This window comes from Tauraco erythrolophus, chromosome 2 (genome assembly GCF_009769465.1).
Source record: "Tauraco erythrolophus isolate bTauEry1 chromosome 2, bTauEry1.pri, whole genome shotgun sequence".
Classification (NCBI taxonomy): Eukaryota; Metazoa; Chordata; class Aves; order Musophagiformes; family Musophagidae; genus Tauraco; species Tauraco erythrolophus.
This window is the reverse complement of record NC_141466.1, coordinates 45225179-45297267: the sequence shown is the minus strand read 5'-3', so window position 1 is coordinate 45297267 and position 72089 is coordinate 45225179. Positions and strand designations below refer to the sequence as shown.

At 38.8% G+C, this 72089-nt stretch overlaps 1 protein-coding gene across 1 annotated transcript; it reads left to right on the top strand.

Moving 5' to 3' along the window:
* The first annotated feature begins 17753 nt into the window (after nt 1-17753).
* SACK1B (scaffolding CK1 anchoring protein B) lies at nt 17754-62434 on the top strand. The gene is made up of 4 exons (XM_009988364.2): nt 17754-18197; nt 49853-50017; nt 57802-57926; nt 60076-62434. The coding sequence occupies exons 1-4, from the start codon at nt 17754-17756 to the stop codon at nt 62432-62434; spliced, it is 3093 nt and encodes a 1030-aa protein (XP_009986666.2).
* Nucleotides 62435-72089: the final 9655 nt, after the last annotated feature.

The window sequence follows — 72089 nt, the reverse complement described above, 5'->3', positions numbered from 1 at the left end:
GTGAATAAAGCAGGATTTCCCAAAGAGGGAAAAACCAATACCTATACAATCATGCAATTAAAAGCTGTTTGATAATGTGTATACAGAATGAAAATTTGGACAGGAAGCCTTTATTTTTACATTCTTTACATTTAACGCACTGACTTCACAATTATCATCACTGTTTTGGTATAGTTTCTCCCTGTAGGCAACTCTATTTTAATTGCATAAAGAGTTTACTGCTTAAACTAGTTACGCAGTTTAAAAGTTTGAAAGTTCCGGTTTTCACACAAAATGTCATTAAAAATATTTCATTGTCCTTTTTATCTTTACTCTGTATTTCTGATTCCTTTGTAAGTATTTTTATATTATGATAAAATAATTAATTGTTTTCATTATAGTTACTGAAATCTTATCAGGAAGCTTGGCGGTTCATTAAATTACATAATGCATGAAGTAGGTGGAATCAATTATAGAATGGAAAAATAGACTTCTGACATTTTATTAAAATAACACCTTTCATTCAAAAAAGATCCCACTGGTATAAAAAAAATTGTAAATGAGATTTGTTTCTCAATACAATGCTCTTTTGAATGTATGTGCACAACAGTCGAATTTTCTGCCTAAGGGTAAAGTGAGTCTCCAAGAGAAAGAATTTTTGTAGGTAATTCCAAGAAGTGTAAAATTATTTCGGACAGAAAATAATAACCATTGCATGTTTAGCAGTTTGCTAATTTCAAATGCAAAGCATGTCTCTCCAGTCTTCAATTTTCTAGTAAAAACATATCCGTTTTTTGTTTGTTTTATTTGTTTGTTTTTTAAATCCCCAATGCTTCCTGGGAAAATGCTACAAAACCAAGCAGTAGAAAATGTAAACAATTTTCCTTCTGGGGGAAAAGGAACAGAGTGAACTATATCTGCTGTTTCATATACCATAGGCAAGGCTTAGCCAAACGTTGGTGAGGTAACGGATAAAATGGTGAAGGATAAGAAATAACATCTGTATAGATTGGAATATGGTTTTTACTGTATTTAAGAGTATTTAGTGCAGGCTCTGGTACATTCAGACTTAAATACGTTACTAGCATTAAATGTCATTTAATATGGCAGAAATTCTATTACAATCAGGGTAAAATATCTGAAATATAAAGCCGTCCAGTGTAAACAAATACACAAAAATATTGACCTTAATTCACTAGAAGCTTTCCTGCATTACAGTTTTCTCATTTTAATAACTAGTGTTAATTTGAAGAACTAAATTCCAAGTATGAGCACCAGCATATTCTAGACAAATGTGTTTGTTTAGTTCCATGAATAAATTAATGAGATTTTTCTTATCAAATAAACCATCTCTCACACGTTTCCTTTTTTCCCTTTCTTTTCAATACATGTGCTATGTGCCTCATTTTTGTGTTAAATTTGCTGATCAGAATATTATAAGCCCCACCCTGAATATTTTCAGCTCCGTATGAGTTATTTGTATTTGCAGCTGTATTTCCACTTACTATGATGCCAGTAATTCACTGGAGTAATCTACTCTGTTCCTCTGTGATGGCTCCCCCCTAAGTTGCCAGTCATGCCTACGCATTTCTCAGCATGCTGGTTAATGCATGTCTACAACGTACTTACTGATGAAATAGATTCCAGTGGCTGTTAGTGAAATAGATTCCATTCTGCTGTGAGTTACAGCACTGAATTAGAACTTTAATTTTACACTATGCAGAACTAAAACTTGTATGAATCTCCTTTCTCCCTATCTTCGTATCTCCAGTCTCAAAGGCCGAGATCACCCTTACAGCCAGGCATTTTCAGAAATCTCTCAAGGCTTCTTCTAGGGACAGTGTGACTCCTATGTGTCAGCTGACAACATCATGTACTCCACTGTGCTATTTTCTATCTGGCAATGGAGTAGAGAAGAATTCAGTCAAACACAGTCAAGCACTTCTTACCGTCAAGATCATGGACGTCTGTCGAATCTGCAATGCCCAATCTAAAATTAAATCAAATCAAAAGACAAGATAGGGAGCATCAGTGCTGTGTGCATTTTTGCAAGTTATTAGGCTATGGAGGAATGTCTTGCAGCAGTAATGGACTAACCGAGAGGGGAAAGGGGAGCGAAAATTTAGTGTTTTCACTAAATGAAGTGTGTTCAGGAATAGCAGGCTTTATTGGGAAACCAAATGGCAACGAGGAAAGGAGCAAAATTCTGACAGTGAAAACTACACTGCTAAGAAGGTATGTTACAACATGTATGTGCACATTTCAGGTAAGGGGATAAGGGAGATTACACAGGAGCCTATTAAGTCATTTGCCTATAAAATAGCCCTCAAGGAACACTTTTGCTCTTATCACATCTGCAATTACTTCTATTGATGTTTCTCACTCATCGACTCGATGATCTCTAAGGTCTCTTCCAACCTAGAAATCTATGAAATCTATGAAATCCTTTTGTCTCTCGCTCTCTGTTACTTTTGACATAGGCAGTAGTTTCCCAAATTCGGATCATGGTTCATTATGACCCTCCTTCACAAAAAACCTGTTTCTGCTATGAATAATACAGCAATGAAATGCCTCATGTTACTGCCTATTTGGAGGTTATTGATCAAAACCTAAGTGTTGTTGTTTACCTGTCTTCCAACTCCACTGTTGTTTCATTGCTGCCTACTACTAGGATATGCATTATAACAACTGGACATGACCTTGTATTCGTTGTTCTTCCTGTGGGTGTGGACATGTTGCGTGCTGGTTCGTCAGAAGGTTGCCAGCACTGCACGTTTCTGAGGTCACCGGAAGCCTTCCTTACTCACTGTAGTCCATTCACCAGTCCTCTCTGGTGTGCTCTGCTTACGTCTCCGCTGAGATTTGCGCTGTTTATTAAGGGCCTGATTGAAGGAAATCAAAATGGAAGCATTTTCTTTCATTTCACTGCAAATCACAGTAAATGAAAACTAAATTATAGCTGACAGGACTAGATCCAACCGAGGACCTCATACGTAAAAAACTTTTCATCTGCACATCATGTGGGATGCAAGACGAAGAATTCAAAGCTTCTGGATGCTGAGTAGGCTTATGAGTTAGGTGTGAAGGTGCCCAGAGGGTCCAGGATCTGTGTATACACTGGCACAGAATGACAGGCACCCTGGAGCTTTAAAATGGAAAAGTAAGACCCTGTGGAGTCAGTTTAAATAACAGTTGAGCAGGGCTTATTTGATGAGCAATTTTCAACACAGGTGCCTGAGGTCCTGTGTTAGTCATCAAAGTCCCTTGTTAGAGTTGAAATCATTTTGGCTACTTCATTCATAGGTTGCTTAGGCTTTGATAAAAAATGAAAGGATAGCATATACTTCATTTTGAGAAGGTTTTTATGCTGCCTTACATTTTTCTGATAGTCTGCCTCATTCTAGCTTACCATACATTTTTAGAACTTTAGATATTTTCTAGCTTCAAAACACTTTTTTTTTTTCTGCATAAATGATTCCATGTCAAAACAAGTTTAATTCTTGGCAAGGGCAACTGCCAATTTCTAAGCTCATACACCAGCATTTTTACTGAATTGCTCCTTAGTCTTTGTATTTTTTTCTCCTCAGTTGAACTACCTTATTCATTTACTAATTTAGTACGAGTCAGATTAGGATTGCCACTTGATGTATTTGTTTGATCAAAATGAATTGCAAGCACATGATGTCTCAAAATTGGTAAATGTAAGATGATAGCTCAAATCCACCTCTGGGCCTTTATCACACAGGTTAACAATTTTCCATTTCAGGTAGCTGAAGGGAATGGACAGAATCCACAAACGTTTGAATTTATGAGTACGTTTTGCCCAAGATACTGTTCAGGAACTTGACTATTTCAGATTGACCACCAAATACCACAGAGGACTCGAAGTGTTGAATTATTTCAAGGTCTGATGCACAACACTATCTCTTGCAGCCATATCAATGTCATTGATAAAGTACTGAAACTTTTCAGCTTGTTCGTTTGTAAACATTTGACACAAAATTTCTCTCTGACATGAGATGGTCCAATAATAATGAGTAAAATCTCACAGTATTTGTTTTGCTTGACTTGTAGTTTCCTAAGTGACAATCATGTACATTCCATATACAAGGAATCCGTATAGCACCGTGGTATAATGGTTTCAGATCTAAATTGTATTTAAAAATAATATGTATTTCCGGGCTTCAGAAGTTCAAGACAGACCTGAAGGACGTTAACAGAGCTAATGGAAGACTCTAGTGTTTGGAGCGAATGGTGTCCACTACTCTTGCTGGTTTAACTTCAAAGCCAACCTAAGTATCAGAGAAACTAGCCATTCTGTTGCTGATAATATTAGTAGACGCAATCAGGTAACAACATTATTTCATAATCTCAAGCTATTACTTCTCACTATTTCTCTGTTGCTTCTCTTGTGAACTGGCAAAGACTTCAGTATCCCAGAGGTAACTTCTGCAGTGCTCTTATGTGCTGATAATATAAAACTCTTAAGCTTGTAAAACTAAAATTTTGATTAACATCAGGTAATTCCAGTTAAAGACTGGGGTCTATGATCTCACACACAACAGAGAGAGCAGTATAAAGCAAAATTGCCTTTTAGGAAAACTCTGGCAAGGACTTTACCATTCTAGGGATGGAGTAAACTCTGTTACAATTACAGCCGTTACAGGAAAAAGAGTAGGTACAGAATCACAGTATCACTGAAAAATTAAGTTGGAAAGGGTTTCTGGAAGTCATTTAGTCCAACCTCCTGCTTCAAGCTGGTCTAACTGAAAAATTAGAAGAGGATGGCCAAGGCCTTGTCCAGTCATATTTTGAAAATCAGCACGGAGGCGGATCTCATATGCAGCCCAGGAAGCACATCCCAGTGCTTAACCACCCTCACAGAGAGGAATTTTTCCGGTGCGCAATTAGATTTTCCCTTGCTGCAACTTGTGATTGTTGCGTCTTGTTGTCTCATTGTCATGGAGAGAGCTGCCTAAGTGCCATCACAACGTATCTCCTTCCTCCCACATCACAGCAAGACTTTTAAAAAACTTAAATTGAAACAACTGATTCTGTCTTTTCTCTACTTTTTTCTTCAGTTACATTTGGGTTTTCAGCACACCTTATCTGTCATCCCCAACTCATGTATTCTTCTGAAAGAGCTGGCAACTGAAGATAGGAGACTATAAACTTGCCGAAATGTTTTATTCTAACCACTTAATGTCAGAGACATTATGTTGAATTAGATGGACCTAGCATTGCTACTCCTGAATTTCTATGTTTTTTCTTTTCCGTATTCGAAATATCTCTAATTCAACTCAGAGCAACTGTTCACAATTTGTACTTGGATTTGAAATTTCCTGCATCTCTTTCATACCTGGAGAAGCTTGAGCGTCCATAAGCTTGTCTACTTTTCACAAGAGTGTTAGCTGATTTGATGAAAGACAGTATCTCTACTTAAAACTCTGCATAGCCTATATCCTTACTTTATCATGGTCACAGTAACGCTACTTCTACATTCATTCTGAAGACAGATTGATAAATGTTTCATTAACTGTAGATATAAGTTAACTTCACACTGATTGTAAGGCACCAAACTCATGGGAAAGCATTTGCTGAGCTCATGTGTGAACTCCAGCATCTGCTAGCCAGTAAATGATCCCTAATCATAGGCCATTTCTGTTTTCTGGACAGGTACGCGGACAGCTAAGAAAATCTTGTCTTTGAGGATGGACTGATTTCGGAACTTATTTACAGCTTATAATATCTTGGTTATAACTTAATTGACAGTTCATAAATTTACCCAGAAAAGAAAAACTAAGCCTGCCATTTCTTAGAAGCTGCATTCAGACTTATAATATTGTTAATACTTTGGAACATTAATATAACTTTCTATGCTGCTGAGACTTTTACGTGATTTTATTATTTGACACAGATTGCTCTACTCCCTGGTTTCTTTTTCCCTTCTACTCCTGCCAATATTACTATTGATGGCCAAAGACCTCCCAAAGGCATTTTGAAACCTTTAATCCTTCCTGGATTTTAGCATTAAAAAAAGATTACAACAAAGATGGGCTTGGGTTTACAAAATTCATTAGGACCATAAGCACCCTAGTAAACAATAAGGTGACACTCAGGGCTCCAAGCATCCACCATAACCAGCAATGGGAGGAAAACTAGTGTCAGGCACTTCTGGGATTGGAAGGAAATACAGACCTTTCATTCTTTAGCCAACCTCACCTCCAAGCAGAGGGGTGAATACTAGGCCACAACTGGATCCTTTTAAGTGCCAACACAGACCTGTCAAAGGAGTTATAGCTTTGAAAAGAAACTATGTGCAAATTGATCAACAATTTGTTCCTTCTAGTCCTATTTCATGTTTCTCTTTCTATGCATTTATTTACAGGGCTCATCTTTCTTCTCTGTCAGAAGCAACACAGGAGCTGTGAATTCTCCTTTAACTAGAAGATCTCTATGGCTATGTAGCGAGCATCTACGTGAACCCAACACATTTGTTTCAGGTCGCTGGCCATGGCCTAAAGCGGGATTTGGGTCTGCAGTTCATTAAACAAACAAAGATCAAACAACAGCAAACAGCTTGCCAATCCATATGGAGCTGAAGACTCATGGAATCTATACTGAGGAGGCATAGCTTAAGCAGGAAGAGATATTTTCCATTACTAATGTATCAACAGTAAATTGGACTTTGATGCACTAAAAATCTTGACCAAACTGGTGTATCCTGGGTCTAAATCTAGCTTTTAATAATTTGATTGCCACTTATGCATAATGCAAAGTTGTATATATTAGTTTCTATAATACTAAAAACGTTGATTATACAAAATTCTCTGTAAGTTTATCTTTTACTATATTAATTATTTTACTATAATATTTTCATTATTGATCTCTGCATTACCTCAAAGTATGTCTGGCTTCAAGGGACAAGCATAGTCATCCTTAATCTCTAAAGCTTTAAGCCCTGAATCTGGATCACAAAATATAAGGTTAAGATTTTGTCATTCAAACTCCAGCAGTGCACCAGCCCTTGGGAAGATCATAGAATGGTTTGGGTTTGAAGGGACCTTAAAGATCATCTAGTTCCAACTCCCTTGCCACTGGCAGAGACACTTTCTCCTAGATCAGGTTGCTCAAAGTCTCATCCAACCTGGCCTTGAACACTTCCAGGGATGGGGCATGATGTGTTGAGAAGGACAGGCTAAGCCCAGTAAGGAAGATACTCCAGAAAGTTTAGTTTCCTGGGGAAGTGAGCAGGTGGAGAGCAAGATGTAAGAGAGGTTTCCAACCAACTGGAAAAACGGATGTATTTATTTTTTTGCTTTATTTTCTGGTCAATTTTGTATTACTGCTTGCTTGTAGCAGTAATAGTTCAATGAGTGCTATTTCCAAAGTCAGGAAAAGGTGGATGTTAAAGTAAAGGCAAGTGAGAAAAGTAAAAATAATGACAAGAGTCAGCCTGAAGTATGTATTTTGGAAGTTATGACAACCACACGGATACCACTGGGGCAAAAAGATTTCTAAGATTGAGCCTGAATCACAAGGACACATAAAATCTCAGAAGACTTCAGTATGAAGGTTTAGGCAAGCTTGAAAGCTTGAAGAAGACACTTAACTGTGTAACTTAAAAACTTGACAAGCCATGAAGAAAACAGAGAAACTGGGCTACCTGCTGCTAGTTGTGCAGCCATCCTTTCCCAGGGGCAGGGCTGGAATCACGTCTAAGGGCACACACAGAGCTAGGAGCCTGTAAGAAGATTAAGGGGAGCTACCTCTCTGACCCATAGAGAAGAAAGCCAATCTGAAGTAAGGAAACTGTACTCCTCCTCCTTTTTCACACATTGGCCTTAGCTGAAGAACAGCTGTATGAAGTCAGAGCAAAGGTCTGTATAGTCCAACATCTGCCCTTCAATGACCAGCAGTGCATGTAGACATGCAGCGAAGAGAAAAAGGAGAGGAACAAAGCATAGGGGTGGAGAATACGTTGTCATCCTCCATCTGTTTGGAACTTCTGTCTCAGTGCCTCCTGAGTCTTCATATTAGAGCACAGCTCAGAGGAGTTTCCTTCTCTGCATTCAGCCTTGTTTTACAGTGGAGCTACGTGTTATGTGATGAAACACATCAGGAAGCCTCAGTTACAAACTCCATTCCCAACCTGAAGAGTCCCAGGCTGCGTAGTTCTCCTTCAGATGGCAGCTGTTCTTTGCCTCCAATCATCCCTTTCACTCTGCTCTTTTACCCTATCTCTCAGCTATATATATTGGTGGCAGAAATTAAAGACAGGTGGATTTTTATTTATCTACTTGTGTCTCAAGATGTTTTGCATAATTTTATTCACCTCTTACCATATATTCCTCAAAGGAAACCTTCAGATTCTCTTCACAATTGAACTTCCTGAAGTCATTTCAGTAGGTTTGCACAAGGCTTTGACACAGGACCTAACCTAGGACAAAAATCTACCATATGGTATATAACATATATACCCAGGCCAACATATATGGGCTAGGAACCCTCTCATAGTAAAAGGTCTTGACTTTAACTCTTTGTGTTTCAACTACTGGCCATTTCTTGATAGAAGCTGTGGGCGTAATCGGTAAACTTATTGGTGTTTGGACATTGCCAAGTATTTCATTATGTGACTATGACCAAATTAAGGTATCCCTGATTTAAGAATATGGTATCAAATAGAGTAGGTTATGATTATCTAAATTGAAAAGGCATGTACTGAGAGTAGGACACCTGTTTTTCCATATTAATTTGTACTTTTCTGTGTCATTTTTCTCTCTGCTACTTTATGAAAGGTAAGGGTTTCGAATCGGTACTCATTAAGCTTTGTATAAATGCAGCACAGCTCCTTTTCTATCCATATCTGTAATAAAACATTTCCTCTAGTTCTAAGATTACTGTGCAAAGTCTCTGTGCTTATGCTTTAGATGAGATGGCCTTTGATTTGTAAATAGTATGAGTCTTCAAGACTGCACTCTTTCTTCATCTGTTTAAAATCTAATAAAGCTCAACTTATAGATGTCCTGAATTGTATAAACAACCACTGCTTCCAAATCAACGTCCCCTTTACTAAATCTAAATTAAATCTTAGTAAGCATGCAGTAGGAATATGAGTATCATTCATATAAATATTTATGCTTAATAATTATTCATATCATAAACTTCTGAACTGATGTAATTGTATATGTGGTAACAATCTTTTATCTTCTGCTTGCATTCAGCTAGACCCATACATGGCAACATGATCTGTCAATATAAAAATAAGTCTCAGAACTGACAACTGGAAACTGATGGAAGTCACAGAGATGATCATCCATGAGCACCGTCGTCTGAGTATCCGTGTCACTTAAGAAAATCAATGATCTTTCTCATAACATTCTCAAGATGGTGGCATCAAACATGTGGACTTGATTCCGTTTTCCTGTGAACAAGCTGTACCTACAATAAGGACTTTTTTTTTTGTAGTTTTGAGGCTTCATGAATCCATGTGATTCCAGTAAACAATTCCAATCAATAGGATGCTTCAATTAGTCTTGCCCAATGTTACGTTTCTACTGGCAAAAGGAAAAGCTGTTTAGGCAAAGGAGAGCCTGTCCGGTTTCTGCAGTCCATTGCTCTCAAACTGCTGTAGCTCCACAACTCTAGGAGTAAGGATGCTGAAGGGCGTGTCCCTGCCTCATCCTTTAGAATCCAGTTTTATACTTATTAAGAATTTGTCTTACCGCTTATTGAGCTTGCTCATACCGTCTGCCTCCACTGCTTCCTGTGGCTGCAAGACCCAGAACTTTACTATCTGCAGAGTAAAAAGACTCTTTATTTTGACAGTTGACTGTGGGTACCTGGTTTCTAAAACACGTTATCCAAGCTAGGCTTTATGAAACGTCTGGTCTGGTATAGCTACTTGTCATGGTTTAGGCTGGCTGGCAACTAAACGTCACACAGCTGCTCCCTCATCCTCCCCCACCCCCAGGGGATAGGGAAGAGGATTAAAAGGGAAAAAGGAAAGAGATCTGTGGGTTTAGATAAGAACAACTGAATATTACTACTATATATATTGCTATATTACTACTACTATATATGAATATATACATATGTATAATGATAATAATATATACAAACAAGTAATGCACAGTGTAATTGCTCACCACTCAGTGACCAAGACCCGTCCTGGCTCGGACTAATGATCCTGAAACAGGTAAGTCCTGACACCGCAATCCAGGATGAGGGAGAGGTCTGAAGAGAGAGAGAGAGAGCACTCCGAGAGTCTGAGACTGAGAGCCCTGGAAGAACAAAAGCCCTTCTTTCCAGTTAACTCTCATCTTTATACTGGACATATGATATGGAATACTTCATTGGTCAATTTAGCCCTCAATCCTAAGTCTAAGTTCAAATCATAAGGGTTGTTGTGGACCCTTTGTCCCAGCCATGCTTCCCCCAGCCTGTTGTGCTCCTGCACACTGGCAAGAACACGACAAGTTGAAAAGTCCTTGATGTCTCAGCACCAACTATAAACATCAGTGTGCTATAAACATTCTTCTCATAACGAATTCCAGAGTAAAACCAAAACACGGAGCTCGTCTAGCTGCTAAAAAGAATAACTAACTCTGTCTCAGCTGAAACCAGGACACTACTGGAGGGCTTCAGTTGATAAGCTCAGGCAGCCCCCAACTGTGTGGAAGAATCGCCAACAGCATTTGCCATCCCGTTTTTCTATCTTCTATGCAAGGCTTCTCTCAGTATTTAAAAAGATCTGTTTAAATTTTCTTCATCTCTTCCCATCGCTCTGTTTGCCCATTAATTTCAAGGTTGGCACGCTCTACTGGCTATTCAGAGCGCCCATCATTCTCCTTACTAACAACAGCAAGAAAAATGCCTTAATATTAGTGATATTGTTGCTGGTTTATAATGTATTGGTCATTTGTATTGCATGTGCTTGTTGCTTAAGATCTCAGTATTAGATCAGTTTCCCGCTGAGCTGGGCACTGAAAAGGCACAGAAAAAAAACTTCTATTGTACAGATACTAAGGTAGCAAAAAACCTTAGCTGTTTTTTTTTCATGCAGATTGCCTTATTTAGAAAGCTATTACTGGTCTCATTACAGCTTTCTGTTTATGTTAAACTGGTACTCAACCACTGACTTCTCTAAAAGAAAGACCCAGTAATACTTGCAAATTTTATGTAATAAAAGTCCAACCAATCCAGTCAAGGTCAAAAGTGCTTTTGTGATCATCCGTCTACCTTCCTACCTTTTCAAAAATCATTTTAGAAAATAGATCTACCCTTTTAAAAATTTACATGGCCCCACTTGTTTATGGACAATTTTCCACTGAAACATATTCTCCTTCCTGACCACACATTTTCATGGGATAAAAAGTGCTGTACACTAACTAACTATAAAGTACAAAAAGTTTGTTTGTTTTTACAGCAGTTTTGCCCCTTTATTTTTCATCAAAACCAGGGTAATTCTTTTTCGGCTGTGAGAAGAGTCTAATCATTTAATCCAGGTGGTCCTATGTCTGTAAAAGGTAGTTCATGAGCGTATGGACCCCAACTGTTTCCTCTTGTGCATTCCATTACCTGAATTAACTGTACAGAAAAAAAGTCACTGCCTGGTGGCCACCACGCTTACACATTTATAAACGTATATTGTTGTGTACATATTGCATGTTTTTACTTTTTTTTTTCTTTCAGAAAACCGTCATCAAAAAGCCACAGTCGAACGATGCTTAGCTTCAGAAGTAGGATATACCTTGCATTGACTTTTGCGCAGTAAAGGTTAGAAAAAAGTTTGTGCTTAATGCCCGACTGGATGAATTATTGCTGATAAAGCATAATTGTCAGGGTTACACTGCATTGTCTCAAATGGCTCATGAAAAAGCTGCCTGCAGTTATGCACCACAGGGTAAGATATGGACTAAACCTATAAAAAGTTTTCCAGCTATTGCCATTAATTTAAAATGACAAAGCAAACTCGGTGTGCTCGAGCCTTGGTGTGCTTTAGTCACACACACATGTTACGTGCTGATCTGTTGGGAGTTGCATGATCCTTCTGCCCAGAGAAGTTGTGGATGCGCCATCCCTGGAAGTGTTCAAGGCCAGGTTAGATGAGGCTTTGGGCAACCTGGTGTAGTGGAGGGTGTCCCTGCCCATGGCAGGGGGTTGGAACTAGATGATCTTTAAGGTCCCTTCCAACCCTAACCATTCTATGATTCTATGATTCTATCCTACTAAAAAGACGATTGTGTTTCGGAAGAGCCTTTCGGAGAGCGTTCCCAAAAGCGTTCCCAGCCTGCGGGCAGTCGAGGAGGATGATGCTGGCTGCAGGAAGGCTGCCAGGATGGGGGGCTCAGCCTTCAGCTCCGTTTCTCTAACCTGAGACATCACGAGCAAAAGAGCATTTTAAAGCAACGGCGCTATGGGAAAGGGGCTCATCCACGTAACCTAACGTAAAGGTCCCAAACAGTATCGCTTCCTTGCCGTGGCTTTTTCGCCCGGAGTTAACCTGGAAACCGTGACTCGAGGCTGACGGGTTTACTTTTTCTTCAAGCCAACGTTTGCTTTGAGTTGTATCTCCCACGCACACCCCGCTTCCAGGCCCGAGCGGCGGCGGCTCGGGCCTGCCCCGAGGGACCCGCGGGGGGCCGCGGCTGCCGGCCCGCCCGGCGGGCAGGGCAGGGCAGGGCAGGGCGGGCCGGGATGGGACGGGGCCGGGGGGTGGGGGGGCCCGCCGCGCCCCTGGGAAGGCGCTTCCCTTCGCTCGGCTCGAGGGCCGGGCTTCCCCAGTTCAGACAAGCCCTCGCCCCGCTCCCGCGGCGGCGGCGGGTTTGGTGCGACACCGTCCTGACATGTTGTAACTGGTTTCCACACCCACCGCGCCTGAGAGCGACGGGAAGTACCTGCGATGAGCCCTGCGCCGCCTTGACTCGCCGCCGCCGCGATCGCAGCAGCCGGGCAGGGCCGAGCCGAGACGAGCCGCCCCGCCGCTCCGCAGGCGCGACCCCCACCCGCGGGGCACGGGCGCGGTAAGTGGGTCTCCCTTCTGCTTCCCGCGCCAGGCGCTGCGGACGGGCGGCTGCGGCGGCCGCCCCCCGCCCCGCCAGCGGGGCGCGGAGCCGCGCGGGGCGTTTGAAAACGGGGGCGCGGGGATCGCGAAATGGAGGCGGCGGCGGCGGCGCCGCGGGTGCGGCCGCGGGCACCTGAGGGGAGCCGGCGCCGAGCGGCGGGAAAAGCGCCGGGCGGGGCGGGCGGCCGGCGGGGACGGGCTCTCCCGCCGCGCCGCCTCGCGCGGCCGCGTGGCGCCGGCCGCCCCCCCTCCGCGCGGGGCGGCCGGGGGTCGCGCGCGTGCGGCGCCGGCCGGGGGCCGGTTGCCGTCGTTTGGCCTGAAAAGTTAACTTTCTGGTAAAAAAAAAAAAAAAAAAAAAAAGGGAGAGGGGAAGGCAGCAGGAACGCTCGCGGTGGCGTTTTTTCGCTAGAATTTGATGCCCTTTGCGTCCACGTAGAATACTGTAATTTCGTTCATAATGAAGTAATTGCCTGCCAGTGCTTAATGTCGGTAATTATTATTTGTTCTCGATACAATTCCTTAATACGAAGGTTGGTGGAAGGCAGCTGCCGTAAAACGCCCGTTCGTTCTGCTGAAGGCCGGTCACACCGGGCCCGTCAGCGGCGGGGAGGCTCGGCAGCAGGGCTGCAGGTCCGAGGTGCTCAGGTGGGTGCCCCAAAAGCCGTGCCCGAGAGAGGGACCCGCGACAAGATGTCCCCGTGGTTTAAATTTCTCTCAACTGAGGTGGCAAGGTTGAAACTTTATGCAGAAGCTGTCGAAGCAATCGCATTTCCTTTGGAAAAGAGATGAGGACACCCCGAGGAGAGCACCATGGCCAGGGCCTTGCCGAGGACCAGCTGTACGAGCCTGAGGTTAGAGCTGCTCCCCAAAGTTGCTGAATAGGAAATTTTTCAAATCCTGAGAATATTAATAAGGCAGGGAAGTTCCTTGTCTTTTAGCCTGGAGGACTGTGCTCCTGGAACCGCCGCAGAAGGTTGCATCATTTTCTTCAGTGGGCATTTGTCATCGGCTGCTTTTGTGGAAGCTGGGATACTCTCTGTATCTGTCTGCAGAAGGGCACATTTACTGTTCTTTCAAAGAAACAGCAGACTTCTTGCTAGGTTCTTGAAAATGGCACTGGAAAAGTCTGAGCATGTTGTTAATAAAAGGACAAGATGACCACATCAGTGCAGGATTCAGAATTTGTGTTCTTCAGCAAAAGATTCAGTGTTAGCGGCTGCATTGGAGTTTAAATTCAATTTAAGCTCATTAATGACACTTAATAAAAAAGTTTAAGTAATTGATCCCTGTGTCCAGGCAGAGAAGGTGGCTGATACTCTGAGATGGGATTAACAGCCAAGGTTATTTCTCAGAGGATGAACAACAGCTTTCCTGGTGCTAGTAAAATCTGTAATCGTGTACATGAAGTCTGATAAAGCTCTGGAAGCCTCCAGAGATGGGTCTCATTCTGCACAACCTTGCTAATAGAATCGTTGACCTGAGGAGAGTCTTTGAAGAATGAATGTGACTATGCAGAAGTCGTCATATGTGGTTGAAGAAGACACCAAAAAGTTTATTTTAGAACTTTGTCTAAATCTGTCTCTCTATCCATAACTATATCGTTTTCATTTTTTCCTAGAAAATAGCTCTTACCTTCTAAGGAGGAAAATACCTGCTTCAAGACATCTAGAGCTTTTGTCAAATATACCTGAAGCTATCATTTTAATTTGGGAATTCTCTTTTGTTTCTCCTCCTGAACGTATCGCGTGCTCATGTCCTTAATTCCAAAAACTGTAATTAGAATTTTTTCATTTGTGTTGTCTGTTCTGTGCTTTATTTCCATGCTGGCAGATTTTACATTTACTTTCTTAAAGAAATGTGCCTTGCTTTAAGCTTCTTTTGTAAACAGCACTTGTAAATCAAAGATCAACATCAAAGATGTTCCCTGTAAAATAACTATTCTTCTTTGGAAGACTGCACTAGAAGTCTCACCTTTCTGAGATTATGGCATATTTATACTCTGCTTTCAGCATAAGCCTGAGCGTAAATTACTGCATTTGACCTATGCCACAATTAATTAATTCATTGTTTTCAATGATAAGTCAAACAATATACTATACTATTACAAAAAGCCCAGCAAAAGAACCAAAGCAAACAAAAAACGCACCTGAGCCGGCACACACATGCAGTAATTTTTTGCCTTTTATTTGTTCATAGCATTCAATATTTTATATTGCAGAACTTTGTGTGTTAAGTGTAGTCCTGTTCACTTGTATTATTTTCAAAGGAGTGAGAAGAAGAAAAAAGGAGTTTAGACAAACTTTTGAAATAAACACTTATGTCTTTCTCAACTGTATATATGCAATCAGTGGCAAAATTGCTATTTTAAAAGTATATCCCTTCCAAAGTAATAAGAATTTTAGAAGTATCTTTCATTTGCTGTTCTAAAATTGAATTTAGTCTTAAATGTCATAATAAGACTGATTGTTTACTACATTGCTTAGAGAGTTACTTATCCTGGAGAGCCCTACAAGAGGATGTGTTAGATTCTCAGTAAAGTCACCTGTGCTAGTGTTCAGACTCTTCTGAACAACTCATCTGAGTAGCCCTGCGTTTTGCACTCTCGGTAGTTTTTCATTCTTCATCTAAAATGTCTGGAAAACCCGTTCCAGGTGATTGGCTTCCATGAGACACTGATGCGAAGGTTTTAGTTTTACAGTATTGTAAGAGTTTGACCTTTGAATCGGTCTGTCTTGTCTGTGCCGCGTGCTCTGTTCTCCATCGCTTTACACCACAGTTACCTGCACCTGGGCAAAGTGAAATGGTATCACTCCTGCTATTTTATAACGTTGTATTTCTACCTCTGAGAGCAGCGTAAAGCGAAGCCCTGAATATCTGTCACAGGAATTACATATTACACATGTAATTCTCGATCGGGGGGAGAGCAATCGGATCCCTTTTGCTTGTTGCTTTCCAGTTCACCACAAAGAGCTACTCTGGAAGCAGCCAGAAACACTCCTTTCCCCCAGGCTCGAAAGCAATCCTATCTGGAAAGATCTACCCTGCTACTTGGCTGAGAGACAGGATTCAAATGGAATTATTTCATATGACATGCTAATGCCAGCCTCAGATCTGGATTTTTCTTTCTTGGTCTTTTTTTAACCTCAGAGTTCCCAAGTTCCTCAGAAAACTTGGTTTAACTGAACATTTAATTGGACTTTGGAGTATCAGTAGCATGTGGAGATTTTGATTTTCGTTCTTTTGGGTTAATGTAGTTAATTTACGTTTCCTTTCAAGAAAATTTAAACTGTGCCTAGCAGACAGTGGAAAGCAAATGCACTGTTTGGAAAAATATCTGAAAGGTCTTGATACGAGGAGAGAACTGTGTTACATTTATATGCCAGTAAATGAAAACAGAAATCCATACGACTATTCCTTGCAATTATACTGCTATACTATTAATTAGGCTTGTGAGGAAACCCAATGTTAACTTTCAAGCTATACTTTGTATATGCTTTTTGTAATTATTCTGCCTTTGTTGCACGTTCTTCCTACTTCTGCTGTCTTTCTCGCTTTCTCTTAAGCTTCATGCCCCAGCCCGGAAAGATGAAACAGTGCTACCATGTATCATCTTTCTGGTTTACATGGCCATACTCATGCCACTCTCATGAACCTCCCCCTCCCCTTCTCTTTTTTTTTTGTGACTTACCTGCCCAGTGCAGAAATTCATTGCAGTTAGGTTTTAGGCAAACAGTGGAGTTGCTGGGGTCCCGTAGGTTTGCACAAACATGAAGGAAAAAACGTTGGCCATTTGTCCTCTCTCTGCTTTAAATCCCAAATTTTCACAGCAGGAACCAACCCTCTCAGCTCTTGTTAAATGAAATAAGAAAGATGGTAAGAATGAATTTATAAAGCATCAGCAGTAAACAACTTACTTATTATTAATGTTTTGTACAAAAAATAAGGTGAGATTAAAGCAGCCGCTCCTTTTGGCAGAAGGAACGAGCAGGGTGGAAACTAGACATCAGATTGCTGATTCAGAGTTTGATCCCAGATGTGGGAGGAGAAATCTTCCTGGAGTTCCTCATAACTCACTGAAATGAGATAGGCTGGTCCTGCTTGGGAGCAACAAATGGATTAGATCAGCATGGGAGAAGAGATAGATAAGGAGAAGGATCTGAATGACTGTGGTTTCAAAGAAGTCAGGGAAAAGGAATGTGTTGCAGAGAAAGATTAATGCATCAAAAAGTAGAAAACGTAATTAGTTTCTGAAGTGTTTCTCTGAACACCACTCTGTTAGTTGTTATAAAGCAAGTTTTGAAACACCGCCTACGGTAGCGTATTGGAACATGCATTGGGTATGTATTGGTGTTACTGGTACAGATAATCAGTGTATTATGAGCCCTGCTGTAGCTTTTGGTAGAACTTCATCAAATCACTTAATTATGTGTTTACTTTTGCCTTATGTAGAAGCAGCTCTTTATTTAGCTCCTTAATATTCATTTGGCAATATTAATCCTCGAGTCTTTTCAAAACATTTTTAAATTCTTGGAAGGTGCTAGAAGAACTTGGAGCAACATTGCCAGAAAAGTATTGTGAATAAAATCTCTGCGTGTCATAGATCTCTAGAAATATTCTGATTGTTTTCTTAACTTTTCTCTCTTTACAGATACATTTCATCAGCTCACGAATGGAAGTTTAAGAGGCTTTATACAAAATACATGTGAAAATGGAAACTTCATCTTTGCTATCATCCTTACATGATGAATGCAGATCAGACAACTATATTGAACCTCATTACAAGGAATGGTACCGAGTAGCTATCGATGCTCTAATTGAAGGAGGTTTAGAAGCCTACAAAGAATTTCTTTCCAAAGAGAGATGCTCAGAGTTCCTAGCAGATGAGGAAATTGATTATATTTTGAACAATGTTCACAAACTTCCCCAAAACACAATTTATTCCTCTAACCATGCCATTGACGACACCTCTTCCTCGGGAACGTACTGGCCCATTGAATCAGATGTGGAAGCTCCAAATCTTGACTTAGGTTGGCCCTACCTGATGCCTGGAATTTCTGGTGGCACGAATATTGATCTGCTTTTTCATCCACCACGAGCACAGCCTTACACCATAAAGGAAACAGTTCGGAAGATGATACGAGATGCAAGAAAGGTAAACGTGAAAAATATTATTGAAAAAAAAAAAGTGACAGTAATAATCTAGTTGATGTTTTCCTAGAGGCTTTTTTTTTCCTTCTGGCAGTTAAAAACAGTGTGGCTGCTAACAATTCAAATGGAAAGGTTTTCCTAGAGTGAGATCGATCCCTTGGTATCACATGCACCAATGTTATTAACCTTATTTACAGGGGATCAGGGATTACTCGGAGGGATTAGTGAAGCATAATTACCATTTTACTGTTAATGCTGACCAGCCTGTGAGAAATTTGTAGATAATCGGCACACCGTTTCTTTGACCTCAGTTGAATATAGCTCAAGTGACACAATTCTATCTAACTTCAGGATATATCCTAAGGTTTCTCTCTTGCATCAGTGGGAACATGCATTGGTTTGGCATGGGAGCCAGTTATAAGAAAATAACACCTTGGTGTACATCTGACTCACGTCCATTGAGAGTCTCAAGTTTTGTGATGTTGCACGTGAACTGTTCTTGCAGAAATTAGTCAGAAAGTTTTAAAGAGAGCGCAGACGAAAAAAAAATAGGTTTAGGCAACAAGGAAGTAGATTTTATTTGGATACTTGACCTTCTTTTCTGACTAATGACTAAGTTATAAGAAATGTGGACACTTCTCCAAATGTACTTGTCTCCGCTTAGAGGCACTTGCATCTTGAGTTTCCTCAGGCACACCTGGCTTACACCTCAGTGACAGGGTGCTGTATGTACAAACCATCTTTTGCTTTCCAGTGTCGATTTTAAAAAAGCACCAAAAAATGTATTAGCATGCAGATCTGTTTGACCCTGGGCCACGTTACCTCTTTAAACAAATGCGACAGGGTTTCAGAAGTGTTCTGAGCAAGTATGTCATGCTCTCTTTTCTTCTCTGTGAAATAAATTAGGTTCTTTGTGACTCTGCGGGCCTTAAACACGTAGGATGGGCTCTAGCTTGAGTGCATCCGTAAGCACTTCAGTGGCTGAAATGTGTGTGTGAACGTGTGCAATAGAAAAGGACTGAAAGGGCGGGGAAGGGAAGGACGGCTTTTTACAATATCTGTCCTCTATTTAGATAAAGCATATAATTTGTTACGATAATAAGAGTTATCACTAGGCCTTTTATCCTGCAGTTTACAGCCTAGAATGGCTGTATGCTCAAGGAAGAGGCGAACTAATTAGTTCTCTCCTTCTTTGTCCCTTTCAGAGTGAGATTTGGTGTTTTCTGCTTTTGTATGTAGTGAGGCTTGACCGTGACTTGCCCGAGACGCTCCCTGATCTTTCCCAACTGGAGCTCCTGAGATACCGAAGTATCCACTGTAGGGGAAACTACAAAAGCACAGTTAACTCTGTTGCCAAGACGAGTTCAGTTTTGCTACAAGGTCTTGAAATGCCATGAAGAAAGGCTGTTTCCAATCAGTTGCCATGCGTTTTGTGCTGAGCTGGCTGGCTGTATGCAATCTAGTCCCTTTCCGGCGGCTCTCTTAGCTGATGGTGCTGCCTTGTAAAACACCATTTTAAGAAGTATCCCTCCTCTGAATGCAACTATGGAGAAAAATTAGGTGTGACTCTTACCTCTCTTGGCAAAAGGGTTGAGTGCGTAGTATATTGACTCTCTGATGTGCTTGTGGCGCTTCCACTTCTATAAAGAGGATGTTATGTATGTGTCACTGTCACATCTGACAGCTGAAAGGTTTGTTTAGTTGATCAGTGCAACCTCAGCAGCAACAACCATAACACTTTTCATACGGTGATATGGGTTGGTCGCTTCAGGAAGCAGCAATTAAATCTAAAAGACATAAAGTGTTGTTCAGCCTCTTCTGTCTGCAGATGCATAGAAAAGTTTAAAGGATTTCTAAGTAAAGTAAGGTATTTAAAATATGCTTACAGCAGGCAAACGCTTTGCAAACAGGCTAACCTACTTCTCCTAAGCCACTTATAAAATATAGTTATATGAAACAGGGTTCTTTGTTATGCAGTAGTGGGGATGTGTAGTCGTATGAGAATATTCAAAGGAAATAGGAAAAGGTTACACATGAAAACCAGAAACCTGTAAAGAATAAACAAGTTCTTCAGCAAATCACATTAAACTGATACAGCTCTAAGCAAAATCTATGGGAATTTTGGCAAACTTCTGTGGGAAAATAAACAGACTGTCGGAGGTGGGTGTATTCATACCAGCAAACTTTAAGCACCAAACCTGAGTGCCTGAGTTCAGGCACTGATTTCCCTGGGCTACCTGAACACTTGGTGCAGTAGTAAACCAGCTCCTACAAGGAGAAGACAGAGAATGTTTCTGCAGTGATTCACCCCATGAAGGAACCCATTCTATATCTGTTTATATGTGTATACTAGCCCAGAAATTCATGAAGGAGAATGAGCCAGTTGAAACCTAGGGTCTTTTGAATATTTGGAGATACATAAGGATAAGATGACATTATTAATGGACTTACTCTTGACCTCTTTCATGCCTGATGCATCACAGTGTCATTCCTTAAAATGATCATTACATATGTTAATTTTGACCTTAAGAAGACATGTTGTAAACAACATTAAGCAACTTGCTTGCTGACAATGATTTTTCCTGACGAAAGAGGAAAATCCTTCGTAAGGCTATGTTACACTAGACTAGAAACTGTGACCATGAAACAGTGTCCTAAGAAAACCTTGTCACTTACGTGTTTCTTAAATGCATAATCTGCATAAAAATTATGCACGTCACCTTAAGTATAATAATGGAGTTTTTCTTGCAGAAAAGGATCAATATTGTAACATCCTAGAAAAATGAGCTAACCGTTTTAAGGAGATGAATCTGTGCTTGCGATATATGTTTCTTATATTAGAGCAGGGGAACTGTATCGTCCATAGGATGACATTACATGACAGTCTGTTCTACAGCACTTCTGTGGGGTAGATGTGATGTTAGCAGAGTGCCTTAGGTCAAACCTAATGTCAACATAATGGGTTTACTATTGGTATAAGTAGACCTCATCTCTAAGTGATACAGCTTAGTAACCACCCTCCTCTGTCAACATAACCTGTGTTCATACAAGGAGGCTCTTTGGCGTGACTGTGTCTACTGCGGAGACACGAGTCTTTTTCAGATGTTGATATAACCATGGAGGGAAAAAGCACTGCAAAGTCTGTCTGACCTTAATGATGGACGGAATTTTGCAAACAGGCCAGTAGCCTTATTTCTCGTGTGTTTCAGAGGCTTCTACCCTTAATCATTGGCAGGTTTGTGGCTTCTCTGAAGCTTGAGGTGCTCCTGCAGCCTGACTCATCCTGGCTGGGCTGTCTGAACCACAACTGATAGTATTTAGCAGTTTTTTTCTGAGAAAATTATTCATCTGGGAAATAGTATCAAGATGATCCTTCATCTGTGTCAGGTTAGCGTGAAACTTCTTTCTCTTGCTATAAAGTACACAGAGGCTTCAATAATGAAGAATCCTCTCCCTGTATGACTTTTCATAAGAGTTGCCTCAAAACCGTCAGTCATGAGGCTTATATGTGTGTGCAAGAAGCAGCTTGTCCTGTCTTCTCAGGCATGATTGACAGGGTGAGGCAACAGGGAAAGGACAGGACAGAGCACCAAAAGGTCCTTCTGGCAGTGTGTTTTTCTGTTGCTTCATTAACTGGATTCCTCTTTCCACCACTGAGACATTCCTACACACTTCTAGAGAGAATGCGTAGCTCTGAGACTTTTAGATTGATACCCAAATAAGGATCAGCTCTTCCTGGAGAGAATTCAAACCTGTTTTTTAAAGAATCATGTTGTTTAGATAACTCGAGGATTGCTGGTTTGCAGCACAAGCCAGAAAACACTGAAAGACTTCCCTCACATACCTTTGGGATTTCGGATGGAATGTCTGAAGTTGTAATACTATTCAATAAATAGGCAGTATTTTTCGCTGATTTTATTTTATTCAAATGGATTGGCAGTCTTAAGCCTAGCTTCATAAAATCAGTGATAGTTGTAAGACTTTTTAAAAAAGTTAATTGTATAGAAGCTTAAATAGCACTTTAGATGATTTGTGTGTTACCATTTCAGAAAATCAAAAAAACCCGCAGTGTTTCTTTGCTGAATTACTCATGATTAGGCTTTTTACTGTGAGAAAGGGTTGCAAAACTTGGACCCTTGGGAAAGAGTTAAGTTACACTGTAAACGAGTGTAACTTGTTAATGAGTCTTGCTGGATCCACTGTAGGTAAGCATTTAGTAAGCCAAAAAGGACTTTCTGTAAATTCTTGTGAGAGAGTTATGTACAAAATCTGATGCCTGTGTTGTCTTCTAGAGTAGCGAACCTAGCTGAATAAACAAAAACAGTTGACTCATTTTACAATCATATAAAAAGGAAAATTCTTATACTTTGGGTTTGATGTTTTTTTCATTTTGTTTTATTGGTTTCAGGCGAGAGTGAGAGGTTGTTTTACCGAAAAAATAATTATTCACTATGATCTTGTTTGGTTGTGTGTATAATACAATAATAATCTAGTACTAGCTGCAGTCTAGTATGAAAGAAAATAAAAATCTTTACATGCCTATATTAAGAGTGATGTTTCTATACAGAAAGAAACTTGTAGAATATGGGTGTGTTGAACAATGTTTTTTTAATTTCTCAACAATACTCTTTGCCAACTATTTTAAATATAATTTGAACACAGACTGGAACAAAGGTAATGGATCATGCTTGTGACAATGCTTGTCTTAGCTCATTAATTGCAGCAGTCTAAGTGGATGAGAGGGGCTGCATTTTTTTGTTTGTAAAAGTTAAAGCAATCTGCTGAATTCAGGGAGAGAGAGCAGATAAATGCAATAGTCATCCCACTCAAAAGTTTTCTGTATTATTTGTAGAGTGTCTGATAAACAGTGGGTATCTTTTTTAAGCTGAGAGTAACAAATAGGAAGGCTCAGTTCCAGAACAGCTGAAGACACATAGGCAACATTTTCCTTGTCAAAATATTCTACCCCACAAGGATTTCCATAGGTGCTTTTTGGTTCATCTGCTCTGCTAAAGGGTGCGTTCATTGTTTGCTTCCACTCTCCTTCTGTTAAATGACTTCCTGTTAGTCGAAAACCAGCATGGCAGTCATGCGTATGGTTTCCAGGTGAAACACGATTTTTAGCTTTTGATAGATTTATTAGAGAGAATGAGGTCATATCCCAGCTTTTCTAATCACACAGGGCTAATGCCATGCGTTGGAGGAGGACACGTGTCTTGTGCTTAGTGCTATTATTGTGTGATCCAGTATCAATTTTTTGTCATCAGCTCACAACAAGTAATTGTTTCAGGTATTTTATCTGCTTGGATTTGCCTTTGGAGTCTTCACACCATTTTACTTGCCCGTCCCTTTCTCCCCCTGCTCTCCAGCTCCCTCCGTGTACGGGCGGTCCCAGTCACAGCAGCGCTGTCACAATGCAGGCAGAGAGGGCTGCCTTCGATGGGACACGTCTGCAAGCACTTTTTTAATCTGGAAAACCTGTGACATGCGTTTCTGATACGCAGTTGCTCTAAACGTGAATCCTACAGTTGTTCCTGGTAGCCCTCCCATTTGGTGGGAAGGATCCAAAAAAAAAAAAGCGAGCAGCGGCTTGGGCTAGCCTGGGGAGCAGAAATCTGATGTGCTGGTTTTATACTCACAGGTTTCTATCAGGTCAAAGGTTTGCAAGACTGCTTTGACATATTGATGCTCATATTTTATGTTAAAAGATGTAATTAACTCATTTATAGGTATTGCCATTTTTGTGTCACAACAGTGCTAATGTGTTATCAAAATATCACATCTCCGTGATGGATTTAAAAATGGAGTAGGGAAAATTAAAGGCCAGATCTTACAGGCAGCTGTATTTATTTATTAATGCCTGTCTCATTCACATATATATAAGAAGTAAGCATATACATGTGCTTCATAGCAATATTTTTTCGTTAAAATCTTTTCTCTCTTTGACATCAATCTTTGTCAGTCCAAACAAAAGTACTATTAAAAAGTCATTTACGCTTTTTGCACATTCAGTAGATTAAAATGTTCTTTGTGATATTCAACAATAACTTTGTACTACAATATGCTGAAGCAATTGTAGGTCAAAATATGGTAGAAATACATACTCGTTGATTTAAAATAAATTTGCTAAGGTGGAATGCTTCTTTCAGTGCCCAGCCCAGTGTATTTGGGTTTTTTCTCCTTTTCTTGCTTATTGAAAAGAACTGATAATGTTGGAAGTGCTATTTTTGTTCTTCTGAATTCCTATCCTCAAGAGATCTGAGTTTTTCTATTTTTTTTTCAGCCAGGGGACAATCTTGCCTGAAGAACTGTAGGCTTAGTCACTTCACATTTATATTGCCATAGGCTTTTTTTGATCTCTTGCAGGTTTAGCATAGCTTTTCATCTCTAATAGCTTTCCAACATAGCCAGTGATGCTGTGAGGGATGGGGAACACATTTTTGGTGATTTTAAACTATTTATTATGTATCAGAATTTGGTAACTAAAATATTATGCTATCTGTGATAGAATTTTAAATGACCATAACTTGATATACCGATACCTGCAATACTGCAGCAGTATCTGTGTAATACAGTATGATAGAAACTACATGGAAGGTGGAGAACTGCTGACAAAAAAAAAAAAAAAAAAGAAAAAGCACAAAAATCCAAGGAGAGCTGTCAGTTCAGAATTTCTTCTTTCTTTGGAAGGAGCAGGATTGAATGCTTCCTTCTAGTGGAAGGTGTCCCTCCCCATGGCAGGGGGGTTGGAACTAGATGATCTTTAAGGTCCCTTCCAACTCAAACCATTCTGTGATTCTATGATTCTGTGATAATGCCAGCGAGTTACGTGTGTTAAGTTTCCTCATATGTCAGATCTGAGTACAAGTATCTACTTCACTTGCAATTATTTCAGAACAATTTGCTTAACGCTGTGTTATTTTCCCTGAGCAGTACTGCGGGTATTCCAGCGCAGGTGATAGAGGAGTCAAGTACACTTTAGTATTTACCTCTCTAAAAGAAGTGCAGACTTTGTCATTGATACCAGTGCGACCACACCTTTCCTTTTACCTTGTTGATGAAGTAGGTCTATAGCCATTTTCTGATAAGGAGGTACTGTTCTGTACAATAAAAGTTAAAAGTCCACATTTTCAAAATTGCTGTCAGCATGCCTAAGACCTCAGAGGGCTTTTACTCTTTTAAAATTCTACCATAATTTACCTTTGGGAGGAAAGAAGAAATTACAGTCACAACAGTAACAGGGTGTAACTGGCTTTGAGCTTGCTACTTCATAGCAAGATCTGCAGACATCCATAAAATGACTCACCGCAATAGAGCTGTTCCAAATAAATAATCGCAAGAGCTGGCTATGGCTCACTTGACCAACAGAGTTAATTTTTCAGTGTACAGTCTACTGAACAGTAAGCCAGCTGAATTCACAGTAATGTTATTTCCATTACAAATATAGAAAAGGAAGCAACCAAATCTCTGCTTTCCTTGCCTTTACTTTACAATTTTTCCCAAATCCTGGATGTTTGTTTTCTGAAGCTGTAAACATCATTATGTTTCGCTGTTTGTCTGTATATCCTATAGTTTACTGGTGTCTTAATCTTCCTGATAGATGCCAGGCAGTACAGATATACCACTACTGCAGTATAAACAGTAGATTCTGAATTTATGTGCTCTCCTTTATCCTCAACCATCAAAGAACATGACCAAAGTGTGTGCAGTTTCATAGATGAGAACACTGAGCCACAAAAGCATTAAATTAATATATGTCACAATTCAAAGAGATACAATTATAAACCAAAAGCCTGAGAGTGTTATACGGTAACAAACAGTACTCAGAGCAAGTAGGGGCCAGATAACAAGTTTCTGTTTTCTTGTCTCTGTGGTTTCAGTTGATACAAAAATCATAGTTGTGCATTTAGTGTTATAGTTATGAAAACTGATTTCTGAGGAACATCAGTACTTCTCCAAAATAGTTTGCATTAGTATATAACTGTAGCTTTGTAGTGCTTACTTTTCAAAAATATTTGTAAAAGCATAAAGTACTTTCTTATCTTCAGATAAAGAGGGTGTATCTTCAAGACATGCACAGGGTGTTCTCATACCTCAGCTAAGAGCAGGTTACCTTAACAAGTTCTGTCTCTTGGGCTGGAGTGCTTGCACTGACTGCCCAGAAGATGTAATGTGTGAGGGAACCAGAACAGATTCCTCAAAACCAGGATCTCGGGTGACCCCTGCTCTCCCCAGCGAGGCGTGTGGGCACAAAGCTGCCTTCAGAAAACTTCTGTGGTGCGTCTTTTATCCAGGGGTTTCTGCTAACTGCAGCACCAGATCTCCTCAGGCCTTTTCCCTTCTGCCAGCGATGCTGCTGTAAGAGATGAAGCTGGGCGATAGGATAATACGAGAAGTTATGCACCGTATCTCTTAGAGATGAAAAGAAAACTTTGATATTTGCTTCATCCACTAGCAATGGGGCTTGAACAGTAGTGCAGGATTGTGTGTTCAGGCAGCCAAATGGGCGTGCCTTCAGTTCAAACGGCAGATATAACATCTCGGCCTTATTTTCATGCTGTTTCCTGGAGCTGCAGGCACTCTTTGCCAAGCAGGCTGCACTTCAGCTCAATAAACTCCCTTTATGGCTTAAGCACTAGGTAGAGTGCTAGACATCACCTTCTAATTCAGGTGAATCTGAGTGGCATCAGCCCACAGAAGGTATTGTAGTTAGTGTTTTCCTGCCAGGCTTTTGATGCTCAATAAGCCAGAAATAAAAACGAGGATGAGATGAAATAACCGACACAGAAGAAGAGCAAGTGCCTGCTAATTCTCAAGAAACGCCCACCAAGGGACAACCCTTTTTAAGCTGTGCAGAATTCACTGCTAGTGAGCTGTACCTCCTGATCAGAGACATCAGAGGCAGGGAACAGAAGTGACAGTGTCAGCCAGCAAATCTGATTTCCCTCAAATGCCAGGGGGATGCTGCCTGTCAAAGCAACCAAGTCTCCATCCAGCATGACAGAACACAGTATTATCTGAAGCTGTCTGCTGTTCTGATAATTTCTTGGCACTGCTTGATGGTGGATTAGCACAGGCACACAATAATTGCCTGAAAAGTCACTGTCAAGGGTGTGCATTTCTTTTAAATAATAGGCAGGCATATGTGGCTGCATGGTATCTGTTGATAGAGATCTGTAACCTGTCTCTGCTGAGGATGGGCCTAAAAATATCAACCATCAACAGATCCAACTCTTACAGTAGTACATGCTTTTATGAGTCTACAGAAATCTGCTTTAAAATGTAACAAAACCTATATTATTCTGCTCAAAGGAGACACTTTTGAAATGAGAAAACTATAGTGTAGAGATGAAAATGAGAATTATGACTGATTCTTCTATTTGTTTATTTATTTGCTATCACCTTATTTCATGTTTTAGCACTATATGATCACCAGTAATATCATTATATTTCATGATAGATTTTATAATAAGTCAGATGACTTGGTTTCTTATGCACAAGTTAAATTCAATGATGGAAGTGCAGTCCAGATCTGAAGTGGCTGTGATGCAGGATTGCAGTCTGCTGTTACAGGATTTCTGTCCCAACTAAAGGCTCGGTACTTCAACTTGAAGTTCAGAGGAAATAAACAGTGTCTTAGCAATGAGCTCTGGAGAGCTCAGGAAGCTCTTCTGTGTGAATGTCAGAGCCTTGCAGAGCCAGGGCTCCAAGTGCTTTTTGGAGGAATAAAAAGGAAAGAAAAGACGTGCTGTTCCCGGGAGTCGGGAAAGAGGCATGTCAGAGGAGCAGGGATCTCTGCTAGTCCTCTCAGTTGCCGGAAAGGTTTCTACTGAAACCAGTGCAGCAACTAAACGCTGTTTAGACCTCCTGAGGGACTGTAACACTCTGGAGCCTGCACCCAGGGTGAAGATGCTGGCAGCTTTGGGTTACTTGAGTCTTACAGTGTCATGTGGAAGGGGACAGCTTAAGACAAACACACAGATGGACCAACGTTCAATTCAGCTGGGCTCTGCTCCGTGCTGTCGTGCGTCGATTGGAAGTAACTCCATGAGAATCGGTGTCAAGTGAATGGAAGTAAGACATGAAAGTTGTGTATAGTGTCTGTAATATGCAGACATTTCTACTCTCACCCCCTGAAGTGACCATACATACACTACGATAGGAAATCTGTAAGTTTTTGGTTGTAGTTCCTCTTTCCTCCCCCTCCCTCTTCACTCCCTACTCCAGCTCTTGCCCTTGGACAGCCCTCTCTCCACTGCCTTTTCTCCTTTCATCATGCACCTCAGCCAGAGGTGAGCGTTTACTGCCCACTCGAGCTACTTTTGGCATCTTTCCTGAATGCAGTTCCAGGCATGACATCTGGGAGTGGGAGCTCCCTCCTTGGTCAGTAAAGAAAGGTGGGTGCCTTGGAGGATGCCAGTCAGGCACACCTGAAGCAAGTGCTCGTAGCAGGGGGTTTGAGTCTTCTCCCCAACCTCTGTCTCTCCCAGTAAGAAGTGGTAAAACACCATCATGATGTTAGAAATACAGCAATGCTTTTTAATTGCTAGTCACATCACTCAATTTTATTGGCAGGTTTTTGATATTTGTTATCAGTTGTGGATCTAACGGATTAAATATTAGGGGATATACATTTTCTGAATAGGACTCTCTTGTTTGCCTCCTGTTTTATTTTGCAATAAATGGAAGTTTTTGGCAACAAGGATGAAGTTTAGAGACAGAGTATTTGTGCATCAGAAATTACAATAGGCTATTTAGTTACAAAAATGACTTGTATAAACAATTGATTTTAATTTCATTTTGTCAAACAATACATCTCATGAAACTTGAAAAGATTTTTTTTAGGTATTTAGTAAAGGACAGAGAGAGAAAAATATAATACCTGCTCAAAGAAGACACTTTTTTCTTCTTCAAACAAAATTAGGTCCCTAATCCTGAGAGGGTTTAAATACTTTAATTTGTGTACATGAGAGGTTCCATTAACTTAACATGCATATGTGTTTGCAGGGTTGATGCCTAGGGATATGACCATGTATCATTAAGAATCTGATTTTAAATATTTAATTAATCCTTTTCTCTTAAATCGTGCCACAGTACACTTATACTACAAGATGAGCATATATCTTCAGTGGATTGTGCAACTAAAAAAAGAATAACGTGTGTCCAAGCAGACTGCTTTAATTTTTTAATTCTAAATAAAAACTGTGTTGTATAACTGAATATCTGAAACCCAAGCAAGGCATGGAAACTGATGTAAGGTTTTCCCTTCTGCAGATGCTGTTCCACCACTCAGTTCTCCTTTACTGATCCCAGCCTGCACCCACAGGTGCAGGTCCCGCAGAAATCTAACCCAAAGGAATGGACGTGCATATGAACGTTGTAGAAGATAGGCTGGTCCCTTAAAAAGAAATTGAAGAGCAAGACTAATTTATTGTGTTGATGCCAAAAGAGCAAGAATAGTTTTTGCCAATACAGAATGTCTATCAAAGAAGGTTTTTTTCCTCTAACTTTGTATAAATGGCCTCAACCAAACTGATTGAGTCTTCTGCTAGCAAACCTTCAGAGTTTGTACTGGGGATAGAGGCTTCATTATCTTCTGCCACATTACACAGGCTTACTGAGCTCATATCCAGTGCAAGGAAAATTCTATAGAGAAGTTTCTCAATTTGTACTCTAAGGCTTTTGAAATGATTGCAGAATATATATTAAAAGCACACATGCATTTTTTCCATGAATACTGGCGTGCAAGCAAGCAAACTTAAAGAAAAAACAGTAAGAAGTGAACATCTGGAATTTAGTTATTATGGTTAAACATTTTTAAATGCTGCATATTCTTAAATAAAAAAAAAAAAAAACACCTACAAAAACAACAACCAGACAAACAAACAAACAAAAAAACAAACCAAAAAACCCCAAACCTTCAGAAATAGTTTCATGGACAATTATGACATTATGCTGATACAAAATTGCGTGTACACAGATGCACATATTTATTTTGAATTTTGTTACTGGTGTTTCAAAAAATCCTAGGGATCAGAATTTCATAATCCTCTAAATTCTGTGGAGAGACATTGCATATACTATCTGAGGAAGTGACTCACTCCATTTAATTACACAAAGTAGTCCCTCTTGAGATATAAAGTAAAAGAAGAAAGCATTTCAGTTTAATATGTTACTCTCTAGTTCATAACCCAGCTGTCTTATTTTTAAAGTAGTGGACTACACGTAACAAAAATACAGATATTTAGAAAAGGGAAAAGATAAAATTTCTGAAATATGCAATAATAATACCTAACTGCAGACACTGAAGTTGCCAAACTGAGCAGTGTATCTGAAATCAGTATTAGAAGATGATCTTTGACAGATTTTTTTCCATAGAATGTAATGAGTTTTAAAAGAACACAAAAAGCTAGGTGTTTAAAGATTTTGGGGGATTTCCAGCAAAGTACATTGACTGAAATTGTCGTGAAAATACTATACTGAATGAGAAACAAAGAGTTGTGGCATTTTAATTTCAAATATAGAAGTCTGTTGTGTTTTAAAGAACATTGTTGGCCACATTTCAGTTCACCCTGATGTTCACATGGAGTTTCTAGTTTTAAAAACTCACATGGAACTTGCTCAAAACTGCTTGTTTTCGTATGGTTTGTATGGGGATCCATGCTATAATGCTTGCAAAAAGAAATGAACATAGGTTTGAGCAGAGTTTTTTCTTGCTCAGTACCTCCAAATTTGGGAGATTCTTTGATTAGTGTTGGCTGAATGTGTGTCACAAAGTTTAGGGAAAAAATCCCTGATATGGCACAGAAGTACATAAAACTATTTGTTGATGTCTATTGGAGGCATTAGTGTCCTAAGAGTGGAGATGTTACTGATAATTACGCTAAGTATTCTCCTGTTTGGAAATTTAGAAATTATGCAAGAAATTGCTTTGACCAGGCTTTAAATTATTTCTCTAGTGAGGAGAATTTCAGAAATGCAGGAAGCATTGTAACATACAAATTAAAAATTAATGACTCTAAATCCTATAGTGCCAAGTTGCAGTAAAAATACACTGAATTATATTTTCACATCATAGTATATCTGTTTTTCAACAGCTATGGATAAAGTCCATAGAAATTACAATGTAAGTAACAAACATTGATCTGCTCTCATTTTGTTTTTAAATTGCTTATCTGTGACTCTACATGGGATTTTAGCCTGAAACAGTGAAACGTAAAGCATCCTGCTTGATCAATCTCATGACTATACACAATGTAAACCCAATGGAGGAAATCTTTTTACCTTTAAAAAAGGAAAAAAGTGACATAAAGTAATTTTCAAATAATCTGTATGAACTGGTTACATAGTATTTATATAAATAAGCGTGCACACACACACTCTGGAATTTCATTGAAAAGCTCGCTGTCAGCAGCTGCCCCAGTAAATATCACACCACGCAGGCTGGAATGCAGAACCCTTATGAATATGATGTGTGTGAAAAAAACTTTCATGGCAATTATTAACATATTTAACTAAATTAATGCATTATGAAAATTGAGAATGACATTTCACTTAGGACATTTTAATTCATTTCAAAGTCATGGTTGGCTCTTGAAGGTCAGCAGGTTGTCCGGGAAGGATTTTAATGTTAATAAACTATACCTTCTTTTTTCCTTCCTTTCTAAGATTTGCTCAAAACCACAAACCCAAGAAAATCTCAGATTAAATGTTCATTTGTTTTCAAGTTGCCAGATACTCCTCCACGTTTTAGAGAATCATTCATCTGCAGTTTTTACTTGCTTGGCTGTTTTGAGGCATGCTTTTCGATGCTTTGTGCCTGGGATTTTGGAGGGAATGAGTCTCCTGCATTGCATCCAGTGAGACTTCCTATGCTCCAAGTTCATTCCACTGAAAATCCCAGTGGCAAGACTTTAGTTTTGAGCTTGTTCATAGAGACACGATCTTCCCCCTGCAAAACTAGTAGTGATTCTGGTATTTTAATGAATACAAATTTTTGTATGAATCAGTCTTCTTTAGTTCTTGATTATATGCTGCTGCTTGTACTGTGTTCATGTGTCTTCTCCATGGGCCCTGTCATTGCTTTCTGTTTCAGATAGGATTTTCTAATGGATTTATTGGAAGTTGGTTTGAAAAGAGCTGGGTAAACATGAACCTGTAATCAATGTTGGCATCCTTTAAAAATTTGTGGTTTGTTACCAGTTTTCAGGGCTCTCCCTGTTCATCTTTGCAGCCATTTCCAGACTGCAAAATCAGCAGAGGTTGATAAAACAAAGAGATTCAGAGATTTCGATGCCAGAAGGGACCATTATGATAATGAAAGCTGATTCCCTGCACAGCATAAGCCTGACAGCGTTGCATCTTCAAAGAGCTGATACTAAGAATAAATCTGACCTTAAAACACTTGGGTGCTAGCCTTACAGTCAGCACTTCTGGGTAACCAATTCCTAATCGCTCAGGAAATCAGTTTCTTTTTGTACCATCGCTTTTCTCTAAATGATGGAATTTGCTTGAAGAAAGCCATTTTGCAAGCCCAGACCAAGCCCGCCTGAGCTTTCTGCTTGCATATCTCATCGCTCAGCATGACAGTCAGCCAGAAGAGAAGGTGCAGAGAATTTTAAATGGAGGACCGGAGGGCGAGGTGATGCTCGAGCTGCTGCGTGGCTGCAGGGATTGCTGTCAGAGGGACTTGGGGGTGCTCGGCGTCTCCGTAAATACAGGCCATTGGCCTCCGAGGATCTGTTCGCATGGCACGGTGAAGGGCGGCGAGGAGATTCACAAGGAGCAGGGCGGTTTCTCCTTCCCAGAGCATCACCTTAGTGTGACTAGGCCGTTTCCAGTAACAAAACTAATTAGCGATGGGCTGACTCAGATGTCCCTGCACAGGACAGCAGTGCGACACGCACACACGCACCCTGTAAATTTTCAGTTTCACAGATGAAAATAGATGCAATAATGTTATTCCCATATTTATGAAATGGTTGGCGTGTCTCATATGAAAAGCCTTCGGAATGCACTTAAGTGTTATTGCAAGTAATTTAAGAGGAATTCAAAAAGCTGCTTATTTTCTCTGGTAATTTTTCTGAGTCTTTTATGACAGAGAAGTAGAAGACTTCAGTAAGTTTTAATTTTTTTAGTTATGCAATGGATGATTTGAAAGGCCATAACTAACATTAGTCTCCTGAAAATTTATTTCTATGCTAATACCTTCCAGAACTCACTAAAATGCTTTTTTGGAGTGATTCACATCCTTTTCTTGTTCCATGCATTTGTATCGATTCAAAGACCTTTTACATCCTTTAAAAAAAAAAACAAAACAAACATCATTATTTGTATCCTCTTATTTCTACTGAATATAAAAGCCTTGTGATTAAAAGCATTGACCTAGGACTTGGAAAACTCATCTACTAATTTAAACTTCTCATTTATAAATGTGAATATTAGCTCAAAGTGATTTGTGGAGACATACTTAGTTTTGAGCTGGAATCTGCCTTCCCAGGTGCTTCTAATGGTTGAAAATTTTATGGTTGTGTGTTTGTTCTTCTCTCTGAGATTGTTTGCTTTGGAGTGTTCAAGGAGAAACATTTCCATAATATCCAAATATGAAGGGGAGAGTTGTTTGTTTCCCCATTATCTGCTGTTACTTCTTCCTCACAGTATTCCTCTACGCAGCTGCAAGAAGCAAGGAAATATATTTTTTGTTATTCACTCAAAATACTGTTTCTGATTTAGATTGCATTGCAGCGAGTGCTCAGTCACCCATGTAAATGTCATGAAAGTCTTACCTGCTCTATACCTGGCTCTTGTTTCATTGCAAAAATTGTTCCCTTGTCAATTAAGATGATGTATATTGTATTTTTTATGATTAATAAGAGATTGGAATATCTTTTAATTACCAACTACTTGTCACAGTTGACCAGAAATTATAAACTCCCTGAAAAATTCCTTCCTGACAGCTGAACCTCACCTGTCTCGTGCGTGCAGACTGCACGGACATCTGAGAGCAGATTCAGAATTGCAAAGAAAGACTGAAGAACAGCAAAAGATATATTTTTAAATGCGCAAGAGGAAAGGATAAAAGCCATCCTGTTACTACATCCAAAACGAATGCTGTTTTTTCCACACTTTTGTCAATACAATGCTGGTTTGATTTTTTTTTAGCTAAAGAGGCGAATAGTTCTTTTTCAGTCAGCGTGTGTGTATATACGTGCAATCCTCTACACGCAGGTGTACAGACTGTTACAGAAAGCATGGGTTTTATGTAGGCACACATGCACAGGATGCACAGCAGCCTGGTACAGAGTGCCTTCTTGGCATGGAGTGAGCAGGCTACTCAAGGGAAAATCTTTCCTGAGATCACAGAGGTACTTCGTAAGAACAAATATTTATTTGAAAGGCACTAGTTTGTGTCAAAAAGCAGTTATTTTCCAAAGTGTTCTTGGAATAAAATGTTCACCTCTTCCCCACAGATGTATTGCAGGTTCTTGTCTCCATCCTTATTTCAAGCAACTCAATTCATCCAGTATATTAAGCTATTAGCATGCTTGGCACATTTTTCAAGAGCAAATTTTCCAAGAGAATATGGCTTAATGTAAGTCCATGGGTGGTTTGGTCAGTGGTGTTTCTGCCTTTGTTCCCTATGATTACACAGGTTCTGTTTTTCTGGCAAAACCAGTGAGTTTTCCTCTACTCCTCATGTTTGCTAGCATATATATACCCCTGAGGCATACATCTGTTCAGCAGAGGAATGTTTTGTGGCTGCAAGGGCCTCACTGACACAAATAGGCAGCAGATCTCTCAAAGAAAGCTACTGAAGAGCTACAGTAGGTGCCGTGGAGGCTTCTTCCTCCATTCTTAAGTCCAGGTGCCTGCTGTGATGTTTTGGAAGAGACCTTCTTGCCCCAGCAGGAGCTTTGCATTTCTTGCAGATGTTTAGCATGCTTCATGATTAGATCTCTCATTATCATTACTCAAATGGAGGGTGGGTTGTGAGCCAGCGTGCAGTGCACATCAGGAGGCATATTGCGTAGAAAGGGGAATGATTTCACATACATGAAGTTGTACAATGAAAGACTTGTGATAACATGTTTCTTTTTTACCCATTAATAAAACCCTATTAACTTGCCGTGTTGGTCACTAGCTAGATTGAATATAAAGAGTTTGGTTCCTTGCACACTGATAACTCGTTTATTTGAATAACTGTCCATTTTATTCATTCATGAACGAGTGATTCACATCATCCTTGTGAGGATGAGAAAAACAAGAGGAGCAGCCTATGAGCATAGGATGACAGTGCCAGTCTGCGGCTGAGGCCATGGAGTCTGCATCATGGAACTCGGCTGTGTGTCTGCGCCTCCCCAGACACATCCTGGAAGTGGCCTAGAACTCTGATTTAAGAAAATATTATGATTACACTGAATAGACTTTTAAACCTTAAAAATGAACTTTTACATTTAAATGGAAAGACTAATAGATGCCGAAGTTGGAGCATTATGATTATCTGATCTGACTTTATCGCAAAGACCAAATAATCTTTCCTGTGATTTTGCATAATTGCAGTATCAAATTGCAAATGATGAGTTAATGCTTCTCCTGTGGCCTTGTTGAGGACTTGTGTGCAGATCAGTGAAAGCAGATGCTAACTGCGTGTACAAAAAAATAAAGTGTCACCAAGATCATTCTAAAGCTATATGGCTTGTTGTCTGATGGAGACGATTATTCAAAAGTCAGCTCATACAGAGACTAAAAGATCACTTTAGCAAAAACCTGGCAGAAATAAATACGAAAAAAGTGTTTCTTTCAATTTTTAAAATTTGTTTCTATTAATTTCCTTTCTTATCCATTGACTTGCTACTCCCTCAAATGCCTCACTATCTGTAGAAGATTCACCTCTGAATTGTCATGTTTCTCTTAAAAAGCCTTTAGAGTGTTTCAAAATTGTAATAATTTTTTAAAATACAATATTTTAAAGTATAATATTGCTACCGGAATTATAACTCTTTCAACTAGTAATAACTTTACTTGCAATTACTTTCTTCTTTTTTTTTTTTTTTTATTGCTGCTCTTGATCCAGGAATTAAATTTTTGTTTATTACCTTATTTAGTTCCAATTCACTATCTACTCCACTGGGGTCTACAAGAATTGTAGAATTACTTATCTGCCTCATTTCAGTTTGCTTCACAAGAGGTTTAAGCAGGGGTTTTTTAATTGCTTCCCTACTATTTCAGACATCTTGCTCCATATGGTAATGTGCATAAAAATTTGAATTTGTTTTCTTCCTGAAAAGCTGCACATAATTACTTATTAACTAGATTCATCTTTTCTTATCTTTGGGACATTCTGCTGATGCTTTCAGACTAGTACGCAATTGTTTTTTCCTTTTTCATCTAATCTGTAATAAATAATTTAGCATGCCAGGGTAATGGATTTCACCTGAGGATCTCAACTTGCTTTGCAGACAATAATTAATTAATTAGTTTCGCAACCTGTCTTTAAAATAGGTGAAATTGAAATGCTGCCTGCCAGCACGCAGTCGTTAGCAACATGTTGCACCGTTAACTATAGCTCTATAAGCAGGTGGTGTAGACTGCTGCTCTTGAGTATCAGAGAAGGTTCCCTCTCAGGTGGCACCATGTTTAAAAAAATCAAAAGTTGAAAAAAAAAAAAAAATCATCTGGTTGAGTTGTTTACCTAGTGTTCTGATGTCATTATGTGCTGTACGGTCATATGTAGGCATACATTACGTCCGTATATATATTGCATAATGGTGATCTGACATTATTCCTGTTGCTTTTGTTAGCAGTGTAAATGTTACCACAGGTGTTTGTCCAGGCGTGGTATTTTTACTTATAAATGCATTTTACCATGTCATGTAGCTGAACTGGAAAGATTGTAAAGATGATCCCATGGGATATATGTAAGGTGAACAGAGAATTTGTCAGAGCTTAACCCTGAGGAAACTTCTCATTATTCATCCTCTTCTATTTATACAGGAGGATCCTTGGCTTTCCTTCATACTGACCCAGCACTGACCTCTGACCAGTAATTTTAAACAGCCTGAATTCTGTATTTTTCTGGTTTACCCTAACCATATTACTGGTTGAATTGAGCTCCTTAAACAAACTTAGATGCATCTATGGGGTTTGAAATTATTGGCAGTGAAGTAAATGGCATCTGTGGCAGGAAGCAAAAGCTTTATTCTGAATATCATAAAGACATGGTCATAAAATGTGCAATAAAAAGTGACATATTTTAAAGTTTGCGTAAAATGCCTAGGAACCCATTTTAAGCCCACATTCACTATCCAAAATCAGATTTTTTTTTCCAGTTCCTTTAACCGAGTTTGAAGTTCTTGAGGAAGGGAGGGATAGGAAGGGAGAAAGAGAGAATTAAGGGAGTGAATGGGAAGCAGGAAAGGAAGGAGCAGAGAGGGAAGGGGAAGGAAAGGGAAGGCAGTGAGAGAAGGGAGAGAGGAGGGTAACAGAAGTAGACTATCATAATCAGTGAATTATAGTGGTTTTGCTAGCACTTTCATGACAACAACATCAAAATCTTTAATATCATTGAGTCCTACAAGCTGCTAGAAATACTCACAGGCAATCAAAATATTTTCACAGGACAACTGCTTTAAACATCTGGCCATTAACCAGTCCTTACAAGTATGTACATCGTGTGTCTATTACTGACTCAGTCACATGTGTGAAGCTGAATATAAAAGCTGTAATCTTGAAAAAGGATGAAATAAGCAATATTTGAAAAGATCCTTGTTCCCACTTACCCTTGCCTAAATACATGACTAGCCCTTATTTCTGTATTCATTGACTCTTGCGTTGGTTTTCCTTTCAGTAGTCACGCTGAGCAACCAGCTTGGTCATGAAGCTGGTTTTGAATATTGAGCGTGAGCGCTGTTTCCCTGATACTGAAAGTTTAACTAAAAATGACCAACAGCAGCACAAGGGAATTCCTTCACTGTCTTAGGTATAAACTATCCAGGTCTGCCAATGACAATTATTGTAAAAAATATTACTCTATTGCAATGGGCTATGATATTCCTTCTTAAACTTGTAAGACAAGGAGATTATCCCACTTCTTTCCGAATACTAACAGGTGCCTCTGTTGAGGTCTGTTTTATCCACTTTGGCATTACCTTTGCTACAGTATGAACTAGGGGGTGTTTTTAACCAGAAGGGGTTCTAGTCTCACCTGGGGTTCTGTGGGCATCTACTGTCTTCTGCAAGGACTTCTAATTTTTCTATTCCTCCTTTTCTCCTACATATCTGAGACATTTTCATTAGCGGTGTTCCTTAGGATTATGAAATTTACCTTTTGGAAGAAAAAGTTTTGAGTGTCGATAGAGAACTAACCTGCAACAACTAATGATATGATTAGGGCTTATTTCTCAGTATTAAGTATAATTGTGTCATACTCATTGGTCTGTAAGCTTCCACTAATTTGAAATTCAGCAATTAAATATTTTTTTTAATTGGGCAATGACAACCAAACCAGATTTGTTTTCTCTTGGATGCAATGTCTTTTATGTTAGAAAATAATAATCTTCTAATGAAGTTCTGTTACTTGCTGCAAGGTCGCCCTGGTATAAGACTCATGGACTTACTGCTACATGGCTTACAAGTCCTCCACAACTGTATGTTTTTATTTTTCTGCACACTAAAAATGTTTGATAGGCCATCACCAGGACATTCACTGTGGTTAACATACTGCATATAGGCATTCTAAAGTCTGTCTTTCTGAATCATAAGCAGCTCTGAAACATACCAGGTTTATGTGCTGACTTGGATCCACCAGAATATCCCTGCACTTAGAAGATGTGTTTCCTGCTTTTAAAACACTTACATTCATCTTCCTCCATTATTTTCCAGGGTCTACTATGGAATCGCTGTTTCCACCTCTGTATTAAGTCCCTGCCTATCTTTTTTGATTCTTTTCTTGTGTGCGTAATGTACCTGTAGTACATACTCATTCCTATAAGTAACAAGAGATTTCGGGCAGTATTATACAATTGAACAATATAGTTAGGTTTTATTGCAAATTTTTAGTCTGAATTACATATATACTAGCAGCAGCATTGAACTCTTTTTAGAATAATTTAAATATGTTTTTTATTTATAAAATATGAATATTGGATATTCAACTCTTCCCATTTAATTTCAGAAACATATGTTTACTATTAAGGTCTCAAAGATGACAAACAGTGCACAGCTTTGGCATAAGCAAACTTAAAAGCAAAATTATTCTTCCCAGTCAAGAAAAGTGGGACTGAATCATCTCTTCTTCCTATAAATCTGCCTTTGACTAAGAGAATCTTTCATTGTTTCGAAGTGTCTAATTAGCAAATGCTAGCAAAGTTGTCTACTTTGAAGAAATATTGCTTGTTTTTATCATTTACAGTGTTAAAGTGTTCATTAATATTGTGGTTTTCTATACATTGACTAGTGTTTTTAAATATGTAAACTCTCAAGAAGTGGAATTTAGTGTTGACAATATGTTTTTATAGGATTCTTGAGAAAAATGAGTGGAGCAGTGGGAAGGCAGACTGACTCAGAAGTCAATTCCATTCCCGGTCTGAGAAACCCTGCCAAAATATCCTTCTAAAGGTGGCAAAAAATCAAAATATTTTCAAGAATTGTTATCGAGATTAGCTGAAATTTCAGATATTTGCTTTGAGTCTTTGATAAGCAGCAAATTATTTTAAGGTATTTTGAAGGGAATCTCAGAAAGAGCTCTCAGAAGTGTTGACATCTGGTCTAGTTTACCTTGGCATGAGGAGTATTTGTAAGCAGGAGCAATTTGAATGCACAATTTTAGTACATCTTTTAAAATGTTTTTGACCCTTTGCATTTTTACCCCAAAAGTTTTAGATGGCTTTTTCTCATGTTCCTAATTGTGTATGGCAAGGCATGGCAGCCATTCATAGTTTCAAGTATTGAAAAAGTTCTTAACTGTATGATAGTCACCTCATACTTCTCTTGGCCAGGTAGAAGCTAGCCAGGACCATCTACTGCGTCTACTACTACTCCAGTTATTTGGCAGTCTCAAAACTGAGACTGGTCTCTGAGGTTGTCATACGAGGTTTTAAATCCTGCATGGCAGATCAAAAAGTAAAATTTATTAGGAGTTTAGTTGTAATTACTATTGACACTTTAAAAAAAAATAATTAAGGCTTATCACATGGTCGGTTTGTGCATCGTTTAGTTTTGGACAGTCACTATGTAATGTACACATGAATAAATGAATACTTCTACTTACAAACAAATTTAAAATAAAAAGTATAACATTATAATAATAATTCAAGTAGCCTAAACATTCCCTGAATATTAGGGGATCCGGTGAGAGCCCACATATTAAAGCTGTTAATACTCTTTTAAATAAAAAATTATTTCTGAAGTAGCAAGTCTTTGAAATTCATCATAGAGAAAGCTGGAGGCTAGAGAAGTGCCTTTTATTTTTGTCATGAATTTCCATTCTGGTAAAGCTAAGTTGTAGGCTGTCAGAAAATCCTGGCATTTCCTTTCTGTTTGCTTTCCTCAGGAAAAGCTTGGCAGCTTCCCAAAATAACAACTGAATAAGAACATTCTGAAGAGCTAAATACAAATATTAAAATCCTGCTCCCCAACCAGCTGTAGCCCACATGGCACTGAGAATAGAGCAAGGATATCAATGGCAAGAGAAGAAAGGGCAGAGTAAGCTCCTGAACACGTTCTCTCCATCATGCCAAGGATTTTGTGTGCTGCCTTGTGTGCGTCTCTGTAGGACCTCTGCCCGCTCCCATTTGCAGTGACAGAAGACAGCTTGCTTGTTAAATACCAAAAGCGGTTTAGTTATTGATGGGAGCATTGCAAGCACAAAGGGAAGTGTTAAAATTGAACATTGTGAATGCTTGCTTTAATCATGCATGACGGGTCTTTGCAGATTTACGTAAATCCTTCCTTGTCTATGGTGTGCCAGTTGCTGGGCAGCAGCTGTTTCTTTGCAGATCCTTTCTTCCAAAGGTTAGGTTCATAAACGCTTCTTGGAAAGTCCCCACGAAGAATCCCCAGAATATCTCCTTCCCTCCTCTCGTCTCTGTGACTTGCTGAAACTCGATTCTGCATGTGTGGAAGTAAAGCTTCAGAGGAATTATCACCTCTGCTGCCGGCCGCAGCGAGGTGGTGTCTCCTGTAATTCGGTCAGATCAAGCTTTCTTAACTAATCCTTCAACCAGAATAACAACTACCAAACCCATAGATACAGATCACATTTACAGAATTAATGTAGCTCACTCCCGTACGTTTTGCAAGATACTGACCTGTAAAATTCCCAGTTGCATGAATTGGAAGAGGTAGCACGGAAAGTGTGTTTTGAAGACGGTACATGTGTAATTTTCTAGCTTAGCCTGCAAAGGCTTGCTGAAAGGTAATAAAGAAGGCTACTGTACATTCGCTTTTCAGAGAAGACAATCTTATCTGCACTTCAGAGAACTTTTCTTTTGTGTTGGTTTTAGTTTCATTTGTAGAAGAGCTAATCCTGATCTTCTGATCTACTTTTTCAGAGACATGGCAAGCTGCACAGAAGTTGCCAAATTGAGCAAAAGGCAGAATTGTCAGGTATTTGTTAGAAGATGGTACGCTGTAAAAAAAAACAGATCTTCCCAGTGTATTTCAAAGTTAAATCACGTCCTTCTTCAGAGCTGTTTTTACTGCCATAGCATTCTTTGCTGCCAGAATCAGAACATTTTTCGCCGTTACTGATAGCTAGAAAGTTCCCCTACCACACATCTTTCTTACGTGTTTCTTGGACAGGACGGATGAGGCTTCGCCATGAGGACTATACAGTTAAACACAGTTTAGCTATTTATATAGTGCTTTATGTGGTTGCCAGCATTCATAATTTTCTGAGAATAGTTTGCATTTGTTTTCTGTATTGTATTGCAAGAGATTTCTAGAATTTTAGTTTACCTTTTGTTTTCTGGATAGTGACTCTTTTCTTAGGAATTTTTGTTGATGTTGAGCATGTCTAACATCCTGTTACAGAAAGAAGCTGTTGAGGTTATTGAAGACTGCTAATGTATATGTTGAAATTGCCCTGTATTCCATTGAAATTTAGTTTTCACTTTAAAATGCTTATATTGTATAGGTGGTATGTGACATGAGAAACTGAGTCTTGGTGATCAGAACACAAGACATATTCAGTTCTGAGGTGCACGCTTCATGTATCCTCAGAATTGAAGGTGGAAACGTTTTGGAGCAGGAGGAGGAGAAGAGGATAGTGAGGGTTAGGAGAGCTTTGTCCGAGGTAGTGTAGCTGCCTGTTATAGTGAAATGCCAGACTTCACCCTGTGGTTAATTAAATTGCTTTTAAAGAATGCAATAATGGAAAAACATTTCAAAGTGCATTGTATGGTTATGGTCTATTGCTCTCTGAATGCAGAGCCAAGTTAAAGAAATTAAATATGATCTCAGGGAGCCAATTTTGGTGATAATATACTACAAGTAGTGACATTAACTTCATGGAAGTTGTGTTAAGTGTAAATTATCTGAGTATTTGTTCCATTATGTTGCCACAGAAATTGCACAAGAATGGATCATACTCAGATGTTTGATTACTATTCGTAGTACTGTATCTGGGCTTTATTTACAGAGGAGGGCTACCCTCCTTATACTGCTCTTTGGCATTTTATTTCAAGATTTCTGATCTGCTACATTTGCTATGTGAGGCCTCAGTAATTCCACCAGCCTGAAGGTGACCTGAGAGAGTCAGGTGCAACTCACAATGGTTTCAAAGTATGTTTTGCAATGAAAGGATGTGTTGTGCAAAACATTTCAGGACTGCATTTAATTTGGAAAAGCAATACAAAATTAATGAACTATCATCTTAGAAGTACCCTGGTGTTAGCAGCAGTGCCAGAAAATAAGAATATCAGATGATTTATTAGGACCCTGCTAATACAAACTGCAGCAAACATGAACTGGGTCTAGACCCTCAACCGTAAACAACAGCATAGCATAATTTAAAAAACCCACAATAATTTGTGGGACATATCATATAGCTTACTAGTGGGAAGGCTGTCTGCATTGATCACAGAATTTGTCTGTCTTTCTTTCCTGGTGCCTGAAACCCACCCAGTCAATTTGCTGCCTGCCTCCCGTTGCTAACGGCAAGGTATGCAGTATCAGCCATATCTTCTTTCTGCACTGTTGCAAGCGTCGTGGCCTGCCTGCTCTCTGAGAAAGGCCAGATTCAGATAGCCTGAATTCAGATAGCCTGACACGAGCCTGTGCCGTGAGGAGGTTCTCTTCAAAACAGAGATCTGTGAAAAGGAATTTGGCTGGAGTACCCAGGAGAAGGTCAACGAAAATAGTTAACATTTCTATCTGAAATGCAGTTCTTCGTTTTTGGGGTGAGGGAGGATGGTGGCATTCAAAAGCACAGCAATATGGATTTTTGTCGTAGCATGCCCAAAGTAAGCCTCACGTAGGTTACAAGAAATCAATACTCTTGCTGTGTAGGGTAGGTCTTTAGCATTATTCCCTACTAGGTTATTGATATAATGGTAGGTGTCTCTTTAGTAAAGCCTGACCTAAGGAAGCAGTTGCATTAGAGGATTCCTCTTTTTGCTGTTGATAGCAAAGGAGGTGTTAAATGACACACTCTGCAAGGTATCCTTTAAAGAATTATAATGAGTGCTTGTGAAAGGAGTGAAGATACTGGGATAATGAAACTGTCAGCAGTTTGCAAAATAGACCTACAGAGCACTAGCAGTAAAGGCCGTTCATTACATCTATGTCTTAATTTCAGTGCACGCCCATTAAAAAGAGTTGATTTTGATGTCCCAAAATTAGGCTATGAAGATTAAGATCCATTGATTTTTCTTACCAAAATTCTTATCAAAAATAGGAGAAGTAAAGCAGAAAAACTCCTTTACTTCACAGTATTCTTTATTTATAGTCTGATTGTTTTCTTTAAGCCTCACAGCAAAATTTGTAATTACTACCAAACATGGCAAAAGTTGCTTGGATATTGACAATAATGGGAGTGGAGATCTCAGAATCATTGAATTGCAGACTTAGTTGGAAGGGACCTCCTGCTTAAAGCAGGGCTAGTGATAGGATCGACCAGGTCACTCAGGGCTTTATCCATTTGAGTCTTGAAAACCTCCAAGGATGGTGACTGGACAATCTCTCTGGGCAACTTGCTCTTCTGCCGGGCTGTCTTGTGAGAATAAGAGTTTTTCCCTATATTTAGTCAGAACTGCTCTTGTTTCACTTTGACCGTTGTCTCTTGTCCTGACACCACTGTGAAGAACCTGGCTTTGTCTCCTCGAGAGCGAGTCCAAAGAAGGGCGACTAAACTGGTCAAGGGGCTGGAAAATAAAACTTAAGAGGAGCGGCTGAGGGAGTTGGGGCTGTTTAGCCTGGAGAAGAGGAGGCTGAGGGGAGACCTGATTACAGCCTACAAATACTTGAGAAAAGATGGTGGGGAGGTAGGGGAAGGGCTCTTTACATTAGTGATGGGTGATAGAACAAGAGGAAATGGGTATAAGCTTAGTCAGAGGAGATTCAGGTTGGATGTTAGGAAGTATTTCTTCTCTGAAAGGGTTGTCAGCCACTGGAATAGGCTGCCCAGGGAGGTGGTTGAGTCCCCATCCCTGGATGTGTTTAAGAATAGGGTGGATGATCTACTTGAGAATATGGTTTAATGGGGATTAGGGACGGTTGGACTCGATGATCTCTAAGGTCTTTTCCAACCTAGAAATCTATGAGACCTTCCCTGTAAGGCATTTGGGACTACTGTAAGATTCCCTGAGGCCACCTGTGCTCTGGACTGAACAAACCCAGCTCTTTTGCGTACTCTTCACAGGGCAAGTGCTCCAGCCCTAAACTTCTTGGTGGCCCTCCCCTGGTCGTGCTCAGGAGATGTTCAGTGATAGATATATTTGTACCGTTGGGACTGGCAACTTCTTTCTATATAAGCCTTTGAATAGAGTTAATTTCTGAAGGTGAGAACCATCTAAGCAAATATGATGTATGTGAATGGGCCCTAACTAGTGACTCTTAGGAGCAAGAACTGGCCATGTAACATGACAGATCAACAGAACTGAGCATCAGGCTCCTTTTACAGTCCCACAATATCCAGTGTGGTGTCACGTAAACATGTGCTTAAGCTCCTGTTTTGCAAGAATCTGCATAATTTTGCAGGAAATTTCAGCTATAGCTGTTTATTTTAACCTTCAAAATGTATGTGTGTCTGTCTTTCATAAATCTTGTCAGTAGTATTTTATGTAGGAGCAAGTCATTTCCTCAACTTGGAGATTATTAAAAAATTTCAGAGAATTAAAATGATCTGATAGTTTAGAGATAATGATTTTTTTAAATGTTACTTCATTCTACACTACAATACACTTGATCTTAGCCAAAAGGCCAAGAAGCAGTTCGATACCGTGTGAATTAAATAAACTACATCAGACGGCCAAAAAATGCATATTTTAAAATACTTACATAAAAATTGTGCTGTTCAACAAAATTATACTTTTCTGCCTGTACTTAAATGTTTCTAAAATGTTAATGTGTGAAGCTTTGCTTTTCTATTGCAAACGGTAGTCTTAGTGTCAAGATAGTAGTAAGAATAATATAATATGGCTGTACTAGTGCCTTCATTTAAATTGATAAAACTATTAGCTTTGTTAGGAGTAATTTTGTGCTTATTGACTTCAGCAGATTTTCTTCTTCTGTAAGGATGCCATTGAAACCAAATTTTAACCTTAAAAAGCATTCACCACTTTAAAAAAAGAATTGGCAGATAAGGTGAAAAGATTAGTAGCCACAATCTAAGATTATTTAAATGTAATTTTTGGGAAAAAAGATTAGTATAAAAGTTGTTTTCTGCACTGTCTTCACTTTTAGTTGATCACTGAAACGTGCTCTTCTATCTAATACCGAATTGGGTGGTGGTGGTTCACTCTTGCTGTGCATAATATCAGATAATGTTGATATCGTGCACAGAAAGTATCTGCTCCGCCAACTATTTTTTCCTCCCTGAAAGTGTAAAATTTTAATTATTCTCAGCTGAGGGTCATTTTTGATCACAGTGATAATCAGTTTCTCAAGGTTTGGAAAATTCTCCCTGAATTCTGATGCTTTCAGCAGAAAACTGCTGCACCCATCCAGTGTCTCTTGCATGTTTGGGTCTTTCCTATAAAAATATTGGTACTTGCTTTTGAAAAGACCTCTACATTTTGGAAGACAAATATACTTTGGAAAGAAAATGACACTTTATAGGGAAGCCTACTGTATGACACTGGAGTGTTCTGTCTTAGGGGATTTTTATTGGCACAGTATAGAATCATAGAATCATAGAATCATAGAATCATAGAATCATAGAATCATAGAATGGTTAGGGTTGGAAGGGACCTGAAAGATCATCTAGTTCCAACTCCTCTGCCATGGGCAGGGACACCCTCCACTACACCAGGTTGCTCAAAGTCTAATCCAACTTAGCGTTGTTATGCTCAAAAGAAAGAATTTGTGGAATAGGCAATTTTTTTCTGACCTATTTTCTGCAATTTGAATTCTATCAGTTTCTTCTTCCTTCTGGTTTTCACTGTTACGTGGCTTCTTCTCATAAGTATCAATGTGGAAATTAGCTCTGCAATTGTAAAAACAATTGTAAAAACACAGTAGTGAAATAATTTCTTCTGAAATGATGCAGCAAGTAACTAATCCTGCAGCTGTTATTACAGCTTTAATTAAAGGTAGATACACATTCTAGAATACCTCTTTTGAAGTAACTGCCTAGTCTTGGTCTCCTTAATTAGTTAAAACCTGGGACTCTGAATACTGTATTGACTTTTTCTTTGCCCAAATAAATACTCCCTTCTATTGCAAAGTAGGGAAATGTATGGAGAAATGTACCTGCCTCCCTAAAAAAAAAATAAAAAAATAAAGGAAGTTGAATACATTTAAAACCCAGAATATTCTATGATATTTATGGAATCCTCTTTCTTCATCAAAATCTGTAGTTTACAATCAAACGACAGGTCTGATTTATAGAAATGACCTTATCACTGCAAATGACTTTTTACTTATGGATGTATATCATACTCATTGTTCAAATTTGGCACTGTTCTTCCTCCAGCAATTGAGCCTAATTATGTTTGTGTTGGCTAGATTAATTGAGTAAGAGTGAATGGGCAGGCTGTGAGGGCATACACCAAGAGTCATCTCTGGTTTCCAGGGAATGAAAAAATAGATGTCCGGTTGGTTGTCAGATCACGACTGTGTCTTTGCCTATGTGTCCTTTAATCCGGTGAGGACTTTTCAACTAGCAGAAGCTTTGGGTTTCAAAATGTAATCCTTATTCCAAGTCTGGAAGTGAAACCTACTTTTTCTTGCAAGACTACTTTGATGCTTTGCAGAATTAACTCCAAAATTAATAATGGTTATAGAATGGTTTATAAAATTCTTAAATGGTTTAAGAACAATTCTACTAGTGAAGACAAAGAGGGTTTCTCTGTCCATTCCCAAGTTATTATATATCTGCGTGGTAGTGCACATGCAGCCTTCTCATGCCACCAACTTACTGACCTGCTTGCTTTATTGTATTTATTTCTCTCCTCCCCTCTTCATAAAGATAGATATGGCCATTCTAGTCAGTGTTGGGTTTTAGTTTTTGTTGCTTGTTCCTGATTTTTCTTTTCTATATTACTCCAGTATATCAGCCTTTGCAACCACAGATGCTGCAAACAAGTTAGCATCTTAGGTATCTGCCATAGGAAAATGTTAGCATGATTTTTGAAGGCTGTACTGTTGATCTTGAATATTTCATGTATTCATGTCAGTGTACACTAATGAATCCATTCAGGATTTCTCTCTTACATTTAAATAGATCCTTGAATGTACTGAGCACCTATTTCTAAAATATCTGAAGAAAATAAAAGGTTAAGAAGAAATTAGGGAGTTCAGAGGAAGGAGGACACAGGTAATGAAACAGAACTATTTGAGAAATGACTTTCTTCTTTGGTCTTTTTGCCTGACACACTTGATCTATCTTGGCAGATTTCTGCTCAGACATAAGTGAAACAAGACAGATGAATAAATAGGGTTGCCATGTTCAGTTAACATTGTGTATCTCAGAAACAAGACCAAGCAGAAGATACAGTCTGAAAGTGATGCGGTCCTTAGAGTCAAGATAAACTTCTGTGGTTTTCAGTCTTTCCTTACAAATTTAGATAAAGAAATATAACTTGTACTGTTAAAAATCACATTTAGGTTTCATTTTCAAGAAGTCAATAAAATGAATGAGGTAGTGCATGGGCATATTACCTAAGATTTTTGAAAGAATTGAATTATTTCATGCTATTCAATTCCTCTCTGACTTGTGAAGAGTCTTTTTATTGCCAGGTGACATGTTACAGTAAGGCCAAGTCCTTTCATTCTTGACTACTTCTGGAGCTGTCTTTTTACCTTTCCTAATGACATTGTTATTTCACTTTTATTTTTTGCAAGTTAGCTCTCATTGATATTTCTAGTGTTTTAAGAACATGTTTGGCATAAGCAAGTCTTTTAGTTCTAAGCAGGTAGGGTTCAAAAAGGTAATTCAGATGACTGACTGGAGACATAACTTTTACCTGTTTGTATGCAACAGCATTTACCAAATTTCGTGAGAGGTAAATGTTTCAGTTCTGGAATAAGATGGGTGATTGTAACTTCATAATTACACCATTAAGGTTGAGGTACAGATAGTTTAAAGATTAGTGAAAATGGTAAAGCATGCTCACTATGAAGCCTGCTCTGAGACCTGTGAAAGGCTTCATTTGATTTGGGTTTGCACCTGAGACATCTCATTGAAGTTTTTGTGAAGACTCTAATGAATAGCAATATTGTCTTTAAAACTTACACAGATACTTGTTCTCCCTCTGTTGTTTCCTCTAACGCTTCAATACTAGTTCTTCCCAAGTTGCTAATGATATGTCAATTGTATATATTCTCAAAAATACCATTAGCAGGACATTGCTTTTCCCAATCAGAAATACTTACTTGATCTCCATAGGTTGAAGGGCATCAGTAGCTGGTGTTCAGCACTCTAATCTTCTTGAACCAAACTCTCACCGACTAAGAAAGTTTCATCCCAGTAAGAATGCTGAATCAGCATGGATCGTGAAGTCCTCAACTCCTCCAGCTCTTCAGTGTCTACTTATTGACTCCTTCAAGCTCTTGAGCCATTAGCTTTGGAGAGCATGATGAAAGATAAACAAGCCTCTTTTACAAAATAGTTATCTGAAACTTTTTTTTATTTACACAGCAGTTACATTATGATGATCTAATTTATTCCTCTGTATTCATATTGCAGTTTCCCCTTCTCTCTGTTTCACTGGATTTCCTTTTCCTCATATAACCAATTACTACACACACCCATAACACAACTTTTTGCCAGGCTTTGGTACTTGTGACAAATGTCACACAAGCAATCACCTGACTTCTCAAAAAGATGATCCAGCGGTCTTAAAAAGCCTTCCAGGTTAAGTAGTACCACATGGAAAATATTAGAAATTTTTGATGTGTTAAAAATACTAGTGTGCTAGATGCCCAGTGCAAGCTTCAGTGAAGAGTTTTATATATGTGTTTATACGATACAATAATTTATTTCTTTTCTGTTTTGTTCAGGTCATTGCCATTGTTATGGATATGTTTACAGATGTGGATATTTTTAGAGAAATTGTGGAGGCGTCTGCTAGGGGGATTGCAGTGTATCTCCTGCTTGATGAGTCGAACTTCAGTCACTTTCTGAAAATGACGGAGAAGCAAGGCTGTCAAGTTCAGAGGCTCAGGGTAAGGCTTCCTGTGTTCCTATGCATGAACATTCACTACTCATTCCTCAACACACTGAAAAGGGACTATTATTCAAAAAGTGATTATCAAATATTGCTTTTTCAAATTAACAATGGGGTATAAATAGGTAGGATTTCAGCAAAACCTTCTCTACAAATGTTTTTCTCTTTAGAAAGATCTTTATCTTTTTCATATGTCAAAACACGAATATTTGATAGAATGACATAATTTTTCATGTATTATTTATAAATTATTTCTCCATTATTATGTATTTAGGAATACTGCATGTTTGAAAAACTAGGCTTCTTTTTGCTTTCTCTGAAAGTAGCCTGCAAATAGTTATAAAGCTTACGTAAATTAATAAATTGCATACTTCATTTTATCATCTTTTTCTTTAAAGTTATTATGTATTAAAATACTTTAAAAGGGACAAGATTCTGTTTTATTAATGTTTCCCTGAAAATCCATCTTACCAAGTCTGTCTGCGTCATATCTTACAGAGTATTACTTTTATACATGAAATATGTAATTTATCCTCTAAGAAAGATAACACAAAGACCAATGTTTACATTTTTCACAAGATGTCCTGTACCTCCCTAGTATTTAACAGGGATTAGAATACAAGCCGTGAGCTGCACTGACCTGAAGTAAATGCGTCATAAATACTTCTAGATTTACTGCACTGAAGAAGTTCCAAGGACGTTGCCTGAGTTTCTTTGCAAAACTCTGAGCACTTCCTTGGCTGAACTTCTGTATAGTTCCATTTGCAATTCCTTGTTTCTGTAACTAGTTGGGCTGTGTTCATGCAAAGCAGAAATATTATGAAAGCTCTTCTTAGCAGCATTTGTTTTAATAACCCAGTCCAAAAATCAGATAGAAATGTGGTGTATTTGGGAGAATAAAGAGGGCTTTTTGGTAGAATTTTGGAGCAAAGCTCTATTTTATGCCGATTTTTGCTCTGAAGTGTTGACTTAGGACCTTAAAAGTATTCCCATACCACTTTCCATGCGAGTTTCTTGTGTATGAGTGTGTGGGATTGCCCTCTGGTGGCCTAGTATACAGAGCTATGGGAACTTTTGGAAAGAAAACCTCAAAAACGTGGTTCTGTAAACGCTGGTCATGGTTGCCTTCATGAAGTCAGGATTTGGCAATATTTCCATACTCTGGAACTTGAGATACCACCATTTGCTGATTACTTGGGTTAACTATGCCATAGAGGTTGCCATAAATGGTGTATGTCTTTTTATGGCATGAGTTTTATCCTCCCAAAATAAAAGAAATTAGGAGCATGCATTTCAAGTGATATCTCAGAAAATACCATAGTATGTATTTCCCATTACTTCTGTGCAATATGTATCTACAGCTGTTTCAAAAGCTTGGCTTCTTTTGGGTAGATTCGAGGATGTCTTTTTAGTATGGTTTTATAGACCTACAGGCATTTATACTGTGGTTGAAAGAATTGATGTACATACATTTGAGTGGATTTTGTATGGATTAATGTGGATTAGAGAGGTTTAGACTTGACCTCTTCAATGATATTATGTTTTATGTTTCTGTTTCATGATGATGGGAGGAATAAAATACATCTTTACTCTGCAAGGTTTACTTAGAATACTTCAAGGTTTATCAGAAAATGAAAAATATATGCCAAAGAGCTAAGCAGTAATCCTGTTGTGTGCTGGGTTTCCAGTTTGGCTTGTAATAAAGCTCTTCAAATTAATGGTCTTCTCATCCAAGTGCTACTCCCAGTGACTGTTGCTCTGAGAATAGAAGCTTACTACTCCCACAGTAATTCTTCCTCTCTTTCTTGAGGAAGAAGAGAAACTGCAAGAGACTAAGAAAGAACAGTCAGTACTTTGAAGAAGTTTTCTCCCTTTCCCTTCTTCCCATTGCCTCAAGATTCACAAAAAAAAAAAAATAAAAAAAATTCTTCAACTTTGTGTGCTCATGGCTTGTGGTCTTCTCCTTCTGTTAAGTGAAAGCAAGAAGAGGACAGAGATGTATGGATCTATTTCTTTTCCTCAAGATCTAGCACCAGCAGCATTGGTCTTCTTATTCTCTGGCATGATGTGGTTCAGTCTTGCAGGAGTATGAGACATTCTTCATGATGAGGAGTTTCTGTAAAGCTTTTCTGACTCAACACCTTCTCTGCCTCTTTTTCTCTTCCTTTGAATCAGTAAAAAATGAGATGCAGTGATGAGTGAAACTGTATTATTTAATTCAGATTTACAACTCAGTAGACTTGTGTAGGGAAAGAAAAGGATTTTATTCATAAATCTACATTAAATGTATGTGCAGACAGTTTTCCAGATTTGTAGTCTGACTGTATATCAGGGCATGTTTCCCTCTTTATTGAAAGATACAGCTGAAAAAATTAATAGACTATGTTCTGTGATTGTTTTGTGAATTCTGTATAGAGAATATGGTATCAGGGGTTTACTAGCAGCTTTTTCATCTTTTTCTACAGCATTTCTTCTTGTGGTTGGTTTTTACTTGCTGTTCACCTTAACATCACCAGTGGAACTCAACTCAAATAAACAATTCCTTTCCAATACTTTCCCATTTCTCTTTCCTTAATGTCGTTTATCTGTTTCCTGAGTGCCCTGCATTTTTCTTCAGTAATTAATGTGTTGGGTTTTTTTTTTGTTCAGTCAGCAATTCCTTTGCATAGAAAGATAAAGAGACATTACAGATTCAGACTTTTTTCAGGTGATTTTTCAAAAACTAATAGCTAAACTTTTTGAGAGATGTTTTTTTTCTTCTACTGACATGCTGCAGCAAACTATGAAATAGATTTGCACTGCAGAATGCAGAGACAACAATTCCCAGTACCACCAAAATGCTTAATGTAGTAACTTAATTTTGGATTAGAAATACCGAACCAGCGTAGACAATGTTGTTTAATGCCCAGGAAGTCAATCAAGCTCCTCAGCTGACATCAGATCTTCACATTTTATTTGATGGGGCATGTGGCAGAGGCTCTATGCTCTGCAGAAACCTATCTTTACTTCTCTGGCAATAATGAAGAATCATCTTGCTACAGGAGGATATTGAAAGCACTTTGACTGTTTATCCGCTGATACTCCTCTCAGTATTTTTAATGAATTGCAGGAATGAGAAAATAGAACCACTAATGAATTGATTTTACTTTCCTTTTGTGAAGCTTACTCACAAATATGCATACTTAGATGCATAGTAGGAGCTACTCTTGAGACCTGATTGCAGTTCATTATTTCTCACCAGTCTTATCAAAATCATCAAAAGTTTTCCAATACTTCCAAGTATAAGTCAAATTTGATTATTAAATAGGCATGTACAGCATGGTGTCATACCTGTGAGCAAACTTCTGTGCTAAGGGACTCCAGACTCCGGTAAAGTCAGTGAAATTTTGACATCGGTGGTCATTGGATCAGATTCAAAGTCAGAAGAGAAGCGAACTTGCAAACTACTTCTCATTTGTACAGCAACTATTATCTCTTAGTAAGAAGAGAGGCCCAGGATAACAAACAACATTAGTAATGATGAACAATATGAGAAACGTGAATTTTTTTTTCTTTAAAGCTGCTAGGCTAAGTATTAGGTAGGCATCCATTTTCTTCTTTGTGCATATTCTTGACAGTGAGTACAGGATGAGCAATTGAACACTGATAAAGACAGTCTTTACAAATAAAAATTGCTGAAGTGCAATGTTTGAGACCAGTATACTCACTGTACTTATCACATTGGCATGTTTTTACTGATGAAAATAAATTTGTAATGTTGAATTAGACGTCAGCATTTTAAATCATGCTGATGTGTCTCTCTCTAGGAAGACAGTCGTGCAGTCATACATGAAAAGGGAAATCAGAGCTTGTTTCCTGTTCATCGAGTGTCATTTGTCTGGATAGCCCTGACAGCCGTCCTTGAACTGCAGCCACTGCATGTTTTAAATGTCGCTGAGTGTCCTACAGCCTGGTCTTGAAGGAGGGAGAAGATCCTGTGTCTATCTTCAGAAACCCCCTAAGACGTCAAGTCCTTGATTAAATTATTCTTCCATATGCATCCACTAGCAGTCACTGATAAAACCAGGTTGCAGGACCAGACAGCCTTTCTGTTGGACTCGCTATGGCCCATCTTAACATACTTTTGTGTGTCCCGTTGTGCTAGCTGGGTTCCTTCATGGTGTGTGGGTTCGTTGGTTTCCAGTTTGCCTGGGATTTTCCTCTCAGGACTCATAAATGAATTGTTGCTTTACCCACACTGGTGTGTGACACTTCTGCACTGACAGTGGCACGCGACTGTTAGCGTGGGGGTCCTGCAGCTTGAGGGCGAAACCCAGTAAGTAGGAAGGTGACTCTCAGCATTTCCTACCAAACAAGGCTTACAATACTGCTTCTAATCCTAAGTAGGACACATTGTTATTACATATCCTCAAACACTGTCTGTATTTTGGGCAATTATTCAAAGTATGCGTCCCTGGCACCTAGTTAGAGGGTTTGAAGTAGGTGAAGAAGGCCAGATGCACTGTGGAGGAAGAGGAAGTGTTATGTGAGAAAGGTGAGCGTGACCTCCAGCACATGCCTTTCTAATGCATGTTGCTGTCTGTTAGTGGATGACCTACCCAGACGAGGGAAGAGTTGGCAGGATTAAGGAAGCGGGATAGAAAAGCTGCAGGAGGAATAATACTGAAGAGAAAGAAAAGAAAAAGGTGAACAGAGGAAGAAGCTACTACAATTTTTTTTTAAAAGCAGCAACTTAATGTAAATTGTAGCTCTGCCTACTTGAAGTTACATTTTGACTTACGAGTACCTAAGGCAAAGCTTTTTGTATATGCTATGATAATTTGCAAGCCATTAGCTTTGCTTGTGCCTCCAGCATTCCAGATTCCCAAGTGATATTCTGCCCAATACCCATCAGGTCTTATCTCAGTAACATTTGGTATGTTCGACTGACATGTCTTTAGGCCAGCATTACTTGTTATGGTTGTTTGAAAATGTATAAGCTGCCTCTTAAGTTATCTTTTTCAAATTATAATGACATAAATATAATTTAATATAGTTAAATATAAATCTGACATACAAATGTAATTACATGGTATATAGAATTGGGTAGAACAATCATTGAAGTAAATGCAAATTTCATGACTAATTCACAAAATTTTATTTTATACTAAATAAGGGTTTACTACTGGGATAATCTTTAGAATGGGTAAATTCCAGTATTTTATTTTTTTCTTTTTCTGGAATTACTTTTTCCGCATTATTTAACTTTCAAATAAAAGCTTTTTATTTAATTACTTTTACTTAAAGCTTGAGTAGCTGCTGGAGAAAGAATAATTTTCTTCAGTGGGATTGACTTGTTCCAAGTTCAACAAAAACCGCACTGGAAAAGCGGGAAAATTGACTTTCATCTATGGGAAACTTCTAGTCAAAGTGCAGAAAGCGTGAAAGACACAATGCTAGATTGTCAAAGGTGATTAGCAGGTAGAGATTGCAAAATTATATTAACCTCCCATTCGGTAATGCAAATTGGGTTGTTATTGTTATTAGGTTGGTTTTTTTAAGATGTTTCTGAAAAGAGACTTAAGCATCCACCTGTATTTTCACTTTTAAAAGTTTTACCTTTTAAAATTTTTCAGCACTTTTAGGTAGTACTTCTTTTACTTATCTAATTAAGAGATAAACTTTATGTTTTATGTTTCTAGCACATTTGCAAGACATTTAGGTCACAAACAGTACCAATTTTTAAATGCTGGTTTCGTACATTTTAATTGTGTTGCATTTTTGTTCAAACTTAACTTCACAAAAATGCTAATTAACAACTCATCTAATTAATAAATAAAATTTAGAGAACTTGGATAGCTTGAGTCAAACCCTAATTTGTCAACTGAGCAGCTTTTAAGTGTAACTCTTGCTTCTTTGATTTGATTTTTCTTTTGATAAAAGTTTTTAGATACCAACAGTGAAACATATACAGATTTAGAAAGCATGTGTTATTTGGAAATGTGTTTTCATTTCATGGAGGTGTTCTCCTAAGTTTTTGAATTTTCTGTTTGGAAACACAAAGTTCATTGGATTATAGTAGAGACTACCATTAAAACTCCTACAAGCTCTGTCTATTAGAACTTCATATGTTTTAGGTGAATGTGTAAGTGCTCCCATAGACAAAAAAGGTTTATGTAACTGCATTGCAAACTCAGTCGTATTTTACAAACTGGAGACTTAAATACTTTTGTAAGTTTAAACATCTCTAAAGCTTCCTGAGGAGGAACATGGAGAAGGAGGTGCTTTAAGAAGCATTTAACAATGCCCTTAGTGACATGCTTTAACTTTTAGTCAGTCATGAATTGATCAGGCAGTTGATCATTTTAAGTCCCTTCCAACTGAAATATTCTATTCTATTCTATTCTATTCTATTCTATTCTATTCTATTCTATTCTATTCTATTCCAATCCATTCCATTCCATTTCATCCCCTTAATTTTGCTGGTTTTACCCTGTGCACCATCTTACTCATTTTCCTTCATGAACAGCCCTAATCTGTCTGTACCTGGCCTTTGCAGAGCACATCTGCTCTGATTGTCAGCCTGTCCTTGTAGCAGTCCCATGAAGCAAGACATTCCTCTGTATTGCCAAGTCTTATATTCCACTATTTCTGTATATGCAGTCTATGTAATAGTCCTACAGATTTTGTTTTCTTACTGCCAGTGCTAAACTATGTATTTCACTCTCACTGGAATACTTGTAAATTACCACAAATTATCATTGGTAGAATAAATATTGCAAGGCTAGAAACTACAGTAAATATTGTGAACATTCACAGCTATATTCCAAGGTATTTTTATATCTTGTGAAACATTTTGTATCTCACAGCCATATGGTGTAGATGCTGTAGGTTTGCAGTGAATATAGATTGTTGTTTGCTATAGATAAGCACCTTTCTGAAACAATTTCTGATTAATACTTTTTGTTTCCTACATCCATGTTAAGAACATTTTGAAAATTATTATTAGTACAGTCCAGAAGGTGATGAAACACTTCTTTTGAATTATTTTATTTCTAATAGCTTAAAAAACCAAGTGACAGTAGAGAGGAAAAAGAAAAGACACTTGATCACATTTTTGAGATCCAACATGGAAAATTTCCCAAGTGTAATTTACTGAGTTCGCATGAGTAAAACATTAAGCTTCTTAATAGAATTCAAACTTAACTGCTGCGTAGAGTTCATGCTACCTATGCATGTTATAATAGCATCTCTAAATTTAGAAATGTGATTGATCCTGTGGTGGAAAGCTGATTGAGAAGTATTATCAGTGGTAAAAGCGCAAGGGATTCCGGTGCCAGGTAGTATCATCCAATGGATCATCTCAGAGTGGAGTATCTGTGTTTGTAAATATAGCAGCCTTGTTCAATTAAAAGAAAAGTGATCCTGACTCTTTAGGTGTTGTCTCTGATTCGCTGAGATTCTTGGAAATCTTCTAAATATTGTACATCAGGTTATTAAAAAAGTGGTTTTTTATAGTACAAAACCTCTTTCTCAGAACCTCCTTTCTGGGAGTAGTGGCTATCGAAAAACTGAATTTCATTTTTTCGTGGCCTAGGGAATCTCCTCAGTCTTGAAGACAAAGCAATAACTTGCCATTTTGGGTCCCTAGGGGACAAACTTGATCAGAGTTTACTTGCCTGCAGGTTTTATTAATATGCGATAATATAACTCTTCTCCTATTGTACCTCTGACTTTTAAACTCCCAGATGCTAAATATGGAATATAATATAGCAACTAAAGTATTTCATTTGTCTTTTTCAGAACATGAGAGTGCGGACAGTAAAAGGACAAGATTACTATTCTAAAACAGGAGCAAAATTCCATGGGAAAATGGAACAAAAATTTATTCTTGTTGACTGTAAAAAAGTCATGTATGGTTCTTACAGGTAAGATCAGTCACTGAGGTGTTTGTAGAAAACCTGTCGTCTCAGTACCTCTCCTAATGCAAATTTGTTTTTTTTCTCTTTCTGAAAATTCTTCCAGGGAACTCTATAGGCAAATTTGGTTATCTTTTCTGTAATTTAACAAGTTATCATAGGTACTTACTGCTAACTAGCCTGACACAGAGCCAAATTTTGAGATCCTCTCTTAGTTTTTCACAAATAAGAAATACGGTATATAGCTTCTGCTACAGTTGAAGACTTGCTAAAAAGAGAAAAAAATCTTCATTTGTCTTATATTATCTGAATTATGCTTGTTTAACATTCACTCCAGAAAAGGCTGCCAAAATTATTTCATAAGCTCTCTTGGATAATCCCTCCTCATACTAATCTTCTAAAGCTGACATTATAGACGTATTCTATGGCACTCTGTAGTGTATCATGGTCAAATTCAGAATTGCCCAAGTTAATATAGTCTCTCTTTATATTTGGTTAAGTTTTGTTGTTCTACTTTCCATTTTATTTCCAGTCTATGTGTGCGAAGCATAGGCTGGGAGAACATACAGCTTTACAGAGCTGGAAAAAAACTAAAGTTAAACCAGGGACAGTTTTCTCTCACACGTTATTAAATATTTTCCTTCTTTTCATGCTACACTTCTCTCCTTTGGCCTACTGAATTAGTTTCTGCCAGCGTAGTGCTTGGGTGCCAGATCCACAGCCACTGACTTTCATAGATTTCCACCACTGTAAGCTTTCAAAAATCTGGCTTTTTATTTCCTCTGAGACTCGGCCAGCCCCAAATTCAGACTGATGTATATAAATGCTAGTGAGGTAAGTGACAAGTTCATAAATGAATCAGGGTAAGGGAGTCCAGGGAGACTGTGCCTGCTTTGACATCTACGCACAGTGTTACAGTCTGTGAGAATGAGATAGTTTTTCTCATTTCATTTTGAAAAATAACACTGCTTTAAGACCTAGCACTACGGGGCCTAGAGTCATCAATTTCTTTAGAAATTAAGCTTGCTTTGTGAAAGAACCTAACAATTTTTAACAGAAAAGACGAGTCTTTCTGAATTCTTTATCTCTGAACTCAATTTAAAGTTTAGGTTTTCTTCAAATATTACAAAATATATTAATTGTGAAAATTAACAGAAAAAACTTACGTATCATGATTTGATTTAGTCTCAGCACACTATTATTTCCTGAAAAATACAAAACTAACAAAATAAATGAAATGAAATAAGCAAGCTATTTTTACGTGAATACAACGAACCTATTTTCTGACATCCAGAAGACAAATGCAAATAAAATAAGTTCATTGATTTAATTTAATTTTTTCACTTTTTTTTCATGAAAATGAGATTGCAAAACAGATTTTTTTCTTTGTTGTAATATGCAAATTGCATGCTTTTGACAACATGATATTAGGCTTGTTGAAACATCCTTAATGTACATGTTAAGGTATTTTAGCTCATTTTGTAGATGCAAAGTAGCTATAGCTACTTAGCTTTGAGCATGTGTTCGGCCTTTCTAAGTACAATAGAAAAGAGGAAAATTTCCTCCATCAGAATATCATCATTGCAATTAAAAGAAATATTCATATTCAATCTGGTGTGCACAGTAGAAAATGTAAAGTTTTTAACAATTCTGAGGTGCATCTTTTTAAAATGTGTTTAGAGTGAGGTACGTTCAAAACTGTTGAAGCACTTCTGCATATTATTTCAAATGTATTTTTTTCACAATATAACCACATATTAACATTCTCTGACTCAGGAGTAAACACAGTGGGTCTAGTCAGTCCTGGCTTAGTCTTTGTAGAGGTAATTTTGCGCCATTAGGTGTTTGTACTCCGTTGTTCTACATTTGTGAATACTCTTTTGCAATATCCAATTTTTATAAGGGCAATGAAGTAGTCATAGACTCATTCCTGCTCCCACAAAAAACAGTGGAAGGTCTCCAGCTGCATTCGATTGGTATTAGATTAGACCTTCCAAATCCAAATTATATGAATCATGCCTAGTATTTATTTATTTATTTATTTAGAAAGTATTTGTACGAAACTCAGGTTTGTGTGAAAGCTCTCTTATCAAGAAGGACCAGTGTAAAACTTGAGTTTAAAAGAACTGTTTCTAATAGTCATTTGTTCTTCTTTCAGCTTTATGTGGTCATTTGAAAAAACCAACCTCAGTATGGTTCAAGTTATCACAGGACAGCTGGTTGAATCCTTTGATGAAGAGTTCAGGACACTGTATGCCCGTTCTTGTGTTCCAAGTTCATTTGCCCCAGAATTAGTGCGGGTAAACAGTCATAGGACGCTCTGGGATAATGATACTTACCAACACTCGGTGTCTTCCTTGGCCTCAGTTTCTAGCCAAAGAAACCTTTTTGGTAGGCAAGATAAGGTTCACAAGATAGATCCTCTTTGTTGGAAAGCTCGTGGAAGATATGCAGTAAATGAAATAGATAAATATGGCTTGAGAAATCAAGCCTATAATAAACAACCATTTCATCCAGGTTTTAATATGCAAAATCCAATCCAACAGTATCAACCTAGTGAAAAAAATGACCACTGGAAGAGACATAGTTATGCTGGGGAGAAACCAGAAAGGACACCTTACCTACTGCTCAACAGAGCGATTAATAGAGCCAACAATCCATCAAATACTTGGAAAATGCCATCTGATAGCCTTAGTATTGTTTCTTCATTACGGGGAGGATATACAAATAACTACAACACACCCCAGCAAAGTTTTGCCGATCAGTTTTCACGGCCAAAGGTAAATTTTGCAGAAAGAAATTCAATTGTACGGAGGTCTTTTAATGGGACAGATAACCATATCCGCAATCTGCAGCAAAGGATGCCGACCCTTGAACACACAACAAAATCATTCCTACGTAACTGGCGAATTAAGTCATATTTGAATGATCAATCAGATTATCCAGTAGAATCTAATGGGTCGGCCTTGGGTGACAGATATGATGGCTATGACTCAGCTGAAAATATTAAAGCTCATGCGCTGTATTCTCATTCTCGCTTACGATCATCATTGGTGTTTCAGCCAACTTTACCTGAACAGCAGGAAGTAAGCAGCTGTGCAAGTTCTTCAAATTCAACTATAATTGGGTCAGAGGGAAGTGCAACACCTAAAGGGACATCTAATCATGCTCCGAGTGTGGAAAATGGAACAGATAATATTTTAGAAGAGCTTAGCACAAATGTCCCACTTAAATCGGATGCACCAAAAACCCACAAAATTCATATTGCAGATGATACTAAACATAGCGTAAATTCAAACGCAGCAGGCGACTCATCTGTCTACTTGTACACAACACTGTGTGGAGACAAACACGCAGAAAACTTGAAGAACCTTCAAAATGACAATATGCTAAAACGGAGAAGTTTCCCCATGTTTAATTCAAAGTCCATATTAGACCCTGGTGCTAACAAACATGCATCCAGTTACGTTTACAGCACATTGACTAGGCATAGACTTAAGCAGCCAGTTAGTCCAAAACTTCCAGAAGACGTGCTGAAGAGCTCTAAAAGTTTGCACAGTGTGACCAACCACTTGCCACAGGAGGAAAAGAACCTCAAAGGAGAGCTAAAGACCCCAATTGCTAGCAAGGCAATCTCTATGGCTGCTCTCACTGAAGCTAGCAAAGAGGAGTCTAGTAAGGATTGCACATCAAAGAAGGAAAGTAAGAATTCCCCAAGTTTTCTGAAGAAAGGATCCCAAAAATTGCGGTCACTTCTTAATCTCACACCAGACAAGAAGGAAAATTTGTCAAAAAACAAAGGTCCAGCCTTTTACAGAATGTGTAGTAGTTCTGACACATTGGTTTCTGAAGAAGAGAATCAAAAACCAAAGATTTCTGAGAATAAGACAGATTCTTCCCCAAGGAGAAAGAGAAACTCATCATCAAATTCTCAAGGTAGCTTGAACAGAAGTAAAGAAGATGTTGCCGGGAGCCCAAAAAAGTCTCCAAAGTCTCCAAAGTCACCTAAACCTCAAAAACCTCCATCTGATGAAACTAATAAAAAGTGTCCTCTCTTGTGCCCCCTTGAAAGTAAGTTCATAGAAACTGCAGGAGATGCCTCTACCCCAAGATTTAACACGGAGCAGATTCAGTATCAAGATGTAAAGGAAGTCACCACAAATACTGCTCCTGAAAGTGCCCCTGTTGCTGCTCTTCAAAGAGCAAGTTCAATGACGCCACAGCTGGCAAGCTCAAAACACCAAGAGGAGCTAAGATCTCGTTTGAGTGAAAGGCGTGTTTATAGCCGCTTTGAGCCATTCTGTAAGATGGAAAATGCTAGCCAACCTGCAGGAAACGCACCCAACAGCAGTTCACATCTCTCAGATATCAAAAGCAAGACCTTAGGGAATAATTACGGCAGGAGTAATCACATGGTCACCTACAACTCAACGGCTTACCGTCCATTGCAGCCTAATGAAAATAAGCTGAGAGGATTTATGCAAAAGTTTGGGAACTTCCTACACAAAAGCAAGTAAAACTTTTGTTGATGATGTTGAAATACAGCAAGAGCAGCAAAGCTGGACATAATCTTAACCGGACAAGACTGATGGGCAATTTTTGTAGAGCTTACTTGGATTTCTTCTCGGGTATAGGACATTGGAATGCATGTACAGATTTTTACATAATTATCCTAGAATTGTTATACTTAAATCTTTTCAGAAATTCTGTGTCCAGAAGATGTCTCAAGGAAGTTGTTTATAGTGTTTATACTGTAAGATTAATTTTATACTTTTTCCTCGTGAAGAAAGTACATACTAGCGTATCGTAAGATTAAGTGTGGGGAAAAAAAGATGGAGGATGTTTTTAAACTTCAAATAATACTATTTCCAAAGATTTGCCCTTTAAATATAGGATAGCACTAGGAATAGTGGCTTGCATTTTTTCAGCATTCCTGTAAACTTTCAAATGATAAACACAGATCTTAATGCATTGCATGTTACTTATCGTTAAACTAATTTTTGAAAACCTCTTTTAGGCTTCATCTTGTTGATAATTTACCCCAGTGCATCTCTCGAACTCTTTGGGCATGGCACAGATGGATCTGTCTTACTTTATTGTATTTTCCATGTAATATGATATTTTTCTGAAGTATTTGGCGCACAGATCTTAAAGTGACCTTAATCTGAGCTTTCACAGACTTGTTTACATGATTAAACTAGTGTGAATGTAAGATGAACATTAAAAAAAACCTATTTATAAAAAAAGGTGCCTTGAACACAACTTAAAACTAGTTTAAATTTCAATGGGTTAATTACATTAGTATAACATGCCAGTACTCTGCAATGTATTCTAAAAATAGCTTTTTGTCACATTTTTCTATTTGTTTTTTCCAAAAAAAAAAAAATCTATGGATTTCTATTTCTCAGGTAAGTTTTCCAGTTTCACATGCAGCAGGCTGTTTTAAGTGTTGACAGATATTTTTGCAGCTCTGGCTTTAATAACTTTTTTTTTTAAACAAGATTGCAAATGCTTAGACTAGGCATATGAGGGAGATTGCAAGCTCAACCCTGCAGTGCTGCCTTGTGCCAGGAGGAATATTACAAGGCCAGGAGCAATTGGGCATCTAAAAATGAGATCTATAAAAGTCACCAAATCAAGCAATAAGGCACCTCTCCTAAGCCAAAGAAAGTATCAGTGAAGAGCGATGGTAGCAGGCGTTTAACCTTAAGGAAGGTCTTAGGCACTTAACTGCAGTCTAAGGGACGCGTTTTTGTCCATCCGAGCCTCTCAGTCATAAAAAAATCTCCTGATACGAAGTGCCTACACCAGGTTAGTGCTTATAAAAAACACAGGCAGGGAGCTGTGTTTGAGCAGCAGCGCTCTGCAACAATTTTGTTTCAAATTCAGAAATTCTGGAAAATTCATTGCTGAAAACTTCTAATCCTTATGCAGGGTCTTTGTGTTTCAGGAGCGTTTTTTAGGAGACCACTCTTAGATCTGAAAGGTCCTACAGCATTCTATGGAGGAGTCCACTAGGAAGGTCTTGGCTTTATTCTTCAGAAGTAACACCAAAAAGGCGTTTCACGCACCAGCCAGATCGAGTTAATTTGTCTCTTCTACCTCTGGCCCTGGGAAGAGATTTTATAAAGAAATCTCCTTCTCACCAAGAATCTGTTCTAGCTCCTGTGAACTCACCATAGTTATTGTCAGTGATTTCAGTGAAGCAGTGTCAGCTTTTTGTTCAAACTGTTTCTCAGGCAACTTTATTAGGCTGATGCATCATAGCAGTAGCTGTTTCACTGTGAGGATGGTATTTATTTGTGAGAGTGACAAAGTCTTGCATCTCAATTCTCTGCTGAAAGTTTAGGTCTCCCCTTTACCCGTGACCATGAAAGAGATTTTACAAATTCCTCAATAAACACTGGTCACTTTGTTTGCTCCTTACTGAAATGCCGCCATAGTCTTTATTTTTCCCAAATGAACATTTATACTGAAATATTCTGTCCTGACAGAGGTAGCGTTTTCAGATCCAAGGCAAGGAGTGTCTTAGTGCTCCAGGCACATTTTCAATATAGGCACAACATACTTCCACAGCTGCACAGCCAATAGCAATGCAATACTGTACTTGTTATAACTCATAATATTTTTTAGCAGGGCAGACAGTTATTCAGGATGGTGCCTGAATGAACAGTAGGGCAAAGAAACTTAACCAAGATGCAGACGGTACTAAAAACGGTGTGGGTATTTTTCAGGAGGATCTTTAGTTTTTCCTTGTACTCTTACAAGCCGTGGCATACATTTGTAGGCAGTACTATATTTAGGAAGGAAATGAGAGAGGGAGAACAAGGGTCTTGGGGCAAGTTTTGAAATCACAGTGTTTTTCATTTTGTAGTAAACTTTGGGGAATCTATTTTGATATAGTTTGGAAGTATTTTACTGTATTTTTCAAAGGAGATTGCTAATTAGAGAGTCCTGAGAAGGCAAATATTTTAATTTGCTGAGTCATCTATGTTCATAGATATATGCTACTGTTTTGTACCTACAGAGAAGATTAAGAGCCTTCAGTGAAGAGCCTGCTTATAGACTTAATACTGCAAAAAAACCCTCATTGCAGTAGAACTAGCCTTTTTTTCATTTTCAGATCTACCCTCAGAGATCCTGCTTAGGAATGGTGCTACATTAAGGCCTGATACGAGATTTAATTGAAGTGAAGGCAAAAGACTGCCACGGACCTCAGTGGAAGTAGAATCAGACACTTAATGTACTGACACCATGGGAACAGCAGGCTCATGCCCTGGCTGCAGCTAGGGCTTTGGAGGTGGGGGAGCACTCTGGGAAGCTCCACAAATGGTGCAGGGATCAACTGTTATTTTATTCCTTCCAGAATTGGGTGGTAAAGGTGGGAAAACTGCTTACTCAGTCCTGTCTGATCTAATCATAGAATCATGGAATAGTTTGGATTGGAAAGGACCTTAAGGATCATCTAGTTCCAACCCTGCCATAGGCAGAGACACCTTGCACTAGACCAGGTTGCTCAAAGCCTCATCCAACCTGGCCTTGAACACTTCTAGGGATGGGACATCCACAGCTTCTCTGGGCAACCTGTTCCAGTGCCTCACTACTCTCAGAGAGAAGAATTTCTTCCTTAGATCTAATGTAAATCTCCCCTCTTTCAGTTTAAAGCCATTACCCCTTGTGCTATTACTACACACCCTTGTAAAAAGTCCCTCTCCAGCTTTCCTGTAGGCCCCCTTTAACTACTGGAAAGCTGCTATAAGATCACCTCAGAGCCTTCTCTTCTCCAGGCTGAACAGCCCCAACTCTCTCAGCCTGTCTTCATAGCAGAGGTGCTCCAGCCCTCAGATCATCTTTGTGGCCCTCCTCTGGACTCGCTCCAGCAGCTCTATGTCCTTCCTGTGTTGGGGACTGCAGAGCTGAACGCAGTATTCCAGGTGGGTTCTCACGAAAGCAGAGTAGAGGGGCAGAATCACCTCCCTTGACCTGCTGGCCACGCTTCTTTGGATGCACTCAAGGATACAGTTGGCTTTCTGGGCTGCAAGTGCACATTACCAGCTCATGTTGAGCTTCTTATCAGCTAACTTGCTTCATGTCTGCGTGGAAACCTAGCTGTTCCACAAGATAGAAAGGAAATATATGAAAAAAAAAAAAAAAAAAACCCTACTCTTTGCATCAGCAAAGAAAAGGGATATGTACATTTTCAGAGGGAAAAATAGAGTTTATATTTTTGAACTTCCTTTTTCCCAAGGCTTGTCTTGATGTTCTGCTTTTCCAAGGAGGTGCGTTTCATTCAATGTGTCCTAAATGCGCCCTGCACATTGCAAGTTTGTTACACCCCACACACACCCAATGCACTCCCAGTTTTGTAAGGCTGTGAAGTAATAGCTGTTGCCGTGCATGATGGTCACTTGGCCAAATGGCTTGGGAGTTGTGAAACTCATAAAAAAATGACGTGTCGTTTCCACATTAAATAAAACTCCATGAGCACCGTAATAGATCCAGCAGTGTGGCCATGCAAAGGCTGATCAGAGTTACGCAGTGCCGAGCGTGGCCCTCGGGAGCACCGACAGCAGCAGGGAGATCCTGGCTCCTCGCGCGGTGCCTATTCAATTCACGTCGTAACCAAACCACCCCTGCATATGGTCATAATACCCAGTGAATAAATTGCTTCATTTCTTCAGCCTTGTAATAAACAACTTTTACTGCCTCTCAGATTGCAGAATGTTGGTTGTTCTCTTGTTAATGAGCTTGCGCTGCACTCTTTATTCATGCTGACAAACATGAACTAGATGTAAAGAAAGGTTAAAAATTAAATTTCCAGCTGTCTAATACATGAGGGTAGTTGTGTTTGTTACAAACCTTGAGAGAAACAAGCAGCTTATCAAGCAATAGATGTTTGTGCATTGATAGGTGAAAAATTACTGTTCAGAGAAAAAACTGTTTGATCATTATTCAGCTTTCTGAAATGTATTAGGAAATGTTATAGTTTGTAAAAGAAGTCATAAGAAAAATAATACCAAAATCTGTTGCAAGACAATGTAAAAATTTAAAACGACTCCCCTAAGCTGTATGATAAATCTATATTTTTTTATTTGTAGCATTATGTGGGATAAGCTATGCAACCAGCAAGTAGCTTTGCAGCTGTGTAATGCAGAGATCAATAAGGTTACTGCGGTACTTATTGAAATTTATTCCCCATATCGATATTGTACTGCACAGTACAGTATTCGGGGTTTTTTTAGTTTGTTTTCATTTAAGTCAGGAGAGTTAGAGCAACATAAAGCTGCTGTAGTTCACAGGTAATTGAGACATCTTACTCCAATTTTGTCTTCGCTTGCATGAGTACATATTCCATTAGCACCCCGGTGACAAGAGAGGAGACTGCAGTGCTCAAATGGCCGTCTTGCCATTTCATTCTTTATTTCATACAGGTACTTAACAGATGTCTTGGTACCTTGCTGTAGAGTCTGAAATTTGTCATTATTTTCAACTCAAAACTAAGAATAACAGTTAGATCTCCATTTTTCACATTTTGACATGGTACCAAAGACATGCTGCATGTTCTGAGAACTGTGTTCTGTACTGAGAAATGGGATGGAAGAAAACATTTGCTTTTGGTCAGCTCAGGATAGAGCTGCTTTGCTGTTAAGCAAAGCTAGTACTGCGGATTTCTACTTTATGACATTGACTAGCCAAGTTTTAATCCCCTTAGCCTCCTTCTTGCTTAGAATGGTTCCCCTCCAGGTCAGTATTTAAAAGTAATTTTCATATACATAACACTTTTAACAGTGGCCAAGACCTATTTCTGAAAAGTCGTGGGGATATAGGAGGCTAGATTCCCAAATCAGTTCTTTGTATACCTTGAAAATATCTTTGCGTACTTCTGGAAGATAATCTGGTTTACTACAAATGACCAGACATCCCTTTAGAAGAAGCTGCTGTGAAGACTATGCATCTTTCTCCCATCATGTGTTTTACACTAGATAAAATTCAACAGATAAGTGCAAAAGATAGCTGGAGAGAAAAATAATAATTTCTGATAAAAGGCCCATGATACATGTTTATTTTGATAGTGTTGCTTCCTTATGTAAATACAGCTGGGAAAAAATTGCTTCTTTTCTCTCCACAACAGACAAAATTTATGACAGTTGAAGTAGCAATATGTTAAAGACTAAGCACCAGTGGCAATATTTTACTGTGTTTGAGAAATGAATGCAACTCATTTATTAGCATTCAAACACAAGACTCGTACATGTCTGTTGTACATGATCTGTTCTTGCCTCATTTAGCAATTAACGTGCTGAAAGTTCAGACTGATTGTCTACAGCTTCCCAAGCCCTTGAATAATACTCTAAAGAACCAATCCAGCAAGACATTAAGCATACACTTGGCTTTTTAAACTAGGCAGTCCCAGGATAAAGCATAACACCAGGCATAGGTGTTTTGTTAGATTTTTGGTGTAAAAATATCTCTGTGTAGTCCTGGCTGATGTGTTTTGGGAAACTGTTGAGTATATGGTTTCATGGGGGTTTTTGGGCCATGTCTAATTTTGACCCATGGCAACCTCGTGTATTGATACCATGTCTGGCATGTTTCTTCCAAATGTCACATATGCTGGTGTTAAAATATCATTATTCTGGTTTGAGAGTTTAGATCAGTCTTCCTTAATGCAGAGTCTGTGGATCCTTGGTGATCCGTAAGATTTCAAAAGGTGACCTGGAAGTGAATACAGGTAATTAAAAATATGCAACTGGACAAAACAGAAAAGCATCTGTGCATATGACTACATACAGCAAAGGAAGCAAGTAAAATCAGAAGATAAAGTTGTAGGTGAACACTTATAATGTACTTTTTACCAGCTGAAAATGAAAGCTGATACACCAACACTACAGGGGAAAAAAATAACAATCAGGTGCTCTTTGATTAAAAAATGCTGAGAAACACTGATCTAGATGATGCAAAACAAGCATGAGGGGTGCTACAAACACCCAGGACCCAGAATAGCTAATACTGGGTAATTTCTGGGGGGAGAAAAAAAAACACATCAAGTTGGTTTCAGTACTGACAGATGTAAAAAACTGTGCTGGTTTCATTTAAAATTGTTACTTGAGATTTAAATCTTTTTTCTCAGATGGAATTCCTTGATTACATAGCAGCTATGTTATGGATATACTGTGTATGTACAGATACAAACCAAAAAATTGTCTTGAAATAATTTATACTTTTATTTTTTACCAAATAAAATGTTTCTTTAAAGCTCAACTCATTCCTGTGTTCTTGTTTTCGCTGGCTTATACTGTTACTAACATTTTTCATTTCAAAATTTGGAACATCTTTTTAAAAAACGCTGACATCAGATGTGTTGAGTGAGGTGCTGTAAATTAAGGTCTTAAAGCTGCTTTGTGGTAGCATCAGTGCACATCTGCTGCACCTTCTACGGCACCAAGAGTCCACCCAAACAACAGGGAAAGGACCGAAGCCGACATCACTGTAGCGTAAAATTTCTGGAATAAAATATAGATAGGAGTAAGCCGGATCAAAAATTAAATAGGGTAAGGTCAACTATGTTAGCATCCCATGTTTACTTTTAGAACCTTGTATCACTTCCTTACTCTGACATTGTGGATTTGTTTGTCTTCCTGTTAATTCCGCCTGGCTAGCGATGTCAGGTTCACAAGTCTGTTCTGTGTCCTCCTTCCACCTCCACCTTAATTTTCTCTTTCCTATTTACATGAAACGTACTTCAGAAATCTGTTTGCCTGCCTCTTGCCTTGTAAATGCTATTGGAAAAAATCACTTCCATCACATTGCTTGAGAGAATTCACATCAGACAGCTCCATGCATGAGTGCACGCTACTACTGAATGGCTAATGAGAAATTGATTTTGAATCCTGAATATTTACTCGGTGCCTTTGAAAAACCAGTAGGAAACATAGTCTTTCTGAACAGCTTACGGTCTATATTTAGACTTAATGGAGGAAAGAAATGAGGAGAGGAAGTGAAAAGTGAAAAAGACAAAGGTTATAAAAAAGTGAGGTGGTTACTCAGTTTTGAATCATAGAATGGTTAGGGTTGGAAGGGACTTTAAAGATTATCTAGTTCTAACCCGCTGCCACAGGCAGGGATGCCTTCCACTAGACCACATTGCTCCAAGCCTCATCCAACCTGACCTTATCAAAACTTTGATGGTTGGGGTTGTGGCGGTGTGTACATAGGCACGCATGCATGTGCCTGTATGCATAATACAAAGGCTCCTACTTGTACAGGAACTTCTACTTGCATAGTAATGTAAGTAAAACTTGTCTCATTTAATTGAGCTCAAGCCTTTTCTCCATTCTTGCACACAAGCAGTCATTATAATTCCCATCTCTTCTCCTTTCCTTCCTGTTTTCCTCACTTAGGTCTAACCTAAACTTACCCTGCCAGCAATCTCTCTGCAACATTTCAGCATCGCCAGGTAAATATTAGAAAAACCTGAACTTTCTAGTTTTCTGGACATACCAATTGGATTGCATGGGAAGCTATGCCTACAGCCAAATGAGGACAAGACTGATGACCATTTGAACTGGGGATTTCTGACAGGAAAGTGCTTACATGCCATTCATTACTAAAAATTAAAATGTGCCAATTTGTGACAAAACATTGTTGAAAACTAGAATAGAGTGAGTTATGTTAGAGTTACTTGACTCTCAAAGAATTCCTTGTCACTGAGTTACAGCTGTTGTCTCCTTTCAATGGATGGGGAGCCCAAGGCTGCACCGCTCTTGCACACTGGAGCAGCTGTGGGTGCAGGCACAGGTATCTCCTTGTTTTACCTCCATCCAGTTCCATCTCCTTGAATTTATCAATAATATGAGTGACTTGGGGAGTCCATTTCCAGGTGTGTAAACTGGGTCTTGTTTAGTACAAGCATATGCTAACTGAAAATCTTTCTTCTAAGCATTAAGTGCCTGTTAAACTGTCACTTTTGATATTGCAGATCTTTGTATATAAGAAACAGTTTTTCCCTATGTATCACTGTATTTGAGACACCCAGTTATTTTTTATCTCAAAGTAGAGGCTAGTGGTACTTGACTTACTATATTGTGATAAATGTCAGTAAGTAGTCAACACTTAAGTAACAAAAAAGATTAACCATTACTCTATGTGCAATGGCCAGTTTCAAACCTGTCAACCACAGTCTTCACAATTGTTCTGTTTGACTTGCTCCTCAAAATAAAATCTCTCAGTGCTTTCTAAGATTGGGCAGACAGTTGGCTCTTACAGTTCGTTGAAGTCTGGAAGTCTGCATCCAAGTGATGCAGAGGACTCAGTCTGCAAGCAGATGAGTCAATGAGGCAGCAGGGGCTTGGGGTCAGGATGCTCTCAGAAACCCCTCATGAAGGTTTCCTTAATTAAAAGCATTATAGTATCAGTATAGGCTGTAGGGAAGCAGGTGGTTGCCATACACTTCCTTACTGTCACACTGATAAGCCTGTCAGCCAGAGAAGTGCTGTAAAAGTGTCGTGCACACCTGAAGATTCACATCCTCTCTTCCTCCTCTTCTGAGCAGGGCAAGGGTTTGGGGAAAAACACACAAGAGCTGGAGGAAAAGAGATTTGGGAAGCTCAGAAGCCTGTTTCTCACGTCCCACATAAAAAGCCTTTAGGCTGACAATATCTGTCACTGGTTACTTGACACTTAAATAAAAGTAAACTGCTGCTTTTTAGTTATTTCACTGACATCCATTACTGGCTCAGATGGTCCCTGCACTACAAAGTCTTAGTGGTGGAGGGAATATTCTGGTGAATATTCTGGAGAATATTCTGGAGAAATGTCACTGTACACAATCTCTGTTCAGCCAAGTAACTCACAGTGGGGCCTCTCTGCCGTTGTCCACGGGATCATGCCATCATCTTTTGATCCTTCAAACTATCGGGCAGAGACAGGATCACAAATCACAGATCTAAAAGATGGTCCTTCTCTTTTGCTGGGAAGTCATAAGCTGCAAGAGAGAAGTGTGCCTCCCTCTGCAGATTTCAAGCATGGATGTTCCACAAAATAGCTTTTTTTAAGCTTAATTTCCTATGTTTTTGTCGTACCTGGTGTGCAGACTTAAAGTAATAAAACTGCCCAAACAATACAGTGTTGAACCTTTAGGAGAGTATAAACAAGAGTGAAAGTTTTGCCTGG

Bases quoted from the DNA above. Each gene is read 5' to 3' on its own strand.
- SACK1B (XM_009988364.2), top strand. From the start codon at position 17,754: ATGGAAACTTCATCTTTGCTATCATCCTTACATGATGAATGCAGATCA. The intron at 50,018-57,801 runs GTAAGGCTTCCT...TGTCTTTTTCAG, and splicing joins GTCAAGTTCAGAGGCTCAGG to AACATGAGAGTGCGGACAGT. The intron at 57,927-60,075 runs GTAAGATCAGTC...TTCTTCTTTCAG, and splicing joins GTCATGTATGGTTCTTACAG to CTTTATGTGGTCATTTGAAA.